This window comes from Apium graveolens, chromosome 2 (assembly GCF_009905375.1).
Source record: "Apium graveolens cultivar Ventura chromosome 2, ASM990537v1, whole genome shotgun sequence".
NCBI classification, from domain to species: Eukaryota; Viridiplantae; Streptophyta; class Magnoliopsida; order Apiales; family Apiaceae; genus Apium; species Apium graveolens.
In genome coordinates, this window is record NC_133648.1 from 244,045,698 (window position 1) to 244,117,786 (window position 72,089).

The 72,089-nt window shown below is 36.1% G+C and overlaps 3 protein-coding genes and 1 non-coding gene across 4 annotated transcripts; 1 reads left to right on the forward strand and 3 right to left on the reverse strand.

The window, feature by feature from the left end:
- The first annotated feature begins 16,458 nt into the window (after nucleotides 1-16,458).
- Nucleotides 16,459-16,565, forward strand: LOC141709561 (small nucleolar RNA R71). Its single transcript, XR_012570130.1, has one exon. It is a non-coding gene; the product is annotated as a small nucleolar RNA R71 (small nucleolar RNA).
- Nucleotides 16,566-24,302: 7,737 nt separating this feature from the next.
- Nucleotides 24,303-28,325, reverse strand: LOC141708267 (uncharacterized). The gene is made up of 2 exons (XM_074511788.1): nucleotides 28,181-28,325; nucleotides 24,303-27,307 (listed from the first exon to the last, which is right to left on the reverse strand). Exon 2 carries the CDS (start codon nucleotides 27,134-27,136, stop codon nucleotides 24,917-24,919), a length of 2,220 nt encoding a protein of 739 aa, XP_074367889.1. The 5' UTR covers nucleotides 27,137-27,307; nucleotides 28,181-28,325; the 3' UTR covers nucleotides 24,303-24,916.
- A 1,576-nt stretch (nucleotides 28,326-29,901) lies between these two features.
- Nucleotides 29,902-37,217, reverse strand: LOC141708268 (putative protein phosphatase 2C 76). The gene is made up of 9 exons (XM_074511789.1): nucleotides 37,037-37,217; nucleotides 36,086-36,384; nucleotides 34,933-35,060; nucleotides 33,983-34,081; nucleotides 33,583-33,741; nucleotides 32,551-32,637; nucleotides 32,027-32,118; nucleotides 30,940-31,014; nucleotides 29,902-30,398 (listed from the first exon to the last, which is right to left on the reverse strand). The coding sequence occupies exons 2-9, from the start codon at nucleotides 36,337-36,339 to the stop codon at nucleotides 30,240-30,242; spliced, it is 1,053 nt and encodes a 350-aa protein (XP_074367890.1). The 5' UTR covers nucleotides 36,340-36,384; nucleotides 37,037-37,217; the 3' UTR covers nucleotides 29,902-30,239.
- Nucleotides 37,218-68,632: 31,415 nt separating this feature from the next.
- LOC141698655 (uncharacterized) lies at nucleotides 68,633-69,175 on the reverse strand. The gene has a single exon (XM_074503431.1). The coding sequence runs from the start codon at nucleotides 69,173-69,175 to the stop codon at nucleotides 68,633-68,635; it is 543 nt and encodes a 180-aa protein (XP_074359532.1).
- Nucleotides 69,176-72,089: the final 2,914 nt, after the last annotated feature.

A 72,089-nucleotide genomic window follows, 5' to 3' on the forward strand; every position in this document is an offset into this window, starting at 1 on the left:
GTCACCCCCCGCATATTTATCTCTTTCAGCTCTGTCATATGTGCGAGTATCCCTATAGCCATGATCGTTGTCGCGACGATATTCGTCCAAGTATCTACTTCGGCCTCTGCCTCTTCCCCTCCACTGGGGTCTTCTCCAAGGGTCACTTCCATATCCTCGGCCATACCGATCCATCGATCCACAAGGAGGAGCTTTCTCGTGGTCGCGGTGCCGCTCCTGATTCTCAGCGGGATTCAGGGGCACACGCGTTGAACCACGGGGCGTCACATCTCCGCGATCGGCTTCTTTATGCCATTCCAAAAGTAACATCCTCAGATTATCATCTCCTAAACGGATCCCCAAACGATCCTTCAAAAAAGAAAAACCTTATTGCTCATTCGCTGGCATAGATTCCGCTTATCGGCGTTCCTCCAGAGTTCGCTCGGATCGGTGTAAGTGAGTGATTATTCGATTATCTTCCTGCGGCACCTCTCATCCAACAGTATCTTCATCAACAAGTTCAATAATCGGGGTTGCATCGTTAGAGTAATTCAGACGTCGTGTCGTTATTCCCACACACTCTCCTTTGGATTGGCCACGGCCAACCGGAGCATCAGTCATAGGGGCTTTCCCAAATGCATGAGCAGAGCGGTTATGGTGAAGGCCTCTCCTTGTCTTACGCCGCTCCACCGTACTCAACCTCGAGTCAAAGTCGTTTAAGGCATCGCCCATGCGATAGAGCTGCTCCAACAAATCTGCGTTATTAATCATGGTTGTGGTTGGCCATCGACATTCGGGGTGGGACGATTCACCGGAGTAGGAATGTAAGGTTCATCATAGCCCTCCTCAGAGCCTTCTTTAGAGCTTTCTCCATCATAAGAACCTCCATCACGATATTGATACATCTTTCCTCCTAGTTGCAGATCTTGATTAGCCCCTCCTTCTAGCGCCAATTTGTTGACCTAGGAATTTGGTAGCAATAAAGTTTGAGCTTTGTAGCCCGAAACAAGATCTATGACAGTGGATCTTCTTCGGAAAACGTGAATAGTAACCGTTAAATTTTATGAATAGTTTTTGGTGTTTTTATTATTGGTGGCTGAGATTGCTTAGGGTTAGAGGTGGCTCCTTTGCGCTCTCACTTCTGAACACTTACAATTTGCCTACGTATCCCTATTTATAGGGAAACAAGCCAACGTAGTTTTTGGGGAACAAGAAACCTAATGGGCTTAGATCTCTTGTCCCGAGGCGCAGTAGGAAACCTACTGGAAACTGTCTTCTACTAGCTTTAGGAATGTCCGCCGATGAGGCCCAACCACAAAGGCCCAAGGCTCGTCCGCAGCTTCGAGACTTCACGGATAAGGCATCTCCCTGTCCAAGGATAACCATCCGCTACCAGCTGTTTCTCTAGTCCGTGGAAGCAGGTATAGCCGTGGTTCACCCCAAATATTGGACGCATCCTTGTCCCCGGGATAAGGAGCCCCTACCAGATTGTAGGATAAGTGATCTCAAGCTTTTGGGTGCAAAGTGCAGGATACTTCGGAGTCTCCCAACGAGGACACTCGTTGACTATAGAGACAGAGCTCCCAAATCACACACCATATTTTACCCAACACCCCAATGAGGACACTCATTGACTACAGGAGGAGGTGTAACGACTGGGAAATTACGTTTGTATTATATCGTAATACAGATAAATTATGTGTTTTATTATGTAATTTATGTGTAATTAAGTATAAAACCCTAACTGATATGTGTTATGTGTATTTCGTATCGTTAGGGTATTTTCCGGGTATTTATCAGATATTTTATTTCGTATTAAAAGTTTTGTATCAAAAGTTATATGACCCGAACTATATTTAATAGCTGATATTTCAAATAAAATAATTGGCTTTATTTTTCCCAGAATGGCTTGTACCATTGCGCTATTCTGAACATCTAGTTATTTTATAAATTTCCTCGTTTCATGAAAAATGAATATTTCGGGCCCCTTTGGGTGTTAAAAACCCCACAAAAATCACATTTTCATTTTTATAAAATTATGGGACTTTCAACTATACCATTTCTTTGTATTTTTGAATTATTCACAATTTTGGAATTTTTTGGCATATACTCAAAAATTATAAGATTAGGGGCCAATAAATTTTAATAGATGTATAATTAGGGCCTTAATTTTAATTAGGAGCATTATTTTACCTACTATAAATAGCCTAATTATTATTAATTATTAATTATTAATTATTAAAAATTCTAAAAATTCTGCAAAATTCTCTGAAGAACGGGTCGGGTTTGAAATCGGGTTGAAGAATCAATCGTTGATTTTGATCAATTTTCATAACCAAATCAACTGATGTGAGTACTCAAATTCATCCTTTTGATCTGTTCTATCGATTTCTAGCATCAATTTCATTTTTAATCTGTTATTTTCAATTTCGATTTCTAGGGTTTATACTCGAATTAGGACTTTTTGATTCTAGGGTTATTAGGATGATTTGATGATTGATATAACTTTTATGTGATATTTGCAATCGATTCATGGTGATTAATTGAACAAACGATTCCTGGATAGTAAAGTTCGATTATTAGGGTTTATATGAATTTTTGTTTAATCGTTTTTTATTTTTGAGATATCTGAGATATGATTGAGTATATGGGTTTGATTATACGTGTTATAAGCTTTATTTTGATATATAAAACATGAATTTTGGTATATGTTTTAGGTAGATCAGGGTTTGGCCGGATTTTAAGTCGGTTTTGGTCAGGAAATTGGTACAGGGGTTATGGAACTGATTTGATGCATGATTAATGTTTAGAACTAAGTTTACAATCGATTACATGTAAAAATTTGTACAAACTATTCATGTTTTGGCCTGAAATCGAGTTCATCCGAGATGATACGCGGTGGTCGGAGTTCTTCAGGGTTTTGGCCAGAGAAGACGACAGCGTGATTGTTGATTGATATAAACCAGATGGTTGTGTTCCTGGGTTGATATTTAATATAAACCCCCAGAAAACGTGAACCAACTCTGCCTGGATTTGCCTGAATTAGGCTGGCCGGAAAATTTTCCTGTGGCCGGTTTCTGGGTTCTTGGTGACCCATTTTGTTCATCTTGACCCGGTTACAACCCGCTTTGCAACCCGGTTTTGATCCGTTTTGTCAGAAATCCATTTTCTGACAATTATTTCTGGAATTTTAATTTTTACTTTATTTTTCTTAATTATAAAAACCAGTTTTATTTATTTTATAAATTAATTATTTAATTAATTGATTTATATTATAAATAATTCTGAAATAATTTTTAAAATTTGAAATTAATTATTTCTTTATTATTTCTTTATTAATTATTTAAAAATAATTAATTATTTTGATAATGAATCAAATTATTTTCAATAAATCATAATAATTTCATTTTAATTTCAAAAATTAAGGAAAAATCATTTTTAATCCTGATTTTTCCTAAATAATTATTTAAAAATATTTATTGTGTTGAACAATTTTTAATAATTAATTATATGAAATAATAAATTGATTTATCCTTATTTATCGAACAATAATTAAACCGTTTATCCGATTTAAGCGAAACAAAAGTCCTTCGACTCGAAAAAATGATCTGTTTTCATTAAAAATAGTTTTAAATCCTAATTTATGTTAGAAGCGAGTCGGATTTCGGTATTTATTTATTTATATGCCCTATTACTTATAGAGACGAGTCCAATAAATTTCGAAAAATGGGAAACGAGCCAGATATTGTTCAGTGATGTATATCGCGAGTCGATTTAAATTCTAAAAATTATTTTAAACCTAGAATGACTATGTGACTTATGTGCTATGTGAATTATGTGATATGTGAATTATGTGGTTAATCGAGTATTATTTGTTAATAATTATTATACGAGTCAATTATACGCTTACGGGTAAACGATATGGGTTACATGAAGTCGGTTTGAAACACGATTGATATACGAGTTGACTAAATAAGTATCTTTCTTTGATAGAGACGAAGCCAACAAGGTGGACCGAGCCAAGATTAGAGAACAGTGATTTGCTTGTGATAGATCGCGTGAAAGGCAAGTTTTTCCCCTATTCTAAATTCGGAATTGTGAATTGACTTTAGATTCTTATCGCAGTTATACACTGATAACTCCTGATCACAAACACTAATACACAATTATTATTCTTGTATTCATATTTTCTTTCAATTCCTGATTTCTCTTAATTCGTTGAATCCTCTATTCATATTCTAATAGCTTATATACATATATATACATATATCTAGATATATTCCGATATTGGGATACATCAAAGCATACTAATCATTCCGGTTGCTCATCTATGGATTGGATGGTGATGATTAGGATCTAGTATACACTTGATTCTGAGGACCGGCAATTAACCGGATCCTTGTGTTGGGTCGTAAAGCCTGGGTACCCGAATAGATCTATACATTGAGGTATAGATCTGCACTGTATCCTAGCTGATCAGCAAGATATAGGTGTGAACTTGTGTCTGGTTTGGTTATTTGATACTCACCGATGATGGCCTTTATTCTTCTCTCGCGAGGTTATATCTTTGCAGATGTAACCAATTACGGGTTCATTTAGCTTTATTATTACATTGTTTATATATTGTGGACTTGTTGAGAAACTTATGGATCACCCCCTCTTTGTTGTTATTCACCTTATTATTTTTAGTTAAGAAGGAAAATGAAACCTATCCGGACTCGCGTGGTAAAGAAACGAGTCAAGCAGCGGGACCCTCTAATACCAAAAGTGTTGATCCTCATTCAGGAAGAAAGCTTTGAGTTACCTGAGCAGGTGTAGTGTAAATAGATAATATGTGTGTTTTAATAAAGATGAATTTAGTTTAAATATGTTTAGACAATGGTTTGTAATAAAGAGAGTTCAGTGAGATTTCGAATTCGGTTTGTAGTAAAGGTAGAGTGTTGTTCTTGTTTTCATACTTTAACCTAAAAAGATCCTGGTTAGTATTAAAGGGGTTATATATGTATCTGCTTAATTGTTATACAGGTTTGTACAGGTTTTGTAATAAGCTAGTAACCCCCAGACTTATTCCCCTGGTTTGGAAGGCGTCACAGGTTTGGCATCAGAGCTGTAGGTTTTGGTCCTTGAAACAAGAACATTAGGAGTAAGATAAGATAGGAAGGTCACATAAGATAGGAATAGGAATGTTAGGGTTAGATAGTTTTTAGATTAACTTATAAGTTCTAGGAATGCTGAGTGACCTTTTTTCTTACTTTGTTATATTATCAAATGGCATCATCAGCGTCTTTTGAGAGGACTGTTACCGGGCGAGTTGCACCAGTGATACCACCAGTGTCAGCCGAGATACCGGCACAGATGCCTCCACCACCTCCACTATAGTTACCACAAGAGCCAGCACCCCCAGCTCCTGAGCAGCTACCAGATCCCATGGAGATGTGTGACCCCATGGAGTTCTTTGAGCCGTTGATACCACATCCACTATGTAGAGTATCAGTTTATACCAGATCTTAAGGCAGAGTTCCCACCGGCCGCAGTGTTACCTCATATGCCAGTATATGCTCCAGTGCTAGAGGTATTCCAGATGGCCCCAGTCGAGGGGATGGATGAGAATGACATGGGATTACAGTTGGGATTACCTCAGCAGGGTGTTGCTATGATACCTAGGTTTCTATCCCAGGAGTCTGTTGGATAGGTTGTAGAGCCACACATGGTACCGTATCACGAGTACAGTATTGTGAGAGAGGATGTACAGTATTGGAGATCTCAATGCAAAGAGATCATGGGGTTGTTTGACCAGAGAGATAGAGGACTGTTAGCCGCACTTCAGCCATATTATATAATGAGGAAGAGATTACAACAGACAGTCTATAGTGCTACTTCTGAGTTAGATGCCTTGATGCATGATGGGCCGTATACTTACGCAGAGTTCCATAGAGCCACCCGTCTTGCACAGTCGGTTATTGAGATGCTTCGTGAGGAGTTGAGACGTATTCCGCCAGGGTTTTGATGTATGACAGATGGATCAGTTGTTGTATTATATATGACATATGTAGATAGAGGCATCTATAGTACAGTGAGACTAGATATGTATGTGTGTACTCAGTTTTGACATGTATCGGCAGTAGTTATGATAGACTAGATGTTAGATTTTACTTTAGACTTTTTGTATTAAGCATTAACACCTGAGGCTGGTGTCAGTTATATAAAATAAAACTTTTTTAAATTTTTCCTTTTATTTATTTAAATTGTAGTCTGTACAACATTTACATTTACTTTACCGCTTCACAGTTTTTCCATATCTTAAATTCTGTTTTATTTAAAAACAATGTTGTACAATTTATTTATTTAAAATTTTAAATTTGTTTCAAATGATTGGCTTAAATTCTTAACTATTTAAATTTTTGTTTTAATACCAGTCAAATTATTTCTTTATCCATTATCAACTGTTTAATAAATTATTAAAAGAATTATTTGTTTATTATCAGAAAATGGCACCAAAAATAAGGACCAGAACTGAAACCTCCAACAACAATTCTGAGGGATAGAATAATGATACCATGAACCAAATGTTCCATCTGATGCAACAACATATGGTAATGATGCAGCAGCAGATGCAGCAGCAACAACAACAATTTCAGCAACAAATGTTACAACAGCCACCTCGTCCTGAACCTTAGATACCACCAGTTGTGTCTGTTGTTACTTTTAAGCAGTTTCAGTCAGTTAAGCCTCCATAGTTTGAGGGTACAGACTAAGGCTAGGGCTTGGTTAAAAGAAATGGAGAAAGCATTTGCGCTTGTGAAAGTTGAAGAGGATCAGAAGACTGATTTTGCTAGTTATTTCCTGAAAGGAGAAGTAAATTATTGGTGGGAATCCGAGAAAGATTTAGAAGGGGATGGTATCGTAACTTGGGATAGGTTCACTGAGTTATTTCTGGAGAACTATTTTCCTCGCTATATGAAGAACCAAATGAAAATCAAGTTCTTGGAGTTGAAGCAAGGGAATATGTCTGTGACTGAATATGAAACCAAGTTTACGGAGTTGGCAAGGTTTGTTCCGGAATAGGTCGATACTGATAAGAAGCGGGCTAAGAAATTCCAACAGGGATTATAGCCATGGATTCGTAGAAGAGTGGCAGTATTTGAGCTAACAACCTATACAGCCGTGGTTCAGAAGGCCATGATCATTGAAGGGGAGAGTGAGATGTCCCAAAAGGAAAAGGGACAATAAAATTTTCAGAACCGTTCTAACAGGAAGCCGGGATTTCAAACTCGGACAAATATGAATTTCAAAAGGATAGGTCAAGGCAATCAGAGAGCAGGTAATCGTTTCCAAGCTCCCAATCATCAAGGAATCATCAGACCACCATTGCCATACTGCAACACATGTGGTCGGAAACATACGGGTGTCTGTAACAAAGAAAATGTGACATGCTTCAAGTGCAAACAGAAAAGACACTATTCCAATAAATGTTCAGCAGGGAGAACATAAGTTACTGTTAGGGCGAAAACACGCACTAATATTCACGCAAGTATACGCGTTCGCAAGTAATATAGAATACTTTCTAGTTCGTTCCCTCAGAGACTCAGACTAAATTATTGTCTAATTAAACTCACTCACCAATGTATGATTACTTCTCAATGTTAAGATAATAACACTTAAAATTGTTGATTAAATATTAACTATAATTAACTACTCAATTAACCACTTAACTAACAGTTTAATTTATCAATAATAAAACACTCATGAGATCACAACTTCATTATTACTTCCTTCTATAGCCATTATTATTATCTTTAGCATGTGACAGTGATGACATTAATCGAATAACACGAAACTGATAAAAGCCAACTTTCATTGTACTAATACCATTCTACCAAGCATCCACAATTAAGATAGAAGTTGAATAGTCATCAATTATGTTGAGTTCCTATATGTCTACAGAAATTGACAACACAACGATTTAAGCACAAGTTATCCCTTTTGATTACATAGGGCAAATAAAACTGTTAGACTTACCCACTAATCATGCACAACGTACATGAACCTATGCTAGCATGGCAAGTTCTAAATCTCAAGATCCACCGTCGCTTCACAAGAGATTAACACCCTATCTTATATGTTCGCGACGCACATAAGACGAATACGCACAACCAATACTAGATATCATGCAATCATCACACACTAAAGTATTAAACAATTAACTAAAGAATTCCATAATAAATCCGTTGTAACCCCATGATCACGATTAGCCCATAATAGAACTTATCGCCATCATGGGTTCATATGAAATCATGACAAACAACACAAGAAAATAATAACTACACTAATTATATTAAAACAGAGTACGTCACAAGAGTAAATAAGTCAAAGCAAGAAAACTAGCATCCAACGTTACAACGAAACAAGAATCACAAGAATATATGCTTCCTCTTCGTTGCGGTGTGCTAAATCGGTCTTCTTCCTTATCTCCTTCGCTTCTTGCATAAAACACAATCTAAAACATAATTCCCTTAATACTCCCTGTGAAAACGTCTCAAATCTACCTATATAATAGTCCCATAAAACTCAGATTACATAGAAGTTGGAAGCCACACAGAAGTAGAAGTCTAAAATAATTCAGCTTTTTCCCCGACCTTGCGCGGCCGCTCAGCATATCTGCGCGGGCGCGCAGGCTGCTGCGCGGCCGCTCAGTATTGCTGCGCGGGCGCGCAGGACCCTACTGGAAAAATTCCAAGCTTGCTCCATTTCTTCGCAGTAATCTGCCCATTCCTTTCCTCTCGCAATGGTGAACACATGCCAAGGCTTATTCTTGATGATTCCTCTCCCGAAATGCAACTAATACCCTGAAATGCATAAACACTAGAAAAACGCATCAAATACACAAAATACTTGATTTCAAGACACCAATTTAAGCCATTTTAAGACGTTCTAAGTGGTATAATATGCCACTTATCACACCCCCAAACTTAAATCGATGCTTGTCCTCAAGCGTCACAGACTCAAAAACAAATAAAAATATGCATGAATGCAATCTATATGAAAATGCAATGATCCCCCTTACTACAATTAACCAACCAAATTGTCACATCTCAACGAATGCAGTTAGACAACTAAAGATCAATAAACTCATGCAACCGGACATACAGCCAGAAACGTGGTGTGTGCAAATGCTTAACAGATATGCTTCGGAACTAGACCAATTACTATGACTAGACTATCCTCAAGGCAATCCTACGATTATACAAAGAATAAAAATTCTAGGCACAAAGTGATATACAACATTACAAGAACTCTGGAGCTTACTACGGAATCGTGCTTTTTATTACAACTCAAATGCTTATTTGACCGTGCAATGAGTGAGGTCCACAAAAGACTTATACAATGGTATCCATGTAACGAGCGTTAGGTTAGCGGATCCCAGACTCTAAAAGCCTTAGGTCACTAGGCACAAAGTCCCCTAAGAACTTAATAACTCGAATACCAAAGAGCCCACTCTTGATCAATTATGCAAAAAAAAATATTTTTTTTTTATAACTTCTGAGCAAGTGCGTTTCGCTCCATCTTACTCAACCCTAGACTACTCGCAACATAAGCGAGCCGGCTACTAGCCATTTGACGCCTAGCCACAACTAGCAACAACTTCCATATGTTTTTCTCCAAAAATTTTTCTTTTCATGTTTTTATCACTAAGAACCTATAATCGAATTCTAAGCATAATAAATAGATTGACCTTGAAAATAACCAAATCATAACAACAATCTAGCCCTTACGCATTCTTTAAGACTTAGTGGACTTACAATTATTTCTAGCATGCATATCAACCTACACAACTTAATATCACTTTAATGTTATCACTACACTCGCATCAATATCACAATTCAGTCGATAAATCATTGCAAAAGGGATCATAGTAAATGCATGAGCTACATGACATTCATAAAAAAAACTATATGGCATAAATTATGCAACTATATGAACTAAACTATCATGAATATGCAACTAAATGACACACACACAATATTCCTTAACTACCACCCCCAAACTAAAAATCTTCACTGTCCTCAGTAAAAGTAGTAGAAAGGAACACAGGGTATACCTACTCGGAGTCATCATCATCATCACCCTCAGTGGGTGGAGTATCAGGCGGTGGGTATGCAGAGTCCTCACCAAAAATTGGCCACTGGATATCAGCTCCAAGGCCTCAAAAAGCAGTCCCTAACGCAAGGGTGAGCTCCTGAGCAAACCTGCTCTGCGTCTCATACATGGCATCCATCCGCCGTGAAAGCCTCCTATACTGGGCATCACCCATCCCAGCACCCTCCTGAGCTCTCGACGAACCAGCCTCACCACGCCCTGGCCTAACCATAGTAGCACCTCGTGCTGGACGCCCTCCTGGAAGACGATAACCCAGCCCATGCTCCTCAGGCTCACCACCGGTCCACTCCTGCATTCCATTCAGAGTGCCAGAATCTATCGGAGTTGCTGGCAACTGCAACTGCTCATGAGCCGGCCAGTTCACTCCCACTGCTCTGCATAGCTTCGTAACCGTGGATGCATAAGGGATGTTCATATGCTTTGCTCCCCTCAAAAACTTCAGAATTCCTTGGTAGATAAACTCACCAAGGTCCACATAGTATTCCTCATTCAGAATTCCCCACAACAGCTGTGCTCTCTCAACTGTGACCTCGTGTGCATGTGAAGAAGGCAAAATATTAGCACATATAAATGCATTCCATGCACGGGCATACCTGTTCATGGCGATCGCCGGAAAGTGATGATACTCATTATTGGCTGGACTGCGGTTCCAAACTGTGCCCGGTCGACAGAGAGTCGCACAAATCAAATCCAAGTCAAAATCCTCAGCAGTCTTTTTATTCCAGTTCTCCTCCTCGGGCTTCCTCTCTCGCTGTCCAATCACACGGCGAATCGCCGCAGGATGATAATCAACCGTCAGCCCACGGACTATAGAAAACCCATTCTTTTCAGCCTTTGCGTTCGCGTAGAACTCGCGAACAACGCTCATTGGTACTGCTTCGGGTGACTCACAAAAAGCTATCCACCCCTTCTCTGCAATCATGGGCAACAACTCACCATCCCTCTCTGATGGTAAAAACCCCCTCTCCTTCAGAATCGGCTTCCCCAACAGCCTAGTGTACTCCTCCTCCGCAGCTCTGTCAGTTAACCGATGCCTTGCAGCAGTGCCCCTCGATGAATCAGCACTAGCAACTGTGCTGCTGCTGTCAATAGTGCGTGCTCTCTTGGGTGCCATTGATTCGTGAATAGAAGTGTGTAAGAACTGATGTTTGATGTTTGTGAGAGGGTTTAAGTGTAGGAAGTTTTGTGGGAGATATGTAGGATAGGTGTATGTATATATAGGGTGTGGATTAGATTAGGGTTTGGGAATTAAGGGCTAAAATGATGGGGTAGTGGGAACAATTCGTGGGTTTATGGGCTAAACTGTTTTTGTGTTTTTGTTTGTTTTTTTTTTTTCTGAACTGTAAAAAAAAAAATCTGGAACTCGACCCCTGCGCGGCCGCTCAGTATTTCTGCGCGGCCGCTCAGCATAGCTGCGCGGGCGCGCAGAGGGTCTCTGGAAAATTTTTTTTTCAGCCCCTGTTTTCTGATTTTTTTATGTTTTTGGATAGGTTATTAACTTCTAAGGGTTCCTGTAACAACAATTCATGGGTTGCCTCCCACGCAGCGCTTCTTTTTCGTCGTTAGCTTGACGTTCCGTACCTTTCTCAAGTAGTCAACAAAATGGCACTAACCACCTCTCGGTTTGCCATGTCCCCATAGTAGTGCTTCAACCGCTGATCGTTAACCTTGAATGCTTGGTCCGAATCATTCTCAAAAATTTCCACCGCTCCATGTGGAAACACAGTTTTGACAATAAAAGGTCCAGACCACCTTGATTTCAACTTCCCAGGAAAAAGTCGGAGCCGAGAGTTGAATAAAAGAACTTGTTGCCCTGGCACAAATAACTTAGGATGTAGCTTCCTATCGTGCCACCTCTTCACCTTTTCCTTATACATTTTGTTGTTCCCGTACGCTTGAAGTCGAAATTCATCAAGTTCATTAAGCTGAAGCATTCTTTTCTTACCAGCTGCATCTAAATCCAGGTTCAATTTCTTCAATGCCCAGTAGGCCTTATGCTCAAGCTCCGCTGGTAGATGACATCCCTTACCGTACACCAACTGAAACGGTGACATCCCTAGTGGAGTTTTGTATGCTGTTCTGTAAGCCCAAACAGCTTCATCGAGCTTTAAAGACCAATCCTTCCTTGACGGACAAACAACCTTCTCTAGAATGCGCTTTATCTCTCTGTTAGACACTTCCGCTTGACCATTTGTTTGCGGATAATAGGCAGTAGCTACTCGATGATTCACATTATAACGCTGCATCATAGAAGTGAACTTACGGTTGCAAAAATGCGATCCTTCATTACTTATGATTACCCGAGGTGTTCCAAACCTTGTGAAAATTTGCTTATGAAGAAAATTTAGCACTACCTTTGCATCATTTGTCGGTAAAGCTTTAACTTCGACCCATTTTGAGACATAATCGACTGCCAGCAAGATGTACTGATTATTGCAAGACGCGATAAAAGGCCCCATGAAATCGATTCCCCACACATCAAAGACCTCGACTTCAACCATCACATTTAATGGCATCTCATCCTTCCTTGACAAATTTCCCACTCTTTGGCAACGATCACACCTTAAAACAAACTGATGAGCATCCTTGAACAAAGTAGGCCAGAAAAAACCTGCTTGCAGAATACGAGCTGTCGTCTTCTCACCTCCATAGTGTCCACCATAAACCGTGGAATGGCAGTCTCGTAATATCCCCTCCGTCTCACAGAACGGGATACATCTCCTGATGATCTGGTCAGCTCCCTGTCTAAACAAATATGGTTCATCCCATATATACCACTTCACCTCATGCAGAAACTTCTTCTTTTGAGCGGATGTCAAATTAAGAGGCATTATATTGCTGACAAGATAGTTTACAATATCTGCAAACCATGGTTCTTCCTCCTGAATTGCAAACAACTGCTCATCCGGAAAAGATTCATTGATTAACGTCCTATCTTGTGAAGTAGAATCGAGATTCTCCAACCTAGAGAGATGGTCAGCTACTTGATTCTCAGTACCTTTTCTATCTTTGATCTCTAACTCAAATTCCTGAAGTAAAAGCACCCAATGAATGAGTCTCGGCTTCGAATCCTTCTTAGAAACCAGATAGCGAATAGCTGCATGATCAGTGAATACTGTTACTTTCGTACCAAGCAGATAAGATCGAAATTTCTCAAAGCCAAAGACTATAGCCAAAAGCTCCTTCTCAGTAGTGGTATAGTTCAATTGGGCACCATTTAAAGTCTTACTCGCATAGTAGACCACATGGAAGAGATTTTTCTTGCGTTGTCCCAGAACTGCACCTACCGCATAATCACTCGCATCACACATCATCTCAAACGGTTCTGTCCAATCTGGTGCTGTAATAACTGGTGCAGTGATCAAACTCTTCTTGAGAGTCTCGAATGCTTCCAAACATTTATCATCAAATTTGAAAGGCACATCTTTCTCAAGCAAATTGCACAACGGCTTAGATATCTTTGAAAAGTCCTTGATGAATCGCCGATAAAAACCCGCATGACCAAGAAAACTACGGATTCCTTTCACAGAATTAGGTGGGGGAAGATTTTCAATGACTCCCACATTGGCCTTGTCCACCTCCAGACCCTTGCTAGAGACCTTATGCCCAAGGATAATGTCTTCACGCACCATAAAATGACATTTCTCCCAATTAAGCACCAAATTAGTTTCCACGCATCTTTTGAGTATGGCGCGCAGATTATTCAAACATTCATCATATGAGTGTCCAAAGACGGAGAAGTCATCCATGAACACTTCGACGTTATTTCCAATCATGTCAGAGAATATAGCCATCATACATCTCTGAAAGGTGGCCGGGGCGCCACATAACCCAAATGAAACTCTATGAAAAGCAAATGTGCCAAATGGACAAGTGAAGGTAGTCTTTTCCTGATCCTCTGGTGCGATACAAATCTGATTATACCCGGAATAACCATCCAGAAGACAAAAATACTCATCACCCGCTAATATGTCAAGCATTTGATCAATAAATGGAAGGGGGAAGTGATCCTTCCTTGTGGCTTTGTTCAATTTTCTATAATCCATGCATACTCTCCATCCTGTAACTGTTCGAGTAGGGATGAGCTCATTCTTTTCATTTGCGACCACAGTGATACCTCCCTTCTTAGGTACACATTGTACGGGGCTCACCCACGAGCTGTCAGAAATAGGATAAATGATGCCTGCATCTAGCCATTTCAGAATTTCTTTCTTCACCACCTCCTTCATGATGGGATTCAGTCTTCGTTGCTGTTCCACAGTTGGCCTACTACCTTCCTCTAGCAGAATTTTATGCATACAATATGAAGGACTTATCCCCTTGATGTTTGCTATGGTCCATCCTATAGCCAATTTGAATTCTCTCAAAATCCTTAAGAGCTTGTCTTCCTCACTACCTGAAAGGTCAGATGAAATAATAACAGGTAACGTAGATGAATCACTTAAAAAAGCATACCTCAAGTGTTCAGGTAATGGTTTGAGCTCCAAGGTAGGTGCTTCCTCTATTGATGGTTTGAGCTTCCCTTCAGCATTCTTAAGGTCAGAAGTACCAAGAGATTTAAATGGTATGTCCAGCTTTCGCTTCCATGGAGAAGCGTTCAGATATTGTAATTGCTCGTTGCTATCTTCATCATCGCTGTCAAAATCCCCCAATAAGGCATTTTCCAATGCATCAGACATTAGCATGTGCTCGAGTTCCGAAGTAACCGCGGAATCAATCACATCCACTTTTAAGCACTCCTCATCTTCTGTAGGGAATTTCATTGCCTTGAATACGTTGAAGGTCACATCCTGATCTTGGACCCGCATAGTAAGTTCCCCTTTTTGCACATCTATCAAGGTACGGCCAGTAGCCAAGAAAGGCCTCCCCAAGATTATGGGAATCTTCTTATCTTCCTCAAAATCCAGAATAACAAAATCTGCTGGAAAGAAGAGCTTATCCACCTTGACGAGCACATCCTCAACTATGCCCCTTGGGTAAGTAATGGAACGGTCCGCCAATTGTAGTGACATGTATGTGGGTTTTGGATCAGGCAGATCCAGCTTTTTAAAGATCGACAACGGCATCAGATTAATGCTTGCTCCCAAATCACAAAGGCACTTGTCAAAAGTTAGATTGCCAATGGTGCAAGGAATGGTGAAGCTTCCTGGATCTTTCAGTTTTGGTGGTAACCTTTGTTGCAGAACAGCGCTGCATTCTTCCGTGAGAGCAACGGTTTCAAGGTCATCCAGTTTCACCTTCCTTGAAAGAATAGTCTTCATAAACTTCGCATAACTAGGCATTTGTTCCAGAGCCTCAGCGAAAGGTATATTGATGTGAAGTTTCTTGAACACCTCCAGAAACTTCCCGAACTGTCTATCCAGCTTTTGTTGCTGCAATCTCTTAGGAAAAGGTGGTGGAGGATAGAGCTGTTTCTCCCCTGTATTAGCCTCAGGTAGAGTGTGTTCAACAGTAGTCTTCCTTGGTTTCGCCGCTTTCTCCTTTTGCTTAGATTCTTCTTCTCTAATTTCAGCTTCTACTTCTTTTGCCTTTTCAGCCTCAGCTACTTTTCCAGACCTTAAGGTAATAGCCTTGACTTGCTCTTTAGCTTCCTTCCTGCCTGGTACTTCCGTGTCACTGGGAAGAGTGCCAGGTTGACGATTGAGCACTGCATTGGCTAATTGACCGATTTGATTTTCCAAGGTCTTGATAGAAACCGCCTGACTCTTGCACAACAGCTTAAGTTCCTCAAAATCAGCACTAGTAGGTGCAGCTGCACTTCCCTGTTGAGGATATGATTGCCTTGTAGCATACTGCTGTGGTTGCTGGAATCCAGGTGGGTTAAACTGTTTACTCACTCCTTGCTGATATGGTGGCTGAATAGCATTCTGATTATTCCCCCAGCTGAAATTTGGATGATTTCTGTTATTAGGATAATAGGTCGCTGGCACAGGCTGCTGTTGTCGCTGATAATTATTCACATACTGAACAGATTCGTTGACAAGAGAACACTGATCCGTAGCATGAGAACCTGCACAAAGCTCACAAACCATAGCTATTTGATTAACTCCATACGTAGCCAGAGAATCAACCTTCATTGATAGCGCTTGGAGCTGGGCTGCAATAGCGGTGGCTGCATCAACTTCCAGAATACCTGCTACCTTGTCTAACGTCATCCTCTGAGTTGGGTTTTGATGCTCATTTGCAGCCATCGTCTCTATAAGATTATACGCCTCAGTATAGCTTTTAGCCCATAAGGCTCCTCCAGCTGCTGCATCGAGCATGGGCCGAGATTGGGCCCCCAAACCATTATAAAAACCAGTGATCACCATCCAATCCGGCATTCCATGATGTGGACATTTTCTCAACATTTCCTTGTAGCGTTCCCAAGCCTCGCACATAGATTCTGTAGGTTGCTGCGCAAACTGAGTAAGAGCACTCCTCATAGCAGCAGTCTTTGCCATTGGATAAAACTTCACCAGAAACTTTTGCGCAAGATCTTGCCACGTAGTGATGGACCCAGCTGGTTCAGAATGTAACCAGTCTTTAGCCTTATCCCTCAGTGAGAATGGGAAAAGCCTCAACTTGATAGCCTCGTCAGTCACGCCATTATACTTAAAAGTGCTGCAGATCTCGACAAAATTCCTTATGTGCATGTTGGGGTCTTCAGTTGCCGCTCCTCCAAAAGAAATAGAATTCTGCACCATCTGAATAGTGCCCGGCTTGATTTCAAAGGTGTTAGCTTGAATAGCCGGATGAAGGATGCTTGACTGAATGTCATCAATTTTAGGCCGAGAAAAATCCATAAGAGCTGGATCAGCTTGAACAATACGATCTCCCATGTTTACTGGTTCTTTCTGCTCAGTTCCTGAATCCGAATCCTCAAAATCTAACTTCTCCGGAATATCAAGAACTTCGTCTGTCTCCTCAGCTGTATCTAAAGTCCTCTTGCGAGCACGAGAACGAGTTTGCATAAACGCTGCTAAAGTACCTGAAACACAACCGAAAAGAGTAAGTAACTACTACGTCCTAATCACTGAGTCCTAATGACCAATGATGGTAAGTACACAACTAAACAAATACGCCGAGTCCCCGGCAGCGGCGCCAAAAACTTGTTAGGGCGAAAACACGCACTAATATTCACGCAAGTATACGCGTTCGCAAGTAATATAGAATACTTTCTAGTTCGTTCCCTCAGAGACTCAGACTAAATTATTGTCTAATTAAACTCACTCACCAATGTATGATTACTTCTCAATGTTAAGATAATAACACTTAAAATTGTTGATTAAATATTAACTATAATTAACTACTCAATTAACCACTTAACTAACACTTTAATTTATCAATAATAAAACACTCATGAGATCACAACTTCATTATTACTTCCTTCTATAGCCATTATTATTATCTTTAGCATGTGACAGTGATGACATTAATCGAATAACACGAAACTGATAAAAGCCAACTTTCATTGTACTAATACCATTCTACCAAGCATCCACAATTAAGATAGAAGTTGAATAGTCATCAATTATGTTGAGTTCCTATATGTCTACAGAAATTGACAACACAACGATTTAAGCACAAGTTATCCCTTTTAATTACATAGGGCAAATAAAACTGTTAGAGTTACCCACTAATCATGCACAACATACATGAACCTATGCTAGCATGGCAAGTTCTAAATCTCAAGATCCACCGTCGCTTCACAAGAGATTAACACCCTATCTTATATGTTCGCGACGCACATAAGACGAATATGCACAACCAATACTAGATATCATGCAATCATCACACACTAAAGTATTAAACAATTAACTAAAGAATTCCATAATAAATCCGATGTAACCCCATGATCACGATTAGCCCATAATAGAACTTATCGCCATCATGGGTTCATATGAAATCATGACAAACAACACAAGAAAATAATAACTACACTAATTATATTAAAACAGAGTACGTCATAAGAGTAAATAAGTCAAAGCAAGAAAACTAGCATCCAACGTTACAACGAAACAAGAATCACAAGAATATATGCTTCCTCTTCGTTGCGGTGTGCTAAATCGGTCTTCTTCCTTATCTCCTTCGCTTCTTGCATAAAACACAATCTAAAACATAATTCCCTTAATACTCCCTGTGAAAACGTCTCAAATCTACCTATATAATAGTCCCATAAAACTCAGATTACATAGAAGTTGGAAGCCACACAGAAGTAGAAGTCTAAAATAATTCAGCTTTTTCCCCGACCTTGCGCGGCCGCTCAGCATATATGCGCGGGCGCGCAAGCTGCTGCGCGGCCGCTCAGCATTGCTGCGCGGGCGCGCAGGACCCTACTGGAAAAATTTCAAGCTTGCTCCGTTTCTTCGCTGTAATATGCCCATTCCTTTCCTCTCGCAATGGTGAACACATGCCAAGGCTTATTCTTGATGATTCCTCTCCCGAAATGCAACTAATACCCTGAAATGCATAAACACTAGAAAAACGCATCAAATACACAAAATACTTGATTTCAAGACACCAATTTAAGCCATTTTAAGACGTTCTAAGTGGTATAAAATGCCACTTATCAGTTACTTGCTTCCAGTGCGGGAGGAAAGGGTATGTTTCCAGAGATTGTAGAGGACCAGCAATGGCAGCTGGTGTTCCGAAAGTGTTAGCATTACCTCCACCACCACAGCATAATCAGCCTAGAGCGAGAACTTTTAATATGATGATAAAAGAAGCTGTATAGAGTCCTAGTGTGATTGCAAGTACGTTTTCTGTGAATTTAGTAGATGCAAAAGTATTGATTGATTCTGGAGTCACGGGATCTTTTATTTCTGAAGAGTTCATTGATAAGATATGTTGTGAAATTTAACGGTTGGGTGAAGCGTTAATTATAAAATTAATGAATGACGATCAAGTTCCTGTAAATCGAGTATGTCTCGAATGCGATATCGAAATAGCAGGACATCATTTCACAGTCGACTTGATACCATTCAAGTTAGGAGAGTTTGATGTTATTCTATGAATGGATTGGTTAGCCGGTAGTAATGCTCAGATCGATTGTGCGAATAAGAAAGTGAAATTGCCAACCACGGATTATGCAACGGTAATGTTTAGGGGTGAGAAACAGTGAGAGAAATTCCTGACAAAAATGTAGACTAAACGATTGTTACGACAAGGATGTAAAGTTTATTGAGCTTATGTGTTGGATACTGAAAAGGAAAGTCCGGAGTTCTTCAGGGTTTTGGCCAGAGAAGACGACAACGTGATTGTTGATTGATATAAACCAGAGGGTTGTGTTCCTGGGTTGATATTTAATGAAAACCCCTCGAAAACGTGAACCAACTCTGCCTGGATTGGCCTGAATTAGGCTGGCCGGAAAATTTTCCTGTGGCCGGTTTCTGGGTTCTTGGTGACCCGTTTTGTTCATCTTGACCCGGTTGCAACCCGCTTTGCAACCCGGTTTTGATCCGTTTTGTCAGAAATCCATTTTCTGACAATTGTTTTTGGAATTTTTATTTTTATTTTATTTTTGTTAATTATAAAAATCAGTTTTATTTATTTTATAAATTGATTAATTAATTATTTAATTAATTTATTTATATTATAAATAATTATGAAATAATTTCTTAAAATTCGAAATTAATTATTTATTTATTTTTTATTTATTAATTATATTAAAATGATTAATTATTTTGATAATGAATCAAATTATTTTCAATAAATCATAATAAATTCATTTTAATTCCAAAAATTATGAAAAAATCATTTTTAATTCTGATTTTTCCTATATAATTATTTAAAAATATTTTAAGGGTTCAATAATTTTGAATAATTAATTTTATGGAATAATAAATTGATTTATCTTTATTTATCGAACAATAATTGAACCGTTTATCCGATTTAAGCGAAACGAAAGCACATCGACTCGGAAAAATGATCTATTTTCATTACAAATAGTTTTAAATCCTAATTTCTTTTAGAAGCGAGTCGACTTTCGGTATTTATTTATTTATATGCCCTATTACTAATAGAGATGAGCCCAATAAATTCCAAAAAATAAAGAAACGAGCCAGATTTTGTTCAGTGATGCAAATAGCGAGTCGATTTTAATTCTAAAAAATATTTTAAACCTAGAATGACTATGTGACTTATGTGCTATATGAATTATGTGATTAATCGAGTCTTATTTGTTAATAGTTATTATACGAGTCAATTATACGCGTACGAGTAGACGATACAGGTTACGTGAAGTCGGTTTGAAACGCGATTGAGATACAAGTTGACTAAATAAGTGTCTTTCTTTGATAGAGACGAAGCCAACAAGGCGGACCGAGCCAGTATTAGAGAACGGTGATTTGCTTGTGATAGATTGCGCGAAAGACAAGTTTTTCCCCTATTCTAAATTCAGAATAGTGAATTGACTTCAGATTCTTATGGCAATTATACACTTATAAATCATGTTCACAAACACTAATACACAATTATTATTCTTTTGTTCATATTTCTTTTCGATTCCTGATTTCTCTTAATTCGTTTAATCCTCTATTCATATTTCAATAGCTTATATATATATATATATATATATATATATACACATATATCCTGATATATTCCGATGTTGGGATACATCAAAGCATACCGATCATTCCGGTTGCTCATCTATGGATTGGATGTTGACGATTAGGATCAGGTATACACTTGATCCTGAGGACCTGAAATTAACCGGATCCTTGTGTTAGGCCGTAGATCCTGGGTATTAGATCCATTGAGGTATAAATCTGCACTGTATCCTGGCTGATCAGCAGGATATAGGTGTGAACTTATGTCCAGTTTAGTTTATTGATACTCGTCGATGATGGCCTTTGTTCTTCTCTCGCGAGGTTATATCTTTGCAGATATAACCAACTTACCGGCTCATTTAGCTTTATTATAACAATGTATATATATTGTGGACTTGTTGAGCAACTTATGGGTCACCCCTTTTTTGTTGTTATTCACCTTATTGTTTTCAGTTAAGAAGGAAAATGAAACATATCCGGACTCGCGTGGTAAAAAAAACGAGTCAAGCAGCATGAACCTCTAATATCAAAAGTGTTGATCCCGATTCAGGAAGAAAACTTTGAGTTACCTGAGCAGGTGTAGTGTAGATAGAAAATGTGTGTGTTTTAATAAAGATGAATTTAGTTTAAAATATGTTTAGACAATGGTTTGTAATAAAGAGAGTTCAGTGAGATTTTAAATTCGGTTTGTAATAAAGGTAAAGTGTAGTTCTTGATTTCATACTTTAAACTAAAAAGATATTGGTTAGTATTAAAAGGGTTAGATATGTATCTGCTTAATTGTTATACAGGTTTGAACATGTTTGGTAATAAACTAGTTACCCCCAGACTTATACCCCGGGTTTGGAGGGCGTCACAGGAGGCCTTCCGTCCAGGCATACCCCTGGAGGTCTCTAACCACGGACACCGCATTCTTATGGTTGCATTACAGGAAGGAGTTCTTCAATAGAGTACCTGCAACAAATAGGTTAGTAATAATAATCTCTTTTCTTTTTGAATTGTCAAAGGAATTCGTCCAAGTCACCATGCTGAAATCCCATCTAAACCATCTCGTCAACTTAGGCGCGCCCTATGATCTTCCACCTGTGAGTAGCTAACTTAAAACATTTACTCAAGTTCCCTTCATTATGCATCACTAGGGCGCGCCTCTCTTATAGCAGAGGGCGCGCCTTTAACATTTGCGGATGCCTTAATTGATTAATTCTTTATAACTTCAGGGTGTGCCTTCTCTTATTACCAAGATGTGCCTATTACCTTCATAGGAAGGAACTTGCCTTATCGTTTCCTTAATTTTAGGTATTCATATCTCAATTTTGACTATCTTATCTGATTTTGACCCAAATAACGTTTATGCCAATTTTTGGGCATAACATTATAATCGACTAAATTTTAATGGAAGATTGAGAATTTGCACCGATGAGTTGTTAAATTTTACTTTGTATTTAAAGGTACTTCACATTTATTTATTAAATCTTTAAGAAAATAAATAAAATCTAAATACTGTTTAAAGTTATACCTATTTAGTTTCTTTATATTAAATAAAATTATAATTTAATGATTTATACCAGGAATAATAAACCGTAAGAAAAGTCATCCCTCTATACTACATTCTCCCGTTCAAGTCCAATTTTCTTGAGCCCGGGGCACTTCAGAAGCTGGGTCCGCCCGACCGCCCCTGGGTTGGGTGCTTGTGCATGCATGGTAGCTAAAACAGATTTCTTTTTGTTGTCTCATCTATTTTTGCATTACATGTGCATATGTTAGGCAAATAGCAGATTTCGTTGTGTTTCATAAGTTTAAGTGATGATCAACTTTACGAGGAACCACAGCACATTAAATTGTTGATACATCAATTTATACGAAAGTATTTAATATTATTAAATGGACTTTTATGAATAATATGCAATTTAAGGGTTATGTGTAATAGCCTTGGTTTGGAAAATATTAAAATGAATAAGTAATTTTTTAAGTGAGAATTAGATAAATATTTATAAGTTATTTAAGTTTTTGGATAATTTTACTTATAACTCATATTTTCTAAATTTAGATGAACTAAAATAAATAATTTTAAATATAACTATCTTAATTAATGAATATTAAATTATATAACGTTTTAAAATATTTGTTTTAAACTTAAAATTAATAAAAAAATAAAAAATCAGAATATGTTAAGAAAAAATACGTCACTACTAATATTTAAATTAAAACTTATAAACCGTAAATTCCACCAATTGATAAACACTTGTTAATAAATTATTGTGGGCTTATAAGCTATAAATGAAATTATAAGTTAGAAACAAAGATGCCCAAATAGGATATAAATGAGAAGATAACATGTTTGAGGCCATAAGAAAGAAATATTTATAATCTTGATTCAATAGTTTGGTTTTCTTACTTTTTAAACTAAATTTGATCACCGGTTAAATGCTTGATTATCCTTTTTCGTCGTTTTTCTTGTGATCTTCATAATGAAATCATTTTTCCTGTTTTCTTCATTACTTTTTCCTTTTTTTATTTTTATTTTTTATTTTATTCTTTACTCGTTTCATTCTTTAAAATTCATATTAATCATTGACAAATTTCATATAATAATATTTTTTTATAGGATCCCAAAATTTATTAGGACACAAGAGTTGAATTAACTATAACAACATTTTTTCCCTAAATTTTACAATTTTTACGTAGAAAGTTAAATTTAAATAAAAAATCATTGAAGCATTTTTTTTTCTATTAATAGCCAGAGAATTTTAAATAATCATGTTCTTTGGGAGTGTGTCATTTTTCTATTTAATTTAACAAATTTTTAACTTAGAAATAGCACCAATATTGTATGTGTTTTTACTGCAACATCTATGTTCAAAGGGAGACGCTTGTTACCTGAAAATAGTTGGTTATATTTTACCAAAGATGACAGATATTAAAATAAATAAAAAGAGGTGGTTGCAACATAATTGCACTTTACAAATGACTAAAAAAATAACATTATGCACTTATCTACAAAAATTTAGAAAACTTTTACACTTTAAAGGTGTAGAGTATTTTTAGATTTTGTTACTTGAACCATCTCGATTCTGACCAATGGGACATATCATTGGTTAAAGGCTCCCGAATACTCAATTTTTTTATTGGGAATTTTTATATAAAAAACATGTATCTTTAACTTTATTCAATAGAAAGAATGATGATTATCTTAAGAGATTATAATTTTGTTTGTTTCGGAATTCAATTATCCTAAAAAAAATATTCAGAGTCAGGATGGTTGAATCATATGGGCTGGGCTTGTCCCTGTTTATAATTTTTAAGTAACTATTTATCAAAAAAAATAGCATTCTTTCACAAATATGAGAGAATATGCATAGTTGCAAATCCAGTGATGTGAACAATATTTTGATTCGGCAGAAAAAACAAAAGTTTGGTTGTTTCTGAGTTTTTGATGAAAATAGGATTATCACTTGTAAATTAAAAATATTCGATGATGAAACCTTTAAACACAAGAACTCATGAACTACATGAGAGGAAAGCCTTGAAAAAAATCTAACATAACATGTAAAAAAGACGAGTTAATAAATGAAGAGTTACTGCCAGCGGCAAGGAGCGGCAAGGTACATGAAGAGTTACCGAGAGCGGGCAAGGTTCATTCAATCTTCACTACTTCAAGAAATTATAGTTCACTACATAATATTTTAACAGCAGAAGACAGCCAGTATTGACTACCACAAAACATAACAATATATAAAAAACCAAGCACCAATTCAAATAACAATCTTCATATAGAGAGATGTTCTGCTTCTTAAGTAAATGCAGTTGACAGGCCACATAATCGTTCACCCTTCTTCTTCTACTCACATGTTATAATTGCTAGCACTCATTTATGTTAGAAATGCTAGATAAATACTTCCAAAACAGGTAGGAATCTGCCTTACAGAGGTTCTAAACCGATCCACCAACTTCAACTTTATTTTGCCTGCTTCTCAAAAGATTGATTCCGTCTACTTATGGTCAGGTTTGTATACCCAAAAAATCAACTGTTATATGTATCCTCAAAAATCTTCAGATTCTACTAAACTTCGAGACGATTAAGTACACTGCACCTTCCTTTATGGTCAGGTTTGTATACCCAAAAAATCAACTATCATATGTATCCTCAGAAATCTTCAAATTCCACTGAACTTCGAGATGACTAACTACACTGCAGCTTCCTTTGTACCTGTGCACAGTCAACTATCTCCCATTCCTTTGTCTCTTCATTATTCTTTGACCACCTGCTCTTTCTCAGATTTCAAAGCACCTCCAACATTATTAACCACACCTTCTCTTGAGGCACCATACAGTTTTTTCTCCTCAACAGCTATAACTTCCTCGGTTGCAGGCTCCCCATCTGCTTTTGTAAGCACTTGAAGAAACTCCAATGGAGTAGCTGCTGGATCCAGTTCGAGGTAGCCTTTCGGAGCATTTTCAGCTTCATGGCCTGTAAGCGTGTAGTGCGGGATCCGATGAGAGAACCTAAACATCTCTTCTTTGTGTATTCTCGTTACCTTCTCACCATCTCGGTGTGGATGAAAGACTGTCCTGAAGCCAGCAACTTTGACTAGAGGAGTTACAGACACGCCTTGTTCTTCAATATAGTCATCACAAACTTCCACCATGTCGTATTTGTGAATAACTTCATCAGGGGTATGTTCGTTCCAGTCACTAGACCAATTTCTGTAAAGAGCCCAGATGTCTCCCTTTTGGGGCAGTACTTGTAGGACCCCGCGCATGCCCTTCGTCCACTTAGCCTTGTGTGAAAATGAATTTAAAGATTTGTTGATTTCATATTTCCCAACCCTAAATTCACCACAGCTTTTGGAGAACCCACAACCTACCCACTCCATTGGACCAAATTCACTATTGGTTCTCGAATTGAGCCAACTGATTCTCATTTTGAATGGCTTCCTGGAAATAACCTTGTGAATGAAAGCATAGAATCGCGGCATGCCATCATCATCATCATAAGCAGCCCAGATTTGACCATCTCCGAAAGAGCTTTCTGTCCTATCCATATCAAAATCATGGAAATCGGGATCTGGAACGTCCATTGACTCTGCTACATGGTTTTCGTTTTCACCATCAGCAGAAGTGCTATTGAGATGCTCTGCATGTTTATCTTTGGCAGGGGAGGAGTCGCCATTGAACTTGTCTTCAAACTTTGTCCCATTTTTCAATTTTTCTTTCTTTGCTTGTTCTATCTTCCTTTTCTCTTCAGCCTTCTTAGCAGCCTCGAAGGTCCATCCACTCAATTTCTTCTTGACCTCTTTTTGGGCCTTCTCCATTAGCATGTTTCGGGTCTCAAGCAGCGTCAACTCCCTCGTGCCATTAGGCCTACTATTGGTGCCAAAAAACCCATGCAACCCAGAAAAGTTACCAGGTCCAGCACTTCTAGACGTCTGGAATGGCGCCTTCTCTCTATTGTACTGACCATTACCATCTACTACTCTTCTCTTAGAGGGCATTTCTTCCTTAAAACCAATACCTTGTGACTCTTCACGGGCTCTCTTTAATCTCTCATTTGCTTGCTGAACAACATTTGCAGCTTTCACAGCGACGGAAGGCTCAGTCTTGCCAGTTCTAACCACATTGGAGTGGGTTCCCCGATGAGGATTTGAATGTTTGTGCAAATTAAGATCTGCTGAACCTCCTTGCCTGACATTGGGTGTTGATGCAGTTTTTGTACCTGCTTTAATATTAGAAGGTTGTTTGCTTGTATTCAGATAGGTTTGCTCAGAACTTGGACCAGAAGAGATGGGAAAATTGTCAGGCGGTGCCACTTCTGAAGCCATGAAAGCCTGTTGACAATTGGGGCAAAGGAGGGTGTGGTTGAGGTATACCTTCAGATACTCATAATGCATCTTGCACCGGTTGCAAATAGTCCAAAATGTATCTGTTCTCCGAGATGTTGGCGGCGGAACAGTATTCTTACGAGTTCTTGGCTTTGGATGTGGCACTCTATATGTAACATTATGGGACCCATTTGCGCTGGGAGCAGCTGAAGGCCTTCCAGTTTGAGATGGTACTCTGTGTTGAAACCCATTTATACTCCTCCTCTGATTATAAGCTAACCTCTTTGCCTTGTCAGATAACAAACCCCAGGCTTCAGAGAGGAGCTTAAATGCACCGTCAGCACCAACAGACTTATTTTTATCAGGGTGAAGCATGAGAGCTAATTTCCTATACTGCTTCTTAATTGTTTCATCATCAGATGAAGGGGTTACGCCTAATACACCATACCAATCCATCTCACCACTAATTTTATTCTCTGCTGCAATATACACATCAAGTGTGGTTAACATTTGGGGAATACCCTCGAGGGGAGGATACAGAGTTTGGGCCTTCAAGGCAAATTTCTTTGCACCAGCAAAATCTCTGTCCTCTAATTTCTTCTCAGCAATAATTTTTGCCCGATCAGCTTCATCTTTATTGCACTCCATAACCTTCAGAACTGATCGGCAATGTTGACTTCAGGCAAGGTTGACTTCACACGAAGATATTCTTCACCAGAATTTGCTTAAACTCTATGGATGGTAACGGGGACACCCAAAATACATAGGTAACAGATTCTACCAGCAATTAACACAGCACTCCAACTAATTTTCCATCACCTGATTCAGGTAAAATAATGAAATGTCAGTAAACATTAGAATTTTTCAACAAAAATGGAAATGGTCACTAACTTGAGAATGCGAATCTATAATCTAAGCAACATAACCTTCTACCTCAGCTCAAGCATTTCTTCTTTTTTCCAAAGACATCTCAATTCACTTATTCAAATCTAAAGTAGCATGGCCCTGAATAAACTAGTTTAGACATACAACACCACTTGAATTTCTTATTTATTTACACAAAATAAAAAATGACCTAAAAAACCAAACCACAAATCCTCCGGACTACAACACAATTCACTATCCGATAAAATAAGGGAAAAAATATCCTTTACTAGAGCTCTAAGTGTTACTTCGTCTTCCCAAAACTATTAAATTTTACTAATTAGAATCTAAACCAGCATAGCATTCTGTAACCTAATTTTAACATAACACCACAAAATTCTTAGTCCAATCAAACAAAAACCTCGAAAAACAAATTCCCAAATCCTTCAGCACCGCAACACAATTCACTACCTGACTAAATCACGTAAATTCCCCTAATCTTCCTTGTCTATATAGCATACCACAAATGAACTATCATCACAAACAGATTCAAATCATCAACATAAACAAACTCCATAAACCAATTCACCTAAACAAAAACTCGAAAACAAACACGAAAACTCGAAATAACACAACCACAACTTCAAATTCACAATCTGGCTCCGTTAGATGCAAACAAATTCAAACACCACAAAATCAACTAACGGTCGAATTTCACCAAAACAAATCCACACATTCACTTGGATACAGTAACAAAATGCATTATATTCGCAAAAAAACACAGAAATCAAAATTACAAAAAAAAAAGAGTGAAGAAATTAAATATACCTGTAACGCTTGTAGAAATGAAAGGTAAATAATTCAAATCGTCACCATTGAATTGAGCTTGAGCTTCATAAATTTGTAAAATTATTTGAATTTTGGTCAAAACCCTCTTGAGAGATCGTTTCAAGTGCGTTTTGTAATTACTATAAATCTGATTGAAATCAACATTTTACAAGCCAAGCATATATAGCGTCTCGGGTTTATATTTTCACCCAACTCTTAACCATGGTTAGAATTTAACTCTGGTTTCTTTTCTATCTTATTAATTATAAAATATTCACAAATGATAATATTTGATATTAATATTTTCTAAAAGTGTGGTTTTGTATTTTTAACCTACTTATTTTACACGTTTACAGCTGTGGTTAGTAGATAACAAAGGAATGTTTATTAATATATGATTATTTTGGATGCTTCACAAATAATGATATTTGATATTAATATTTTCTAAAAGTGTGGTTTTAATATTTTAAACCTGCAAATAGATGACAAATACAGTTTTGGTTAATAGATGACAAATAAATGTTTATTGATATATGATGATTTTGAATAATATATAAATGATAATATTTGATATTAATATTTTCTAAAAGTTTGATTTTTGTATTTTAGACCTATTCAGATTATGATTTTATTAACTGTCTATAACAAATAAATGTTTATTGATACCTAGTTAGGTTATTATTTTTGTTACTTATTTATTGTGATCAGTCGATCACATAGGAATGTTTATTGATTTATGATTATATTGGATATTTTCTGATGAATTATTTTGATAATATGGAAATGTTTAAGATGGATAATTAATATATGATTACTTATTTATTTTATAATTTTATTTATTTATTTGTGAGGTATTAGGTTTTTCCATAATTGTGATTTTGTAATTTTGAATGACGTGTGTTTTCGATCATTTGATTGAATTTTCATTCATTTTTGTTTTATTATATTTTTTAATCACGGAGTATCTTTTAAATAAATATGATATAGTCAAGAGTATCCTTAATCTAATATACAAAAAGTATAAATATAAATTATATGAAAAATATTAATATAATAAACTCACAAATATTAACTGTGAAAGTAATATATAAAAAGTGCTATAAAAAATAATATCAAAGGTTTGTGAGTTATATAGAAAGTAACCCCAAGTGATACACTATGAAGTCATTAATCCTTGTGCTTTGAAAAACGGGAGCTTTTCTACAAATTACATTCATCAAATTCAAACTAAATAAATTTATGTGAAAGAAATTATTAGTTATTTATTTTCAAATTATTAGTATATCATAATAGTTCTACCAAAGACACAATTAAATTCATACACAAAGAATTTGGTGTTTATTAATTTTACAAAATGAAGAGTGAATAGATATATTTATGTAAATTTTAGAATTTAATCTTTAGGCCATGACTTGTTTAGACTTTAGAACAATTTTTTGGGTAAATTGTTACTTTACATGTTATATATACAATTTTTAGAACAATATTTAGACAAAATGAAATGTGAATAGATATACAATTTTTACTTTACATGTTATATCTCATTATTTGCATGTTAGATCTCATTGTGTTCAACATGGCAATTGGCAACTAAACGCTGTTCAGCTAGAAAATATTTTGTCTATGAAATATCATCCATTGTAAAGTTACACCCACACTTTTTTTCAAGCCCAACTTTTTCAAACTCCTTAATGATGCTCCATATGTTAATTTAGGACATGTACAGGTAAACCACCAAGTTGCCTTAGGTTCCACCCCAGCAACACAGTTCAATACAAAATCAAACATCATGCATGTGCTACAGATGTTCTTATTAAATTTAAAAGCTAACTGCCCAGGCAATGCTTATACTGGCATAGATCAACATATACACCGGCCTGGGGAAAACGTTGAAGGTTCATGTTCCTTCATTGCAACAGCAAAATAAGAAACAAAATGGTGAAACAGAAGTTCCAACATATCACCTAGCCTCCTGCAAGGTATGTCTTCTTGACTACCTCAGTCAGGCAGAGAAAACCTTGAACTCTTTAGATTCAAAACAAGGAAAGCCCATGGCATTTCAATCTTTTTTAGGATCAGCTGGGCTTGATTTGTTCCGGTGAAACTTTACCACAATGCAAGTGATATTATCAGCACTCCCGCGGGTAAAAGCAGTCTCTGTCAACTTCCTAGCAGCAGCTTCTGGTTCTTCTTCACTTGTTGCAAGTGACACAGCATCCTGTGACACAGTAACAGTATTTGTTTATTTAACATTTGCATGTGCATAGGGTGACAATCTAATGGTCTGATATGAAGTTATAGTTTGCAAGCCCCGCCAAAGAAAATTCTTAAGACTGTTATGAGTGTGGGTCTCTGGACTTTGATTCCTGTTTGAGTAATCTGTAAAAAAAATCTTGTTTGGCAAAAAAAACGTGTTTGCCCTGTGCGGCTGTTCTTCCGTGTTCTTTATTTAAGTGTGTTCTTTATGGAGTGCTACCATATATTTATATATACAAGATGATCATTTGAAGGCTTAAACTATTAATGCACAAGAGTATGCCTACATTGTTGGCAGTCATCAAGTTATCGATATAACTTATAGATCCCACATGTAAAGTTGAATTCTCTTTTGCCAATTCCAGCATATACACTACAGCACATGTTGGCTCGGGTCTCAGCCAGTTTATTTGAAGATTATGTATCAGCATTCTATACCAAAAAAACAATGTATCGGTTTTAATTACTTTTGCATCAAATGCCTTGCATTACATCAGTAATACCTCATTTGGTACGACATCCCACAGTCCATCACTTGCCAGCACAAGCAATTCAAATTCTTCATCAATTACTTGATCCTAAACACAGACAAAGAATAATAAGACTTAACTAAGAACATAAATGGAAGTAAGCAAGATATGATCTACTTGGTCAAACTTTTACATAAATATAGCACATGTAAACGATCACACATGAGTTGATTACAAAGAAATATTAGAATGCTCTATTCTGATTTTTACAATTAGGGGTTCACATATGATCAGCATCGTTTTTAGGTGCAAATGTGAAACTGCTTGCTGATCTTCTAAATATCACAAGTAAAAAAGTAGAATAAAAAATACGTAAAAGTGAACATGCTTACTTTAAATTTGTTTACTCAATTAATGCAGTAAATCACAGGATGACGGATAATATATGATTATGAACAAATAAAACTAGATCGCTATGTACTGGTTTTAACAATAACTGGGTCAAATATTAACTTAATTTTCAGACTAGTCAGAATCTTTTGTAGGCGCAAATATAGGTACAGATGTGAAGCTGCTTGCTGATCTTTCCAAATATCACAACTAAAAAAGTTGAATTAAAGATACGCAGTAGAATAAAAATGGACATGCTTACTAAAAACAATTCTACATATTTAATGCAGTGATGACATGATGACTGACAATATAGTATTCACAGTTCCAGTAGGCTTCACGCCAAATAAAAACTTAAAAAGAGCATACATAAGGGAAAATTGTACTTTTCAAGTACTTAATTACTAGGCCTACACGGTACTTACAATTGTTGTTTTTGGTTAGTTTTTACTACTGGCGGATAAAATATAATCTGGTACAAGATAAATTTTGTAAATTATATAGTATTCCATCTTTATCTGACAAACTGCCAATTAAATTTTTTTCCAAATAAAAATAAGGGAGAACAAAAACATAACAGAATATACCAAATTCGAAAAATCAAGGTTCATATAACACAATAGATGTCAAAATTTAGTAGGCCATCAACACACAAGAAAAATAACAAAGTAAACTGTCATAAAGTCAAAACTAAAACAGAAAAGGGAATGTGTTTTTTTTCAAGGTTTACCTGAATCTCAGGTTCTGCCACGACAAACTGTTTGAGCATGCGATTTCCAAAAGCGCGAGACATTGCCAAGACTCCACCTACCCTCCATGTCCCTGAAAGGAAGTCAAGAAATTGAACTTAGACTTGGTATTACCTATATAGAATGGTACTAACATCAATTTGAGTGTGAAAGTATTAACCTCTGTACTACTTATACATAATACATCAGTTGATGTTGGCCATTTTGTTATTTTGGCGATTTCTATTGTAAGGGCAATAGTTTATTATTTTACCAAGTATATGCAACTTCTTCAATATTACACAAAACATGCATGCATGCTTGTTTTCATCAAATATTTTCACTGCCAAACCCAAAATTTTTGTTTCCGTAATTAATAACAAATTCCACGTAATATAAAAACTACTTGATCAAACATTTATAATGGCATAGCCTCTGGTTAGTTTACACAAAAGGATATAACATAATGGTGCTCATTTGCTACTTAATAATACTTTAATGAAGCCACTAACAAAATATTTTTTACCTGCCCACATCACAACGCCACCAGCGTTTTCAATCCTTTGCCTCTCATCACTTCTATTTGGTTTGTGATCTTCAGAAAGCGGAATTGCTGTGAGACATAAAAGTGTGACATCTATTAAGAACTGTAACCGAGACTATATCGTCGATTAGTGTTGTTATTGCTATTTTGTCATTGTCCATTGTCCACCAAACACATAGTGATTATTATAATATAGTAATAATATATATTACTGGTTTGCAAGCAGGGAAGGAAAAGTAGCATAGTAACAATATATGATCGTGAGTCAGGGCTACAAAAGACTGTGCAAAACATGTCTATTTCTGTCTCTAGAACCAAACAACTGGGTGATGCTTTAAACCATGTACATTCTTTTAATAATATATAGAGGTCAATAAAGGTAGATGTATCACAGTTTCTGCAAGCTAAATTTGCATAACAGGTAATTTAGTCCAACATACTTGGTAACTAGTATGATAAAATAAAGGAACATGTCAATTATAAAACTAACATCTAATCAAGATAACATCTTTTTAACATAGTAAATAATAAATACTAAAATAATACCAACAACGCCAATCCCGAATTAAGGACTAGAAGCAACTCTAGACCACAACAAAGTTAAAACCGAGGGGGAGAAACAACATACATGTATAGTCCATATTCCATAAAAGGAATGCCAACAATTGTTAGCCAATATTGAGATCTAAATTTTGGCACCAATATTGACTTTGCAATCATCCATCACACTAAGAAGTGGCATTAGATTGGCATAATAACAAGTTAACTCAAGTTATGTGATATTGTAAGCATACAATTTTAAAAAATCAACTTTGTACTCTTTATGCTTGGGATTTCATGGCCCTGTTTGGATTGGCTCTTTGACAAGCCAACATGCTGTTTCCATTACCATCCACCATATAACACCAATCATTCCTTATAGTACCCTTTACAAATGGGCTATACAAAGTCAAAGGCCTAAGGTACTTTACTATCTCAATGAAAATCTTTATAATGCATCATATACGGGTATACCTTTCCCTGCCTTAGATATGACAGTTCGCGAATCTCCAACATTCGCAACATAAAGATGGTTTCCAACAAGAACTGCCGTTGAAGCAGTAGAACCATCATCACGAAAATTATCCTTTTCAGACTCCAAAAAGTCTGTGTCAGTCTGTTGATATGTCTGACCTGCACATTCATGCAAGCAGTAAGTCACACTAGATGTGTAAGATCTATATAGGTGGTTCACAAATCCCTGATTAACAAAATAATAATTAAAAAGAACTCGGTAAGCAATAGTCTGCCACATAGCTATGGCATGTGTATTAAAAGATATTATGAGCTCTGAGACCTACTTCCTCAGGATCAAAATTATAAATGCAGTAATAAAATTAGTAAATATAATTTGGATGCCAAAAACGCTACATACTTATTGCCAATTTAGTGTTCTTCAAAAATTCTGGATGTTTCATGAGTTTCTCAAAGAGATGGTCCTTAAGAAACTCTGCTGCGCGTGAACCTCCGTGACCTATAAGAAAACAAAACCTTATAATATATGTGAGGAATAGATATATAAGAATTTTCCGACTATTTAAATTAAAATTTAAAAGCTACTGAATTAACGAATGCACCAGTTAAAACAGTTCAACAATATATAATTCCATTTAGAAAGGCAGTTAACTAGTTAAGAAGTTGTGGTAAGAGCGATAGAAGGGCAACACAATTTATATAATTCATTCGCCCGATTGGCTGCCTTCAATAATATATACCCTATATTGACAAGTATTCTCCCATGCCAATAGTTGTTGACTAAGATAGGCTATACTACCTTGATTAGGACTTGTCAAGATAGCGAACATCTTCGAAATTCAATATTTCCACAATTGCTTTATTGATCTACTTGTTTAGATCTCATTACATGTAAAAACAACACGTCAAAGTAACCGCAATCCCCCTACTGATATACCAGCAATACATATTCAATGAATAATTCTGAATAGTTATTGCCCGCGATAGACTAATAAATAATGACAAGCAGTACAGTTTTAGAGACTGACACAATTGCAGTCACACTTCGGTATGTGGTTTGCTTACTCAATAACCCTATTTGATGACTCAAAGGGGGGTACGGTGCCACATGTCTCATGTGTGTCTATTACTCTATTTAATACCATAACCCCCATCTTAAACATGGAGTAACTCATTTTTCGGCATCTGGCTAATCCTACATGGAACAATATGTTAGAATAATGGTTTCTAGAAAGTAGAAAGTAATGATTTTTATGTTAACCTTGCCACACAAAGATTCTTCAATTATATATATACCACATATGGGCCATATGAAAAGTTTAGATGTGAGATGATGATGAAAAACCTAACCATCGAATATTCCGAAAAAGCAGACTGTTTGCCCATCAATCTTGGAAGTCTTAAGATCGAAGAAATCCTCCATGCTGGCTCGCTTCCCCCTAAAACTCGAATACCCGCAGCTCAGTTTTCCATCTTCACTGCAGCAAAGAGTAACATTATGTAGAATCACCTTAAAGGATACATTATTAAAAGCATATATATGGTAGGAAGGGAAGCTACAGAGATAAATGGATTTCTTTCGTATACTATGCTGTTACATAAATATGTAGATACAGTTTTGGTGAATGGGAGGGGCGAACATCAATTATTTTAGCATCGTCCTTGGACTCTCCGAGGAAGGAGCAAATATCACAAGCCATGTTCCATTAAATACTATAAAAGATAACCTATATCTCCACTGGTTGGAAAGTACCCTCATTTCATTCTTTGATAAACAGATTCTAGTTCTAGATCTTCTAATTCAATTGATATATTAATACTATGAACTCAAAGACAGTCATTTACTACTTTTATCTAGGATCATTAAGCACCATTAATCCTATAAAGAAGCTAATAAAGCCATGCACGACTACTAAATTACAGCTGACTAAATACAACCCTGCATTTACCTACTCGTTTTAGTTAATGACATGTTCATTTAAATGTTGCCCAAAGAACTTTTAAATGCATTTCCACATACATGGCTAAGGCAGTGAAATAACATTTATTCATTCACTAAATCCATAAAACCATTAGAATGTGGAATAGCATGGGCTCTAGGGTTCCATAGCATCGTAACCCATTTTCTATATATAAAAAGTAATACTGTATTAGTAAATTACTATATATGCATTTTTAATTTATTAAATTCTGTAACCAACCATGATATTGGAGATCTAATCAGAAATTCAGGATGCTACATTTGAAACATTCTCTTAACGTACAACGAGTCATGCCACTTGTATTGCAATATACATAAGGAGATTACAATAATGACCGTTAAAACATCAAAGGCATATGGGACAAATATAAATTCAAGCCAGCAAAGAAGTTCAATGAGTTCATGTCCAGCTCTGGGTTACTAAAGTTTTATATACTATAGCAGGATACTTTAAGGAGTTTAATTCTGACAATCTATTGACAGTATAGAGGTTCGTCACACAGGAAATGACAATACACCCACCTCTTCCATCCTCCGCTAGCATAGCCACCTTCCCCATCCTTTTCTGGCAATATACTGACATTGGATCCTTGACTAGCAGTAGCTCCGGTATCCACCATCATCTTTCTTGATGTTCTAAAGTCACGGTTCCCTAAAAATGCTAGGCTATGAGCTGCATCCAAACTTCTCCTAATGGCCTTCAATCGAATTATTTGCTCAGCTGTTCTTCCGACAAGCCCAAGTTGAGGAATCGCTGACCTTAGGCAACTATGCATACCATATAACTTAACCACCTAGCTTACTTTTTCCGGATATAAAACCTGGTGAACAAAACATAATTCAAAAATGTTACTAAATTTCAACAAATACAAACTATCACTCACTGCCATAAATATAAGTAAAGACATTTTTATGTAGAGTAACAAAGAAACGATAATATAATTTCAAAATTTCACTACTTGGACAAGAAAACCGTAAGAGCTAGCATCCATCAATCATTAAAAACCATAAATCATCCTTAACAGCTACGCACTCAAGTACATTCACAACATTTGATAAGCATTTATCTTAACAAAGAACGTCAGCATAAGTTGTTACCAGTATCAAGCTTAGATAAGCATACTTCAATTTCCACACTAACGGAATTAAACAATTAAAATTGGAATAATAATACGCAATCGATTCTGATAATAAAAAAATAACATAAATGAATGAAATTATCAAACAAGCAATATCGAAAAATAAAAAAGCGTATGCAACACTTGAAATAATTAAAATCACATGAAATCAGCAATAATAAAAATTAAATAAAGAGTTATATAAAAAAAGCAATCGGATCGATGAAAAGGAAAGAAGAGAAAGAACTAGGATCCGAATCTGAGGGCGTTGAATATGAAAATAATGATTGGCAAAAAAATCAAACACGTTATAGGCCTTCGCAAAGTGTGTGTAAAGCATATATAGTATACACACCTTTGTGGATATGTCCGGGGGGTGGAATAAGATCTGAGCAGGTTAGATAGAGATATTCATTTAGAATTTTGATAATAAAGATGGAACAACAGAAAGAAAGAAAGTAAATGTGTTTGTATGTAGAGGCGCCTATATAGTGAAACACAATGCACCCCACGGAGCGAGAGGGAGAAGAAAGTAAATATGTTTGTTCCGGAAAAAAAAAACTATTTGAAAGAGTGTTTACTTAAACCGAACCGAACTACCCGGAATATTCCGCAAAAGCATGTTGTGGTGGCACTATGATCTATGTAGTTTTCCCCTCATTCAAAAGAACGACATGCTGTTTTATGAAAGATTTCCGACTTGTGTGTGAACACATAAATATGTGTAAATATGAAATATAACGATTGAAAGATATAATACGCAATACCGAATAGTGATTGTTTGTAGTTAATCTTATCCCACATAAAAACACTTTTCATATCTTCAACCCAATCTTATTTAAGAACACTCGCAGAGCTTCTACTTTGTAAATCAAAAAACTCTTTGTTCTAAAAAAGACAAGACATGCGATCTACCAAAAAATGATTAGTGTCAATAATGTATGAAACTCATAATACAATAATAATAGAATTAAGTACATTAAGTAGTGTTCTAAAAATCCCCGATTTTTAAAAAAATCTTTGATTAATCCCCGATTAATCCTTAAAAAATATTTGGCCGGTCTATTTTTTGAAATTCGATTAATATTAATAAATTATTTTTGAATTATAAATTTCATAATAAATAAGGTAAATATATTAAATATTATTAAAATATTTAAATATATCCGATTTTTGTTCCGAGTAATCCCTCCGATTAATCCCTGATTTGCCGATTGATCACTAATCGGTACTTAAATCGATTAGTACCGATTACCGATTTTTACAACCATGTTGATTAACGAAATGAATAAACTAATACTATATGTTACTAACACTATATGCTACTAACACCTCAACAAGATCTATCTGTCCCATAAGTTATCAAGCACTCTAATTCAACACCTCCAAGACCTTCTATCTAATACCATATCCACGAAGGTTTAAAAAATGCAAATCTGATTTGATTTGATTTGATTTGATTTACTTCAAATTTGGAGATTATTCGAATAGTAAATCGGATATGATGTTTTATTTTTTTTATATTTACTAAATTTATTTTATTTATAATTTATAATTCAATAATAATCAATCATATTTTATTATATAATAATAATAATAATAATAATAATATAGTTATATACTACATTTAATAATATATAGTTAAACATAAATCAAATGATAGAAAATGTGAAAGTTAAATCTCATTTGACCCTGAGTACTTTTAACTCATATCAGATATCTTAAACACGAGTACTCGACCGAGTTAGACTTTATTTTAGAACACTTTCCTGATTTTTTCTTTAAATTAATAAGGGTGGTAATACTAGTAAGAGAATTTTTTTTATTAAATTTCTAATTTCATCGATAAATTAATATTTATTATTTTTATAGTAAAAAAGTAACAATTAAATTCTTTATAATACATTATATGTAAAATTAAATATATTGAAAATTGAAGTATTCTTTAAAAAAATGAGGTAAATTATTTGTTGCAACATGAATAAAATATATTAGAGGTCATTTATGATTTACAAAAAAGCCAGGAAAAAAGTTATTTTTAGTTTTGGTGGATTCTCCTAAATAAAGACGAACGTAAACGTCTCATTTTAAACTAATATTGCTTAAAATACCTTAAATTGCAAGTCCAGTCCAAAATACATGTTAGACACTATATTTTGTGCATTGTATTATGTTAGACGTGTCTTTTGGTTTGCACCAATACAATAATACAAGATTGTATTTATGTTATACTGAATATACCTTATTTAATCGAATACCTAATACATAATTATATGGCATAATTTTTATAAGCTTGACTTAGATATGGTACATGTTGTGTCAAAAACTTTTAGACATGATAAAACTAGGTCACTGACGAAAAGTAAGGGGTAGGCGACTAACGTTAAGCAATGCGTAGGCGACTGACGAGAAACAACGCGAACATCATAGGCGACGACAGATGAGAATGTATTGAAGTAAGAAAATAGGAAGACAAAGTCCAACACTACAACAAATATTAAAGAAGATAGTTGAGCAAAGCAAGGATGAATTCAACCACGTCTTGAGTCAAGAGAAAAGAGTGTGAAGTTAGAGAAAAAAGGGGGGATAAGGCTCCGGTTTGAATTGGGGAAAGAAGAGCAACGAGGAGGGGGGGAATATATATGCGTTGAAGTATGTAGAAGAGAGGGACCGGAGAGAGCTCAAGCACAACATTCACACTCGAACTAAACACATATATGTTTCTACCGGAATTTATTGGTTAAATGCTAAGATTATTGGATTACGTAAAGTAAATGTAAAGAAAGCCAAAAAAATAAAGAATACAAAGAATTGGTGACGCGGAAAACCCAAGAATGGGAAAAAACCGCGGGTGGGATTGGATACCCAACCTAATATGAAGTTCACTAGTATTTGTGAGATGATTACAACAATCTCAGAATGATCACATACATGTTTTGACAACATCGTTCTAACTCAACTTCTTCTAATTGTGATGATATTTAGGAGTGTATATGTGTTTGATTCGAGTGTGAATGTTGTGCTTGAGCTCTCTCTGGTCCCTCTCTTCTGCATACTTCAACGCATATATATTCTCCCCCTCCTCGTTGCTCTTCTTTCCCCAATTCAAACCGGAGCCTTATCCCCCTTTTTTCTCTAACTTCCCACTCTTTTCTCTTGACTCAAGACGTGGTTGAATTCATCCTTACTTAGCTCAACTATCTTCCTTAATATATGTTGTAGTGTTGGACTTTGTCTTCCTATTTTCTTACTTCAATACATCCTCATATGTCGTCGCTTATGATGTTCGCGTTGCTTCTCGTCAGTCGCCTACGCGTTGCTTAACGTTAGTTGCCTGCGCATTACTTCTCGTTAGTCGCCTAGTTTTATCATGTCTAAAAATTCTTGACACAACAATAGCCCCAGATTTTGTTATTTAATTATTTAAATAACAAAATCTTTCCTTAAATTGATAATTTTATTACTAATGTATCTAGCGTGTGGCAGTGGATTAGTCACTATCCCTGATACTCGTGTGAACCAATTGTTGATATGCATGCACTGGTCGCTCGTTTATCAAGAAACCCTTCAGCTCCTTGTAGGACTCTTCATATTACTATATACTCTCTTCACACAACGCATCTGCCTTTCATTCTTCTTCCATTCAGCCTTCATTATATCTTCTTTTTTCTCTTCTTCCATCATGACCAAAAAACACATGACCAAAAAACATAGCAAAAACTCTGGTCGCCGTAACGACGAAAGTCCCAATGTGTCATATGATCAGCCCAATTGAACAGTCACTAACATACTCGATCCTAAAGACAATCGCCCTAGTGAGATCAAACCTGAAAGGTTTGATGAGGTCAAGATGCTGTTTCATTCCAATGTAGTCGATGTGGTTTCAGACGTCTCTGTTCGTGCTGATTTCTCCAAAGAGGGCTGGTATGTTTCTATTATTACCCTTTTGATGTCAGGCTCACTTTTCCCTTTTCCAAATTTGTTATTGGTGTGTTAAATATCCTGATAGTGTCTCCCGGATAACTCATGCCTTTTGCATGGAGAGTCCTTTCTTATCTAGATTCCATTGAGGAGAAGCATAAATTGGGGATCGATGTTGAAGTGGTAAAACAGTCTTGTAGCTTGAAGAAATTCGGTGGATATCGAGTCGGGTTTATTAACAAGGATATAGACGATCCGTTAATTCTCAATAACGACATAGTTAATGATCGGAATTGGAAGAAAGATTTCTTTTTCGTTGATAAGGCTAGTCTTGGAGACGATGTTGATTTCTTATTGGAGTGTTGGAACAACACCGGTAATTCTCTCAATCTTCATTATTACAGTTACCATATGTTTACTCTTCATATAATCAATCTGCTACCTTAGTAACTCCTGCGTTTATCTTCTTCTTTATAACTTCTCGTTTATTGGCATCCATGTCCTCTTTTGTTTAGTATATCTCTATTGTTTCTCCCCATTTTGTTGTTCATGTTCGTAGTAACGCATCAAATTAAATTTATGTCCTTCTTTAATCCGTTTCCTGCTAATACCGTGTCATCAATTGTTTTTTTTGTATTGGCAGACTGCGATTTTGACTTTGATGAAGACAACACTGAGGCCAAAGCTATTGTTGCCAAAATCTGTGCTTTGCCCATAGGAGAGAGACTATGGCCTAATTATTTGGGTAGGCCCATTCGTAACGCTGGTCAAGTGAATGTTGAGGATTTTGCTTCTGGTTTGAAGAAGTCGCAATTGCGTCAGAAAGCCTTGGCCTCCAAGAGATTTGTGCAAAGATCTGCTGCAAATAGGACTCACAGCAAACAACTCCCACTCCCAGTGACCCAATAGTCATATTCCGCCTTAAGCTTGTCATCCGAGTCCCAAGATAGCCCCAAGAGTGTCAAGGATCTCGAAATAAGCTCTGGACGAACTTACGCCAAAGGTATTCGTCAAATACTTTCTTTTTTGACATTTTTCCTTTTTTCTTTCTATTTTTCTCTAATTATATTAACATGGATCGAAGCCTTCTTCCTTATTGTAGAGTTTAAACCCCCTGTTATCAAACTTTTAATAGTTTCCAGTAAAGACTTATTTGCTAAGAGAGCTCGTGATGATAAATCAACCGAGACCCATTCCTCTAAGGCCCCCTCCATATTGAGTCCTATTAATAGCCCTATTTCTAAGAAGGTTAGGATTGATCCTCCCGTCACAATAACTAATCATGATGACATTGTCCTTCTTGCTATCCAAGAATATGATATGGCCGCTGATCCTGTAACTTTTGCCCATCTGCTCAATAACATGTTACTACCCCAATCAATGGAAGCTCTGTCTGCCAAGCCAGTTTCTGCTATTCTGAATGATACTGCCGGTTATTCATTTCATGTAAGTTTTATTATCATCATTTATAAATCAGAATGTATTGTTGTGTTTGTCTTAGCGTCTGATGGATGATGTAATTGATGGTGTAATTCTCTTGTAGACTCTTCAAACTGTCATGGTGGCTCGTGAGGTTTACGAGTACGAGATGAAAAAGTTCAAAGATTTGGAAGATGAGCACAAGAAATGTGCGGGGAAGATTAAAGCAGCTGAGGAGCTAGCACTCTCCAACTTATAGGCTATGAAAGATGTTCAAAGATTTGCTTCTAAGGTGCAGTCAATGGAGAAAGACATGCGTGATGAGACAGAAAAAGTCGTGCATCAGCAAATCATGTGAACTAGAGTTGACATGATATTGGAGTACCACAGAGGTGAATGGAGCTCGTGGGACGTTCCTGAGACTGTCAGGATCTATAATGAAGCATTTCCCGATGATGCTTTCCCCATGGATGAATTTGCTGGTACGAATGACAATGAAACAAAGTCGCCCAAAGATGATGTCCAAGAGGACAAATGATGTAATTCCTTTTATCGTACTTTGTTTAAGACTATCAGCTTTGCCTCCGCTTTGATTCTGGAACTTTAATCTTTTGTTGTTTCATTTTATTTTTATAGACCTTTATCCCTGTTTCGCCTTGGTGGCGGGGGATTATTGAATTTCAGTTTGAACCTTTTGTAATATTATGCTTATCGTCGCTTATGCTTCATCTTCTTGCTGTCATGATGTTATAAATTTCTAAATGTATTGTTGCCTTTACCAAATGTCATTAACGATATGAGGTACCACACTGTCATCAAAATGTAAATAATTTACAATAGGTTAATGACATAATGTCGAGAAATGTGGCTATGTTCTGTTAGAATGTAATTTCCATTTAAGCATAATCGTAGCCGTTGGTTTGCCTTGTTTGTTTCATTCATAATCGTTTGTGTGGCGCCCTCCAAACCCGGGTCAGAAGTTTGGGGTCCACACACCTTATTTATAACCCGCTAATAACAATAATAAAGATAATGATAATATGCAGTGACCCTACTTACCAACCACCACGGACCGCAACAGGTTAAAGTATGCACACAAGCCAAACACACTATTATATTACAAACGTTTAAATCCCAACTATTCCAAGCTCAAAACTGAGTATTAAACATTATTACAAACTTTTACAGACTTAAATTATTCCAAAAGAAGCCTACAAGCTCAGCTCAATCAACCTGAACCCCTAGCTCTCGCGCTGGACTGGGGATCCTCGGTACCAACCGGTTCCTTTTTAACTGGAAAAGAACAGAAACAATATCGCACAAATGAGCTAACTAGCTCAGCAAGTCACAATGACAAAACTGAGAATAATGATCATCAGTTGAACATGGTTATGATATCAAGTGAACAATGGATTATGATTTAGAATTGGACATTATACTTATATTTTAAAAACCAAAGTTAGGCTGCTGATCAGTCACACACTAACCCCGAGCAAAGCACACAGTATTGCTCTAACTACTGGATCCAAGGCGCACATTGGCCTAACTTGACCATTATATGGTCTGACCACGAATCTGGTCCACAATTTTATAAAAACAATCCAATTCTAACATAATAACAGAATGAACAATAATAAACAATAACCAGAATCATTAACAACAATGAGTGCTTAACAATGAAAGGGTTTCAATCCTTGTACGGATCAATAAGGTAATTTCAAAGCTTAGATGCTGGGTAATGAAATAATTGGATAGCAAAGGAATTAACGTTTCAGGGTTTCAAAGATTTGGGCTTCCAAAGCATAAAATACAGTGGGTTGAGTATATAAGTAATTCAATTCAGTGTTTGGTATTTAGTTTGTATGTATTTGTGGAGTAGTATCGTAGATTTGTGGTTCGTGTTTGGGTATACAACAATCAATGGTCTAGAAAGAATCAGGTTACCACTCAAGATCAATAACTGGAATCAAGGTTTAGGGTTCAGTGCTTCAAAGCACTTGCAATATAAAACAGGAATATCAATCACGACAATATCTCGAGAAAGTTCAGAACACTTGCCTGGTATTAGCTTACTACACTGCACTCGCTTCCAATCTCAACCATTTTACTCCTCAACTACCTGTTTCCCTTTCCTACGTCTTGCCTCTTCTGCTCACATATCATAAGCATTTATCAATATTCAACTCATAGAATTCTATTCAACACATACTTCTATCTACCCTTCGTTTCGCCCAAATCCGATTAACGGATTGAAAGTTACGTAATCAACCATTAAACATCGAATATGTAAACCGACAGTCAACCAACATATCACATATAACACATAATACGCCACATAATTAACGACATATCCTTTATAAAGACATTTCGGGTCATAAATAGGTTTTCTGGTATTTAAAATGATTTTTAAAATATTTTTCGGAATTAAAACGGGTCGTTGGATCAATTTCGGGGTAACAAACAGGGTTCGGTTAGCCAATTCTGGCTTCAAAACAATTTTATAATAATTATCGAGCCTTGAAATAATTTAGAATAATATTTTAAAGCTCGAAACTATTTTTCGGAATTTTTAAATCATTTTTAAATAATTAAATCTAATTAAATAATTAATTAAAATCATTTAATATTTAATTAAATCAATTAATCAACTAATTTTCGAATTAATTGACCAATTAATCAATTAAAAATTAACTGAAATTAATTAACTAATTAATTCAGATTTATTTTTGAATTAAAAATAATTTTCGGAATTAAAATAATAATTTTTAGAATTTTCAGAAATTAAAATCGAATTTTTATAATAAAATAAATAGGAAATATGATTTTTGAATATTTTTAAAACAGGAATCCAACTTTTGCAAACTCTGGAAAGTTCAGGGACTGAACTTCATCGTTTTCAAAAGTTGGGGTACTAAACTGCAATTTTCCAGCCCTTCGCCGGAAAACAGTCGGGTTCGCCGGAGAACTCAACTCCGGCCTCCTCCCACCACCACAAACTCCAGATTTAATCTATACTTCACAAGGAACACAACCATGCCATCAATTCATTCTAATCATCCCGGAGTTAGCCGAAAAATGATCAAGAATCTCGCCGGTTTCCGGCGAGTTCGACGAAAACTTTAAAACCTAACTCCCTCTTCTACAGACCTGTTGATTCATGAAACTTATACGACTGAATTGCAAATTTCACAGAGAACACAATCCACTATACCGCAACATCTATCTATTCCAGAATAAGAAACCCCCAAATTTCAATTAAGAACATTCATACGGGTTATAAACCCTAATTTTAAAATTCGAAAATCAAACTCAAATTTGAACATGTTATTGAACTCCAAATCAGACGTATAATATATCAAAATCATCAGGAAAACAAGCTCTACAACATGCAATCATCAAATCATACAAATAATCATCCGAACAAAAATTCATATTTTTAATAAAATTAATCCGAAAATAAATAAAAGTATAGAAAATAAACCTTGATTTCTGCAGTAAAACGAAGTTCAGAATCTGATAGAACACTTCAAATCCTTTAGATTGAGTACTCGAGCTTTGAAAACAGAGATCGGTAACGCCTTCATTTTGCTGTTTGATTCTTAGAACAGTTTATGAAATTAGGGTTTTTCTCTGAAAATTATAAAATTAACTATCTGCAAATGATTTTGATACGAAATAAAATACGGGAAAAGGCTATTTATAATTACGGAAAATTAGTATCCCGTTGGATCATTCCGGATATAAAACGGTACGTTTATTTATAAAAACTGATCCAAACGGTATCGGTTTTCGGGATAATTATCCAAACCAATACAATTTGTACTGCGGTCTTGGTCTCAGCGCCTAATTACACGTATTACGAAGTGATAATTGGGATAGTTTAATAAAAAGCTCCCGTTTATCGAAAATACGGGTTTTATTGATTTACCGAAACGAATATTGTATCGAAAATGTTGCGCCGGGACCCGCGCAGAACAAACCGTATGCCGGATCGAAAAAGTCAAAACATGGAATATGCTCGGAATATTACAATTAGGTTAGGAAGGAGTCTCGGAAGAGTTTCGGGTTCCAAAAACGTAACAACGGGTGACGTCGGTTGGTTCCCGTTTTTATAAAATAGATTTTAAATACCCGGAAAAAGATTTTATAAATTTCATATGATCCTTATGAATCCATAAATCAATATAAAAATAATTTGGAAGATATGACAATTATCTATATTTTATTTTAGACATATAAAAATTAAAATACTCAATTAATATTATTTTTGAATATCCAAATACAAATAACACCTAACAATTAATTCACAGAATAGATACTAAACACACATAATATTTATTTAATAGCAAAATAATTACACGATATATCCCGGATATTACATCCTTCCCCCCTTAAAAGGATTCTGTCCTCAGAATCTCCTAAGAAAACAAATGAGGATACTTTTCTCTCATATCACTTTCTAATTCCCAGGTTGACTCTTCAACCTCTGGGTTTCTCCACAATACTTTTACTAACTTTATTACTTTATTTCTCAATACCTTTTCTCTTTTCTCCAAGATCTCTATCGGACTCTCTACATATGACAAATCTACCTGAAGCTCTATTGGCTCATATTCTATTACATGCCTGGAGTCTGGATTATACTTCTTAAGCATTGATACGTGAAAAACATTGTGAATGTGTTCCATGTACGGTGGTAACGCCAATTCGTAAGCTACCTTGCCAACGCGCTTTAGGATCTCAAAAGGTCCGACATATCTTGGGCTTAACTTCCCTTTCTTCCCAAACCTCGTTAGTCCTTTCCACGGTGATACTTTCAGTAATACCAAGTTTCCTTCTTCAAATTCCATGTCTTTCCTTGACTGGTCTGCGCATTTCCTCTGACGATCTTGTGCGGCTATCAATCTCTTCTGGATAATTTCAACAATTTCCTTTGTCTGCTGTACCAGTTCAGGTCCAAGTATCTTGCGTTCTCCTACTTCATCCCAATGCACTGGAGATCTACATTTGCGTCCATAAAGGGCTTCATAGGGTGGCATTCCAATACTGGCGTGATAACTGTTATTATAAGCAAACTCTACCAGAGGTAAATGTTTGTCCCAACTTCCTTTAAAATCAATAGCACAAACACGCAACATGTCCTCGATTGTCTGGATCGTTCTTTCACTTTGGCCATCCGACTAGGCATGATAGGCCGTACTCATATTCAGTCTTGTTCCCAAACATTCTTGAAAACTTTTCCAAAATCTTGAATTAAACCTTGGATCTCGATCAGATACAATAGACACAGGAACTCCATGACGAACTACAATTTCCTTCAGGTACATGTGGACTAACTTGTCGAGTGAAAATCTTTCATTTATAGGCAGAAAATGAGCTGACTTGGTAAGTCTATCCACTATAACCCAAATGACATCATGATTAGCCCTTGTCCTTGGTAATCCAACTATGAAATCCATGGTAATATGTTCCCACTTCCACTCTGGAATCTCCTATGACTGTAATAATCCACTTGGTCTCTGATGCTCTACTTTAACTCTCTAACAGGTATAACATTTGCTAACCCATTCTGTAATTTCTCTCTTCATGTCTGGCCACCAATAATTCTCCTTTAAATCTCTGTACATTTTGGTACTCTCTGGGTGGATGGAATATCTTGAACTATGTGCCTCTTGTAAAATTTCATTCTTTAACTCCATCACCGGTGGAATCCAAATTCTAGATGAAAACCTCAGAATACCTTGATCATCCTTTTGCTTACATAGTTCTTCACCTACCAAACGATTTAAATCTTGATCCATTACATCTTCCTGACATTTCTTTATTTTCTCCAATAACTTCGATTGGAAAGTTATACTGTACACTTTCGCTTCCTCAGGCTTGCAAACTCTAATCTCCAATTCCAATTTCTGAAATTCCTTATATATATCTTCAGGTACTGATAACTCATTTAACATTTCCTTCCGACTTAACGTGTCTACTACAACGTTCGCTTGACCGGGATGATAATTAATCGAGCAATCATAATCCTTGATCAACTCTAACCATCTCCTTTGCCTCATATTAAGTTCCTTCTGGGTGAATATGTACTTTAAGCTATTGTGATCCGTGAAAATCTCGCACTTTTCTCCATACAGATAATGTCTCCAAATCTTCAGAGCGAAAACTATGGCTGCTAGCTCCAAATCATGAGTAGGATACTTTTGTTCGTGCGGTTTCAATTGTCTTGACGCATACCCAATCACCTTGTCGTGCTGCATTAGAACACATCATAATCCTTTGTGAGAAGCATCGCTATAAATTACGAAATTCCCTTGTTCTTCTGGAAGCGACAAAACAGGTGACGTGATTAATCTTCGCTTTAACTCCTGAAAACTCTCTTTGTACTTATCGTTCCATATAAACTTTTCATTCTTCCGTGTAAGCTTTTTCAATGGTGTTGCAATTCTTGAGAAATTCTGGACGAATCGTCGATAATATCCTGCCAATCCCAAGAAACTTCTTATCTCGGTGGGTGTTCTCGGTCTCTCCCAATTCGTAATTGCCTCGATCTTTGCCGGGTCCACTTTGATCCCTTCATTACTAACTATGTATCCTAAGAACTGAACTTCCTGTAGCCAAAACTCACACTTTGAGAATTTAGCATATAACTTCTTTTTCCTTAAAATCTCCAAAGCTGTTCTTAAATGTTCCTCATGACCCTCTTCCGTCTTTGAATAAATTAAAATATCATCTATAAACACAATAATGAACTTGTCCAAATATTCCTTGAAAATTCTGTTCATCAGGTCCATAAACGCTGTCGGAGCATTAGTCAATCTAAAAGACATTACTAAAAATTCATAATGTTCATACCTTGTTCTGAAAGCTGTCTTTGGTATATCTTCTGGCTTGATCTTTAGTTGATGATATCCTGATCTTAAATCAATTTATGAGAAGTACTTGGCTCCCTTCAATTGGTCAAACAAATCATCAATTCTAGGTAACGGATACTTGTTCTTAATTGTAAGCTTATTGAGTTCTCTATAGTCGATGCACAGTCTCATACTTCCATCTTTCTTCTTGACAAATAATATTGGGGCTCCCCACGGGGATACGCTGGGTCTCATTACTCCTTTCTCTAATAACTCTTGCAACTGCTTCGCTAGCTCTTTCATCTCAACATGCGCCATTCTGTACGGGGCCTTGGATACTGGTTCTATTCTAGGTGCTAAGTCGATTGCAAATTCAATTTCTCTATCTGGAGGAAGTCCTGGTAACTCGTCGGGAAACACGTCTGGAAATTCATTCACAACTGGAATATCTTCAAGTTTTGTTGTTCTAGACTTCTGTCAATCAAATATGCTATAAAATGCTCGCATCCTTGCCGTAATAACTTCTTAGCTTGAATCATTGTTAAGGACTTCTTTACTTGCTTCTGTCCCTTGAACGTTACTATCCTTTCGTCTGGCGTTTTCACCATTACCTTCTTATTGCGACAATCTATCTGGGCATCGTGCTTAGATAACCAATCCATTCCTAATATAACGTCAAACTCCCCTAACTTAAATGATATCAAATCTACGCAAAACTTACTACCAGAAATCTCAATCTCACAATTCCCACAAACTTGATTAACAGATACACATTCTTGATTTGCTAATTCCACAGTCATTATTTCATTTAAACACTCAACTGGAAAATTTAACTTACTAACAAAATCTTGTGAAACAAATGATCGGGTTGCTCCCAAATCTATTAATACTTTGGCACATAAAGAATTCACATTAAGCGTACCTGCCACGACATCCGTATCCTGGATAGCATCCTTCACAGACATATCAAAAACTCTATCCCTTGGAGTCTCATTCACTGTTGGGGTAGATCCCATAATCCTCAATGCATTACTGACTGGGGCTGGTGTCTTGCAATCCCTGGCTATATGTCCTGGTTTCCCACACTTAAAGCACGTAAATCCAATGGCTGGAACCTTCACTGCTGGATTCCGGATAGGCTGATCCTTATTTGTTGGTTCTCTTGCTGGCTGATTTCGGCACTCCCTTGAATAGTACCCTTTCTGGTTGCACTTGAAACAAACTACATTCAACTTATTACAAACTCCCCCATGCTTCTTCCCACATACTTGACAATCCGAAAATGTTAGTCTCAACTGATTCGGCTGATTCGCATTAACTGGACGGTTGCCCTGGCCTCCGTCGCTTGCATTTTGTCTCCTGAAATTAAAATTCCTCCCTGGCTGTAACTTGCCCTTCTTAAAATTTGGAAACTTCCCTGGTTGTGACTGGCCCTCATTCCCTTCAAATTTCCTTTTCTTGCTTTCCTTTTCCATCTGAAACATCTCACTCTCTGTCTCTGCAATCATAGTCTTCTGTACAACTCCTGCATAGGTATCCAATTCAAAAATGGCTACCTTCCCTCTGATCCATGGTTTCAAACCTTGCTGGAATCTTTTAGCCTTCTTCCTGTCAGTATCCACATACGACGGCACATACCTTGACAATTCCTCAAACTTACCTTCATAATCTGTTACCGACATGTTCCCTTGCTTTAATTCTAAAAACTTCAGCTCCATTTGATCTTGAACAAACTGAGGAAAATACTTTTCTAAAAACAATTCCTTAAACCTTTCCCAAGTAATAACATTTGTACCTTCCAATGTCTTCACCATCTCCCACCAATAGGTGGCCTCATTCTTCAGATAGTAACTTGCAAACTCAACCTTCTGTTCTTCCTTTACTTTTACTAAGGCAAATGCCTTCACTATTTCCTTTAACCAAACATTTGCTTCAATTGGCTTTAAGGAACCCTTAAATTCTGGTGGGTTTACTGCCTGAAAAGTTTTAAAAGTTACCTGGGGGTTGGTCTGTCTTTGTTTTTATTGTGCCAGGTGAACTGTTTGTTGGGCCAAGATTTGAAGAATCTGGGCTATTGCTGGGTCTATGGGTCCTGGGTTTACATTCGGGTTTGTATCATCTTGGTTGTTATTGTTGTTGTTGGTTTCTTCATTCTGGGTGTTGGTGCAAGTATTTCTTCTGAGAGGCATTTTTCTGTAAAGAATCAAACAACTTATTTAACTTTTGAATCAAATCTTTTGCATAAAAGAAAAGTTTTGTAAAACAGAAATATCTCTTTTTTTTTAAACAGTTGTAACTAAGTAAATTGCATGCTTCTTTACAGAATATAAACAGTTATGGAAAACAGGGTACATGGTATCACAGGGTATAACTGGTGCAATAAATAAGGTAAAGTAAAACAGGTGCGATAAAGTAAATGACAGTAATGGAAAGAAAAAGGTACTGATATATATAGATCAAAAGTTTTGGGTAGTACAAGCGTAAAGATGCTTCAGAAGTTAAAGCAAAAGGGTACAACAACCTATTCACTAGTCAGCATAGCTAGTCTATAAATACAACTCAAAAGTCTACTCATACACACTACACACTACTGTACATACTACATAACCATCACAATACTGCTCAGCATCTCCATCTCTAAATCTCTGGCTCATGGCAAGTCTGGACCTCCAATCTCCTCAAGCTCTTCTAGGACCCACTTAGCCCACTCTACTAAGAAATCAGGGGTGATGTCCTCATGTGTAGCCTCAACAATCTTCACTGTAGCTGTCCTACGAAATGCCTGTAGCCTCTCTCTGAGTCACCTCTCACCACTCCCAACCTCTCTGGTACGCATAATATGTAGTAACTCCTGAATCTGACCTTGAAGAAATCGCTGCTCCATAAGGCAAGCCTCAAACTGATGATATGGGACATGATAGGAAGAGAACTAAAAAGGTACTCCTGTGACTGAATGACTAGTAAAGCTTGAATCAGCAGGTGGGGGTCCTCTAACAGGTGGCCTCATGCCTGGGGGTGGAATAGCCTGCAGTGGTACGGGCTGCAATACCGGTGAAGGTAGAATATCCAATGCTGATGGAATAATAGGATGTTGATCTGATGATGGTGCTCCAACTGACGGCTCTGAGTGATCAGCTGATACGGGGATAAAAGAGTCGGCCATCGCTGCTATCTGAAAGCATATCACAATATAAGAATCTCGAACCATAACACGAATTACACTAATACCTGTTATACCGAAGCACCTAAGCTCTCAACGTCTTATCATCATATTCCTTACTTCTATTCCTAACCCTCTACCCATTCCCGTCAACCTAGGCTTGTGTCAGTGACTTATAACCTGTGGCTCTGATACAAAACCTGTGGCGCCCTCCAAACCCGGGTCAGAAGTTTGGGGTCCACACACCTTATTTATAACCTGCTAATAACAATAATAAAGATAATGATAATATGCAGTGACCCTACTTACCAACCACCACGGACCGCAACAGGTTAAAGTATGCACACAAGCTAAACACACTATTATATTACAAACGTTTAAATCCCAACCATTCCAAACTCAAAACTGAGTATTAAACATTATTACAAACTTTTACAGACTTAAATTATTCCAAAAGAAGCCTACAAGCTCAGCTCAATCAACCTGAACCCCTAGCTCTCGCGCTGGACTGGGGATCCTCGGTACCAACCGGTTCCTTTTTAACTGGAAAAGAACAGAAACAATATCGCACAAATGAGCTAACTAGCTCAGCAAGTCACAATGACAAAATTGAGAATAATTATCATCAGTTGTACATGGTTATGATATCAAGTGAACAATGGATTATGATTTAGAATTGGATATTATACTTATATTTTAAAAACCAAGGTTAGGCTGCTGATCAGTCACACACTAACCCCGAGCAAAGCACGCATCATTGCTCTAACTACTGGATCCAAGGCACACATTGGCCTAACTTGACCATTATATGGTCTGACCACGAATCTGGTCCACAATTTTATAAAAATAATCCAATTCTAACATAATAACAGAATGAACAATAATAAATAATAACCGGAATCATTAACAATAATGAGTGCTTAACAATGAAAGGGTTTCAATCCTTGTACGGATCAATAAGGTAATTTCAAAGCTTAGATGCTGGGTAATGAAAGAATTGGATAGCAAAGGAATCAACGTTTCAGGGTTTCAAAGATTTGGGCTTCCAAAGCATAAAATACAATTGGTTGAGTATATAAGTAATTCAATTCAGTGTTTGGTATTTAGTTTATATGTATTTGTGGAGTAGTATCGTAGATTTATGGTTCGTGTTTGGGTATACAACAATCAATGGTCTAGAAAGAATCAGGTTACGGCTCAAGATCAATAACTGGAATCAAGGTTTAGGGTTCAGTGCTTCAAAGCACTTGCAATATAAAACATGAATATCAATCACGACAATATATCGAGAAAGTTCAGAACACTTGCCTGGTATAAGCTTACTACACTGCACTCGCTTCCAATCTCAACCGTCTTACTCCTCAACTACCTGTTTCCCTTTCCTACGTCTTGCCTCTTCTGCTCACATATCATAAGCATTTATCAATATTCAACTCATAGAATTCTATTCAACACATACTTCTATCTACCCTTCGTTTCGCCCAAATCCGATTAACGGATTGAAAGTTACGCAATAAACCAGTAAACATCGAATATGTAAACCGACAGTCAACCAACATATCACATATAACACATAATACATCACATAATTAACGACATATCCTTTATAAAGACATTTCGGGTCATAAATAGGCTTTCTGGTATTTAAAATGATTTTTAAAACATTTTTCGGAATTAAAACGGGTCGTTGGATCAATTTCGGGGTAACAAACAGGGTTCAGTTAGTCAATTCTGGCTTCGAAACAATTTTATAATATTTATCGAGCCTTGAAATAATTTAGAATAATATTTTAAAGCTCGAAACTATTTTTCGGAATTTTTAAATCATTTTTAAATAATTAAATCTAATTAAATAATTAATTAAAATCATTTAATATTTAATTAAATCAATTAATCAACTAATTTTCGAATAATTGACCAATTAATCAATTAAAAATTAACTGAAATTAATTAACTAATTAATTCAGATTTATTTTTGAATTAAAAATAATTTTCGGAATTAAAATAATAATTTTTAGAATTTTCAGAAATTAAAATCGAATTTTTATAATAAAATAAATAGGAAATATGATTTTTGAATATTTTTAAAACAGGAATCCAACTTTTGCAAACTCTGGAAAGTTCAGGGACTGAACTTCATCGTTTTCAAAAGTTGGGGTACTAAACTGCAATTTTCCAGCCCTTCGCCGGAAAACAGTCGGGTTCGCCGAAGAACTCAACTCCGGCCTCCTCCCACCACCACAAACTCCAGATTTAATCTATACTTCACAAGGAACACAACCATGCCATCAATTCATTCTAATCATCCCGGAGTTAGCCGAAAAATGATCAAGAATCTCGCCGGTTTCCGGCGAGTTCGACGAAAACTTTAAAACCTAACTCCCACTTCTACAGACCTCGTTGATTCATGAAACTTATACGACTGAATTGCAAATTTCACAGAGAACACAATCCACTATACCACAACATCTATCTATTCCAGAATAAGAAACCCCCAAATTTCAATTAAGAACATTCATACGGGTTATAAACCCTAATTTTAAAATTCGAAAATCAAACTCAAATTTGAACATGTTATTGAACTCCAAATCAGACGTATAATATATCAAAATTATCAGGAAAACAAGCTCTACAACATGCAATCATCAAATCATACAAATAATCATCCGAACAAAAATTCATATTTTTAATAAAATTAATCCGAAAATAAATAAAAATATAGAAAATAAACCTTGATTTCTGCAGTAAAACGAAGCTCAGAATCTGATAGAACACTTCAAATCCTTTAGATTGAGTACTCGAGCTTTGAAAACAGAGATCGGTAACGCCTTCATTTTGCTGTTTGATTCTTAGAACAGTTTATGAAATTAGGGTTTTTCTCTGAAAATTATAAAATTAACTATCTGCAAATGATTTTGATACGAAATAAAATACGGGAAAAGGCTATTTATAATTACGAAAAATTAGTATCCCGTTGGATCATTCCGGATATAAAACGGTACGTTTATTTATAAAAACTGATCCAAACGGTATCGGTTTTCGGGATAATTATCCAAACCAGTACAATTTGTACTGCGGTCTTGGTCTCAGCGCCTAATTACACGTATTACGAAGTGATAATTGGGATAGTTTAATAAAAAGCTCCCGTTTATCGAAAATACGGGTTTTATTGATTTACCGAAACAAATATTGTATCAAAAATATTACGCCGGGACCCGCGCAGAACAAACCGTATGCCGGATCGAAAAAGTCGAAACATGGAATATGCTCGGAATATTACAATTCGGTTAGGAAGGAGTTCTCGGAAGAGTTTCGGGTTCCAAAAATGTAACAACGGGTGACATCGGTTGGTTCCCGTTTTTATAAAAGAGATTTTAAATACCCGGAAAAAGATTTTATAAATTTCATATGATCCTTATAAATCCATAAATCAACATAAAAATAATTTGGAAGATATGACAATTATCTATATTTTATTTTAGACATATAAAAATTAAAATACTCAATTAATATTATTTTTGAATATCCAAATACAAATAACACCTAACAATTAATTCACAGAATAGATACTGAACACACATAAAATTTATTTAATAGCAAAATAATTACACGATATATCCCGGATATTATAGTTTGTCCATCTATTTTATCCGTTTTGTCAATATATGTTGGTGTATGCACTCGAAAAGTGGTTAAGAGGCCTTTATCCCTCTTGATACTCACCAAATTTCTTACTAATAATGTGGACTTATCAGAAAAGGTCATTTATTGTTGTGATTGACACTTGTATGGGGGCCTCGTCTACTAATTGCTTAATGCATCTTCATTTGATATATTGTGATTGTAATCATGTGATCAGCCCGTACTTTGTAATTGAAAAGAATCGTTATATATCAATGTGCACTAATGTTCTCAAAGAATTCTATCATGATGCATTAAATTAAACAAAGATAAAGCAGTTGTTAAGGGTAAATATCATCTAACATGATTGAATAGATATCTCGCATATGACATAATCATGTAATAAGAATTCAAGCACATAGGCATCAAATCAAGTTCTTTCGAGTAATACCAAATAACAAACTACAAGAAACCACTATGTCCTAATGACTTATTGAATCAAAATACCTAGAATCGAATTTAAAAGAAAAGTTGAGAGAGCTTTACACATGATAGAGCTTCAAATACAAGGCGTTCCAACTCCATGGTATTTAAGTTCCATCCATACTCGACAGTCGATAAGCCCCGCATCCAACAATTATGTCAATAAAGTAAGGTCCTTCCCACGTGTCACCGAACTTTCCAGCCGTTATGTATACAGTATTCTGGAATGAATTTCTCAACACTAAATCTCCAACACGAAAGGTCCTTAGGTGGACATGTTTGTTATAAGTATTAGCCACTCTTTGCTGGTAAGATGCCATATGATTTTTTGCCATTTCTCGGTGCTCATCCATAGTATCAATATCGTGAGACAACTCTGTGTTATTCATGCTAGTTGTCAAAAGTTCGTATCTTGACATTGGCATCATCACCTCAGTTGGCAATACAGCTTCTGAAAGGAATATGTCCTAAGTCCAATCATGTATTAGGATTTAGGAATAACTTTTATGTAATCTGTTTTGATTTCATTGATATTAATAAAGACTTATTTTGTTTTATTACGGGCTTTATCTATTTAAGTGTTTAAATAAGATATACCATAGTTTAGAGTAAAGCTTTTTATGGATTATGATGAGATCATAATAGTGAGACCTAAAAAGATGATAACTCTAAATTTAAATAGTTCCTGGTCATAGGATTACTAACCGGTAATTAATAATCCGCAAAGATCGGTACATACTATGCTTGCTTCATTATGAAGGATGTCTGTTCTCATAGACATTTGTGTGGTGACACTATAGCTAGTATGTAGGTGCTTATTATGGAATAAGTTCACTGAACATGACTCGCACAGCTGAACAACTGATGGAGTTCACTCACGTGTCAGCAGTTGTTCACATAGTGATAGTTGTACAAGTATCCTTAGACTTGAGGTCATCATAGTCATCTTGTGTACACTGAACTATGCTTTGGTTTAGTTCTTAGTCTCCAGGGACAATTATTAGGGCTCTTCTGGGTATAGGAATTTATACACGAAGATAGTGTATGATCAATAAAGGATCTACCCCTTCCAGTGAAGGAAGCGAATGTTTAAGGCTGATCCACTTATGCTAGTTCAGGAATCTCTGGCCAGAGTAAATGAAATTAGAAAGGAGTTTCTAATTTGCATAGAACTACGCATAGTAAATGGTAAGCAAAATGATTGAATTAGATAGGCTTGACACGAGATCCATGCCTTGTATTTAATCGGGACATTGTAGGGTAGAAGGAGTTTATTGTACGGTAACTATTTACTGACAGGTTCTTGGTATTCTAAGCAGTGAATTCATATTATCCGGATAGTCGCGATATGTTGAGAAGCATCACTCACGATGTAGAATAAATATGATTAATTAATTAATCATATTTAATAAATTAGAGAATTTATATAAATAATGATAAAATAGTTTTATTATTATTTATTTCTACTACCGGCTTAATATTGAACCTACAGGGTCACACCATAAAAAGAGAATGATTTATTGGTGGAGGAATTAATTAATAATGGCTAATAATTATTTATTTGTGAAATAAATAATTAATTGGAAAATTTAATAATTAATTAAATGAGATTTAATTGATTATAAATTAATTAAGAAAAGTTCTTAATATTATTAATTAAGGATTTAATTTTTGGAAATTAAATCAAGAGAGAGAATTATTTCTAAAGTGTTTAGAAAAAGGATTAATAATTAAAAGGTGTTTTAATTATTAATGAGAATAATAAATGGGATAATAATAATATTATTTATGGGAAAATTTCAGCTGAAAATTTAGCCTATAAATACACTATTATAGACCCTAATTTTATTCCAACCTCGAAACCCGAAAACCCAAAAAGTTTGGAAAACCCAATTCTCTCCACCTTCTTCCTCCTCCTTAACATCGTTTTCTTGGTGGATACCGGTGGAGTGCTTCACACTTGAGGAGCAACTGCTAACGATCTCTGATCGTTGTCTCCGAATTATTTTAAAAGGTTAGATTCGATCCCTCGAATTTTTATTCACGATTTATATGCTTTTATTTGGATTTTGTATGTGTAAAAGTGTTTTTCCACGCCCCGCTGCGTTTAAAAATCCAACAATGGTATCAAAGCATAGGTTGTATGCATATAGATCGGTGGTAAAAATTTCAGAATTTTATGTGCTTGTATGAATTAATTATGATTTTTATAAGTTATATTAGGGATTAATTTTGTCTGATGAGAAATCGTTTCTCAGAATAATTTTGAATGTTGATCTGGGTTCTACAAGTGTTATAGATCGTCTCGGTATTTTTTTCATAATTTTATGATGTATAGATTATTTATTATGAATTTTTGAAGTTCTTACAATTAAATTCGTAATAAAATATAGATATATATATATATATATAATATTCTGTTGTATATAATATGTGGCTGTAAGTATATAGTCGTACATCTGCTGTGTTGTTATGTGTGATGCACAGTAGAAGACAGAACAGTCAGGCACGCTAACCGAGAAAAGAATCTGTCAGGCGGCTGTGAAATAAAAAAAAAAATAGGGGTGTAACGCATTTAGGGAATGCGTTACACACCTGTGGCGCATTCAGGGAATGCGTTACACCCGTGTAACGCATCACCGGAATGCGTTACAGGGCTTGTAACGCGTTCCTGTAATGCGTTACAGCCCGTCTGTTGATATTAAAATTGATTTTCTGGGAGTTTCGTAACTCCGTTTTGGGCGTGCAATATACCGTTGGATTCGTTTTTCCGAGACGGATCTAATGGAGTGATCAATTTTAGTTTATATAAAAGTTTTGAACTGTTTATATTTCCATGAAGTGTTTTAAAGCTGTTTTTGACTGTTTTAATTGCTTTTAAATGCTTCATGTGATACATAGAGATGTATAATGCTTAGACTAATGTGCTAGATGATGTAACATGCCTACATTGATATTTATTCATGTTTATATATGTGATATATGCTTAGTTTATCATGCGATGATAGATTTAGGTGAACTTAAATAAACATAAGGCGTTTGTTAGACAACCTAGCATTGTGAAATTGTTTCATAACCTTAAGAACAATATTATGAATACAATCATGAGATTCTTGTGTTTGTGAAACACGTAATTGAATATGAATTTTCGATATGAGAGAAAGGATGATTCTGTCAACAACAGATTTCTATCTGTAAGAAAGGGTTATTAACTGACGCCTCTTGACAATGCTCCACCCGATCTGGGAATCATCTGATTATTGATTATTGATTTGAAATATTTAATGTAAAAGGAAGAATCTCTTTATAATATGATTATGATTGTAACATAATATAATCCCTCTAAAATTAAATAATATCAAGTAGTAATTGGCCAATGACACAACGGGCTTGTGTCGGTCATAGCCTTCCAACATGGTAGAAAGTAGTTCTTATTTTTGAATCATTGTCGTTTCGTGCCACAGTCGAGGGCTTTAATTTCGAAATAAGAAATACTTGTCTATTACATAGAGATGTGTACATTGAATAAGAATCTAAAGGTCGTTACGTGCCACAGTCGTGGGCCTTTGGGGACTGATTCAATTGTATGGAATGTTGGGTTAGACTTGACTTAGAATATTGAGTTTGTCGTGCCACAGCCGTGACTCAATTATTCAAGAGGCTAAAGTTTGATTAGGGAATAACATAAGATGTAATTGACAAGAGTTGTCTGCCTATTGAACATTACATGGCGTTTCGTGCCACAGCCGGGGTTGTGTAATGGAATGTAGGATCCCTATTCCCACTAGCATTATGAATGCTTAATTTTTCACATAGGGGGTTGAATAAATTAGGAAAACTAGTGGGAGCCACTTATGAATAAAGACCCGATTCATATAGTGTTTTGAAATGAAATCGAATATTTGCTAAGTGTTGTTATGTGTTTATCATTTACAGATTTACTTTGTACGTTATGTGTTCTGCACTATCACTCAGGAGCATACTAGATGCTCACAAATTGACTGGTCCTAATTATGCTGACTGGCTTCGAAACTTGAGAATTGTTCTCAGGATTGAGAAGCTAGAATACGTGATTGACTCACCTAAGCCCACTGAACCTGCTAGTGATGCACATAATGATGAATATGTTGTGTATCGTAAGTGGATAGATGATGCAAATGTTGCTCAATGCATCAATGTAGCTTCCATGAACATTGAGCTACAGAAGCAACATGAGCATATGGATGCTCACACTATCCTCATGCATCTACAAGAGTTGTATGATGTGGCGGGGAGGACAGCTCGATATGAGATATCGAAGGAGCTGTTCGGTTGTAGGATGTCTGAGGGATCATCTGTGAATGACCATGTACTTAAGATGATCAATTTGATTGAACATCTTGGACAACTTGGTTTTGCCATGGATGGGGAGCTGAGCCAAGACTTGGTCTTGCAATCGCTTCCGAGTTCGTTCTCGCAGTTTGTTGTGAACTTTCACATGAATAATTTGGATGTCAGCCTGCCTGAACTCCACAACATGTTGAAGACTGCGGAATCAAATTTTCCCCCTAAGAAGAGTTCTGTTCTTCTAATTGGTGAAGGTTCCAATCCTAAGAAAAGGAAGAGGAACTCTTCCAAGAAGAAGAAAGTAGGTGAGAAAATGCCGGTTCCACCAAAAGCTGAAGACCCCAAGAGCAAAGTTGTTTGCTTTCACTGTAACAAGGTGGGGCACTGGAAGAGGAACTGCAAGGTTTACCTTGCAGAATTGAAGAAGAAGGGTAGTGAGACTACCGCTTCTGATTTAGGTATGTTCATGATAGAAGTGAATATGTCATTTCTACTTGGGTATTAGATACCGCCTGTGGTTCTCATATCTGCAATTGTTGCAGGGACCAAGGAGAAGTAGGACTCTTGAGGAAGAGGAGGTGATTCTACTGATGGAAATGGAGCAAGAGTTGCTGCTGAAGATGTAGAATCATTTCATTTACATAAGCCTACGGGCAAGACTATTGTTTGAAATAATTGTTATTTTGTTCCCTCGATTGTGAGGAATATTATTCCCATGTTAGACTTGGCTGGATTTTCATTTATTATTGAGAATAATGAATGTTCTATTCTTAGAGATAATATTCTTTATGGACGTGGTGCTTTAAATAATGGTCTGTATGTATGTGACATAATTTATTTCAGATTAAACAAACTAATAAAAGAAAAGGGATGATGAAAATCTCACTTTATAGTGGCATTGCAGTCTCCATTTAGTAGACATGGAGAGAGGACTGCAAATTTGCCAGGAATGGTACACACAGATGTATGTGGACCAATGTCTACGCAAGCCATGGGTGGATTTTCATACTTTATTACTTTCATAGATGATAGATCTGGATTCAGATATGTGTTTGATGAAACATAAGTCTGAGGCCTTTGAAAAGTTCAAAGAATATAAGTAATAAGTGGAGAAACAACCAAACATAGTATAATAACTCTTCGATCAGATCGAGGTGGTGAATACTTTAATGGAGTGTTTCTAGATTATCTCAAAGTAAATGGTATAGTCTCCCAGTGGACTCCTCCAGATTGGTATCTGAAAGGAGAAATCGAACTTTGTTAGACATAGTTCGGTCCATTATGAGCTATGCAAATCTTCCAGTATTCCTATAGGGTTATGCATTGGAAACCTCAGCATATTTACTATATAAGGTGATTTCCAAAATCTGTTCCTCAAACTTCGTATGAGATATGGAAAGAAAGGAAACCGAGTCTTAAACACGTTAAGATTTGGGGATGTCCCGCTTATGTCAAGAAAGTTGACCCAGATAAGCTGGAATATCGATCCGGAAAATGTAGTTTTGTGGGATATCCTAAAGAGAATTTAGGGTATTACTTTTGCACCGATCATCGGGTGTTTGTCTCCAGACATGCTACCTTCTTGGAAAAGGAGTTTATCCTTGAAGGAAACAGTGGGAGCAAAATTGAACTTGATGAAGTTCAAGAAGCACAAACTACTACGGATCAAGTGGAAACACCTGTTCAGACTGAACAACCTTTTGTGGAACAACCCATTCATAGATCAGGGAGAGTGTCTCACCAACCTGAGAGGTATTATGGCCTTGTCATTGAGAATGACAATGAGTTGTCGATCATTGATGATGACGACCCTGTGACCTATAATAAGGCTATGAGTAGTGTTGACTCAGAGAAATGGCAAAGTGCCATGAAATCCAGAATGGAATCTATGTATACGGTATACAATAGATAGATTATAGCAGATGGCCAGGTGGAGACCTATAAGGCCAGGCTTGTGGCAAAAGGATTCAAACAAAGGCAATGGATTGACTTTGATGAAACCTTTTACCTGTAGCCCTGTTAAAATCAGTTCGGATTTTGCTTGCGATTGCTTCTTACTACGACTATGAAATCTGGCAGATGGCCAGATGGTTTTCTTTCCAAGGGAAATGAAAACCTAGTGTGTAAGCTGCTGCGAACCAAATGTGGTTTAAAGCAGGCTTCTCGAAAGATGGAACATTCGTTCTGATGAGACAATCAAAGAGTTTGATTTTATCAAAAAAAAATAAAGATGAACCATGGGTCTACAAAAGGGATAGTGGGAGCACGGTAACATTTCTTGTATTGTATTGAAATAGAGTTGACACACATAACAACATAGCAGACCCACTCACAAAGCTACTTTATTAAAGTCACTTTGATCGTCATAAAGACAAGATGGGTATTAGATACCAGAGTGATTGGCTTTAGTACAAGTGGGAGATTGAAAGGAATATGTCCTAAGTCCAATCATGTATTAGGATTTAGGAATAACTTTTATGTAATCTATTTTGATTTCATTGATATTAATAAAGACTTGTTTTGTTTTATTACGGGCTTTATCTATTTAAGTGTTTAAATAAGATATACCATAGTTTAGAGTAAAGCTTTTTATGGATTATGATGAGATCATAATAGTGAGACCTAAAAAGATGATAACTCTAAATTTAAATAGTTCCTGGTCATAGGATTACTAACCGGTAATTAATAATCCGCAAAGATCGGTACATACTATGCTTGCTTCATTATGAAGGATGTCTGTTCTCACAGACATTTGTGTGGTGACACTATAGCTAGTATGTAGGTGCTTATTATGGAATAAGTTCACTGAACATGACTCGCACAGCTGAACAACTGATGGAGTTCACTCATGTGTCAGCAGTTGTTCACATAGTGATAGTTGTACAAGTATCCTTAGACTTGAGGTCATCATAGCCATCTTGTGTACACTGAACTATGCTTTGGTTTAGTTCTTAGTCTCCAGGGACAATTATTAGGGCTCTTCTGGTTATAGGAATTTGTACACGAAGATAGTGTATGATCAATAAAGGATCTACCCCTTCCAGTGAAGGAAGCGAATGTTTAAGGCTGATCCACTTATGCTAGTTCAGGAATCTCTGGCCAGAGTAAATGAAATTAGAAAGGAGTTTCTAATTTGCATAGAACTACGCATAGTAAATGGTAAGCAAAATGATTGAATTAGATAGGCTTGACACGAGATCCATGCCTTGTATTTAATCGGGACATTGTAGGGTAGAAGGAGTTTATTGTACGGTAACTATTCACTGACAGGTTCTTGGTATTCTAAGCAGTGAATTCATATTATCCGGATAGTCGCGATATGTTGAGAAGCATCACTCACGATGTAGAATAAATGTGATTAATTAATTAATCATATTTAATAAATTAGAGAATTTATATAAATAATGATAAAATAGTTTTATTATTATTTATTTCTACTACCGGCTTAATATTGAACCTACAGGGTCACACCATAAAAAGAGAATGATTTATTGGTGGAGGAATTAATTAATAATGGCTAATAATTATTTATTTGTGAAATAAATAATTAATTGGAAAATTTAATAATTAATTAAATGAGATTTAATTGATTATAAATTAATTAAGAAAAGTTCTTAATATTATTAATTAAGGATTTAATTTTTGGAAATTAAATCAAGAGAGAGAATTATTTCTAAAGTGTTTAGAAAAGGATTAATAATTAAAAGGTGTTTTAATTATTAATGAGAATAATAAATGGGATAATAGTAATATTATTTAGGGGAAAATTTCAGCTGAAAATTTTGCCTATAAATACACTATTATAGACCCTAATTTTATTCCAACCTCGAAACCTGAAAACCCAAAAAGTTTGGAAAACCCAATTCTCTCCACCTTCTTCCTCCTCCTTAACATCGTTTTCTTGGTGGATACCGGTGGAGTGCTTCACACTTGAGGAGCAACTGCTAAGGATCTCTGATCGTTGTCTCCGAATTATTTTAAAAGGTTAGATTCGATCCCTCGAATTTTTATTCATGATTTATATGCTTTTATTTGGATTTTGTATGTGTAAAAGTGTTTTGCCATGCCCTCGCTGCGTTAAAAATCCAACAGCTTCAGTTCCATAGACTAGACTAAAAAGTGTCTGTCCCGTTGACGTCTTGGGAGTCGTCATGTCTGACCACAACACCCAGGGTAACTCTTTAGCCCACTTCCCTTTACATGATATTAACCTTCTTTTAAGATTATTGATTATAATTTTGTTGCTTGATTCAGCTTGACTGTTGGCTTGAGGATACCTTGGCGTAGATTTAATCAAACTGATGTTCCAACGTCTACAAAACGCTTCTGTTTTGTCACTGATAAATTGCGATCCATTATCGCAAACAATCTCAGATGGCACTCTAAATTTACAAAGTATATTTCTTTTGATGAATGATATTACCTCCTTTGACGTGACATGTTTGAATGTTTCCGCTTCGATCCATTTTGAAAAGTAGTCCGTCATTGCCAACATAAATACTCTATGCCCGGGTGTTGGTGGCATCTTTCCCACAATGTCCATTCCCCATTTCATGAAAGGCCAAGACGGAATGGACAAGTTAAGGTACTCAGACGGTTGGTGTATGACAGGTGCATGTCTTTGGCAAGCATCACACTTTCTTGTGTAATCCAAAGCGTCTTGTCTCAGAGTCAGCCAGTAGTAACCCAAATGTAAAATCTTTAGTGATAGATTTCTGCTGATTTCTGCATTCCCCTTCGTGAGCATCTATCAACACTATGTCAACTTCATTATAATATCCGAGATATCGCGTGTAATTATTTTTATCAATAAATGATTATTATGTGATTATTATGAGAATTCTGGTGAATTATCTGGTGATTGATAATAATATTTAGATGTTTATATGTGATAAAATATGAGTATGTTAATTTTAATATGTCCAGAATAAAATATAGACAAGTTTAGTATTTTCTGGTAATTTTTGGAGTGTTATATGAATTTATATTAATCTATGAATTGATTAATTATTTTCTGAATAATTACAAAATTATTTTATAAAGTCGGGAATCGTCCAACCTCAACCGTTTTTACGTGTTTACAACCTGAAACTCTTCCGAAAACTCCTTCCTAAACTAATCTGGTAATTCCGGATATTTTCCGTGTTTTGACTTTTTCGATCCGGATTACGGTTTGGCCCGTACGCGTCCCGGCGTATAATTTTCGATACGATAATTATTTCGATATACCAACAAAACCCGTATTCTCGAAAGACAGGATAATATTACATTATTTTCGTATAAAGTATGTTATAAAAAGCCCGGTTTGGATAATTATCCAATACGGGTATTAAATCAGATCGTTTTTGCAGTTACTTAGCGGCTAAGTAACTAATTTATCGATCCAAAACGATCCAACACGAACCAATATTCCATAAATATATATAGCCCTTTTATTATTTCATTTTATTCGTAAAATCATAATCGATCGGTAAACACATAAGATTTACAGAGAAAAACCCTTAAAACGTTGTGTTCCTCATAATCAAACCCACGAACGAAGGCGTTATCGAACTCCGATTCAAGCATGTAATATATCAAATCGAAGCTCTCAAAAATACCTTTCTAAATCAACCATCCATTTTTGTGCAGGAATCAAGGTATTTTTTTTATTTAATTATTTTATTTCGAATTAATTATAGATTAAATTTTGAAAATCTGTTCTTGATGTTGTTGATATGATTTGATGATTCCATCGCGTAGATAATCTTTTTCTTGTCATTTTGGTATATTATATGTCAAAAACCGAGTTCAATAACATATAGAAAAGGGTGTTTGATTCTTGAAAATAAAAATTAGGGCTCTTGATATGAATGTTCTAAATTGAAAATTTAGATTTTTTCGGGTTAAGGGTTATTGTTTAAAATTGATGTTACCATCTTGTAGATCGTTGAACAACGATTCGATTGGTATATAGCAGATTAACAAACGATTCCTGAAACAGCTCAATCGACTTCGCCAAGAAAAGTTCAAGTTCATCGCCGACGAAGTTTCAGACGAATTTTTTGATCAAGTTATGCATTGTTTGTTGATTTTAAGCTAATATATATGTTCCTGGCATGATGTTTTATGGATCTGCACCTTTTGGAGACTGTTCTGAGCACAATTGCAGTTTCCGGCGAGCTTGGAATCGCCGACAATGGCGGTCGCCGGCGAAGCTCGACGGGGACGACGACAAATTGCCGTTTGACCCTCCTGCTTTTGCAGAATTTATGTTTTAGTCCCTGAAATTTTAAAAGCCTACAAAAACTGGATTTCTGTTTAGTTTTATTTTAAAAATGATATTTTTATTATTTTAAAAATTAGAAAAACATTTATTTAATTATTTTAAATTAAGAAAATTATTTTAATTATTTATTTATTCAAAAATAAATCAAAATTATTTTATTAATTAAATTTAATTAGTTTTTAATTATTTTAATTAATCAATTAATTTATTATTAATTGATTAATTAATTTAATTAATTATTAATTAATTTAAATTGATTTAATAATTAGATTTAATTATTTATATTTGATTTAAAAATTTCAAAAAATAGTTTCGAGCTTTAAAATATTATTTAAAATTATTTTCAAAGCTTGACAAATAGTATTAAATTATTTTAAAGTCAGGATGTTCGAACTCCATTATTTGATTATAAAATGATTTGGAGATCCGTTTTAATTCCAAAAAATGTTCAAAAAAATCGTATTAAATACCTGGAAAATCATTTTAAACCCGAATCTTCTTTGAATAATTATTTTAATTGAATATCTTACGTGCTATGTGTTATATGTGACCCGATTGCTGTATAATATTACTGTACATGCATTGTTTGACTGTTTTATTCATAACTTTCAATCCGTACGTCGGATTTGGGTGAAACGAAGGGTAACTAGAAGCTTGTAACGAGTAGAACGAAATGAGAATGAGTATTGATAAGTACATATGATGTTTAACAGAGGAAGCGAGACGTAGAAGGGAAAAGCAAGGGGTTAGTGAGTGGGAACCAGTAAATAAGTACAGGTAGCATAAAAGCAAGTTGATAAGGCAAGTGTTTCTGCTCTTCCTTGTAATATAATTGCAAGTATTCCTAATGGTTCTTGTTCTATATTGTAAGTACTTTGAAGTACTTAACCCAAACTCTGATTCTTATTGATCTTGAGCCATAAGCCTGATTCTTCATAAACCATTGATTGTTGAATTCTCAGATACAAACTACACCTATACGATACTACTCCACAAATATATATCTACCACATATTGATTCTTGATACGAGATTGCTTAACATACCAACCCTTATATCTTGTGTAACAGAAGACCAATTCTTGTAACACTTGAACCCTTGGGTCTTCTGCTTTCTGATTCTTTCCTTGATTGAAACCCAACCTTTATAATTTCCTTGTTATTTCATGGAATTACAGATCATCCTATGCTTCAAGATAAATGTTGTTTATGATTCAACTATTGATTTATATTTCTTATCATATTGTGATTCCGGAATTGGATTGTTTTTAAATATGGACCAGATTCGTGGTCGGACCAGATTCGTGGTTATAATAGGCCAATGTGTGCATTGGATCCAGTATATAGAGCAAATCTGGGAGCCTTGATCGGGGTTAGTGCCTGACTGATCAGCAACCTAACCTTGGTTTTTAAAATAAAAGTGAATATCCAATTCTAATCATTGCTTATCAGAAAAAATTGATTCCTTATATCATCTCAATTGATCATTGTTAATCTCAGTGATTGTCATTGTAACTTGCTGAGCTAGTTAGCTCACTCTTGCAAATCTGTTTATATTATTTTCCATTGAAAAAGGAAACTGATGGTAGCGAGGATCCCCAGATAAGTGTGCGAGATAGGTATCCAGGTTGAGATGGAATAAGCTAGCAGATGATGTGTGGCTTAGTTTGTGTTGATAGTTTGTAATAAAGTTTACTTCCGTTGTAAGATAAATAAACTAGGATTTGGAATATTTGTGATATAAATAAGGTAATGGTTTGTGGGCATACTTTAAACTGCTTTGAGCCGTGGAAAATGGTAAGTAGGGTCATTCCTATTTATTATTATATTCAAAAACAGGTTTAAATATGGTGTGTGTGTGTGTGTGTGTTTGTTGTGGTCCCCAAACTTCTAACCTGGGTTTAGAGGGCGTTACATTCATGCTTCTTCAAACACCTTTGAAGTAGCCCTGTAAGAGATTTCTTTAACAATTCATCATCTATGACCGTGAATCTCAACCTTTTAATTTTAAGGACCCTTGCTTCATTTTTGTTGTCCGGTTTGGCACCAAACTGCAAATAGTTTTTGTATACTCGAATCCTGTCATCTACATATTTCTCAATGTCATTGCCATGCTGATCAAGGAACAAAACTTCTTCATCGTGAGCCAACCTCTCCATAGAAGGCTTCATGATGTGAATAGTTGGGATGTTATTTAAGTCAAGACCTTTAGAGACTGCTCCTAAACCGGCCAACGCATCAGCTTGTGCATTATTTTCTCTTGGAATTTGATGTATGTTAAAAGTGTCAAAGTACCTTGTTAATCTCTTGGCGATGTCCAAATACGTGACCATCTTGGGATCTTTAGCTTCGTACGAGCCATTAACATGATTCATGATTAGCAAAGAGTCACACTTTACGTTGATGTTTTTGATTTTCATATCCTTGGCAGTTACAAGCCCCATAATCAGTGCTTCATACTCAGCTTCATTGTTAATGGCCTTGAAGCTACAACATATTGAATGGGCTATTATATCCTCCTATGGCGATTTAAGTACAAACCCCAGCCCCGTTCCGTTAACATTCGAAGCCCCGTTTGTATACAATGTCCAAAGCATAGTATCTACGCTTGAAACAATTTATTGAAACTCCACTTCTGCTCTAATCATTTGGCTTGGATTGAAATCATCCATAAAATAAGCCAGAGTTTGTGACTTTATAGCTGTTCTGGAATCATACTCTATGTCATAGGTACTCAGACGTATGGCCCATTTGGCCATTCGTCCCGTCAAGTCTGGTTTGCTTAGAACATTTCTCAAAGGAAAGTTTGTCATGATATGTATCTTGTGTGACTCAAAATAATGTCGTAGTTTAATCGACGTTACAGGCTTGACTACCATGTCGTCTATATTGACTTTCATGGTCTTGCCTATTAGATCCTTAAACATTCTGTTAATGAGCCTTTGGAATGTCGATCCTGCATTATGTAATCCGAAAGGCATAGCCAAGTAACATTATATCCCCCTTTCCATAATGAATTCCGTCTTCTCACAATCTGAAGGCTCCATCTGAATCTGGTTAAAACCACTTTAGGCGTCCAAAAATGTAAGTAGTTTGTGTCCGGCTGTCGAGTCCACCATGGTGTCAATATGAGGCAAAGGGTAAGGATATTTTGGGCAAGCTTTGTTTAGATCCGTGTAGTCGACACAGACTCTCCATTTCCCGTTCTTCTTCTGGACTATGACAACATTCTCCGGCCACTCTAGATAATCCACTTCTTTAATCATTCCATCCTTAATGAGTCGCTCAACTTCATTATTGATGATTTTATTTCTTTCTGTTGCAAATTTTCTCCTCTTTTGCTGAACAGGTGTGTAGTTAGGGTCGGCATTCAACTTGTGCATAGTCACGTTAGGATCTATTCCTGTTATGTCACCATGCTCCCATCCGAATGCATCCAATCTCATAGTTAAAAAATTCACCAGATTTGCTTCGATTGTTGGCGACATGTCCTCTCCTATTAACACCTTCTTATCCCCTGTCTTCAGGTGAACTTCAGCTAGCTTTTCTGGTCTTGTCACAGGAGCCACGAGCACTTCATTTCCATGATGTTGTAAATTTGGTTTTAGACAAGTCTTATAGCATTTTTGGGTTGTATCTTGATCTCCCCGTATTTCTTGTGACCCCCATGGCGTCGGTAATTTAAGGACTTGCTGGTATGTTGACGGCACAACTTTAAATTATTGATCCACAGTCTACCCATAATTATGTTTTATGTACAATCAACATCTATTATGCAAAATTTCTCCAATAGGTTAACAACTTGTGCATAAGTAGGTAGTATAATATCTCCCATCATACGTTTGGTTTCCCCACTGAACCCCACTAATGTTGTAGATTTCTTGATCATGTCGCTTTCTGCCAGTCCCATCTATTTCAGTGTGTTTAACATCATGATATTAGCTTCACTCCCATTGTCGACCAATATCCTTTTGATTAGACAATTTCCAATGGGGAGTGAGATGACAAGACCATACTGTTGTGGTTCACGGACACTCCTCTTGTCTGACTTATCGAACATCAGTGCTGGTAATCTGATATTGTTATTCTCCACTTGATTTACTCAAACGTCAGTTTCTCTTGCCACTCGTTTAGCTTGTGAGTATGTAGAACCACACACTTCAGATCCACCTGCAATGAAGTTGATTATCTTGTGATGTGGTGGTGGTGGAGGCCTAACTTGTGTCATGTCTTCTCTGTTGGGCGATTTGTTCCTCCTTACGTGGGCCGCTTTCTTGGATGTCATGAATTCAGTCAGATACCCTTTTTTGACTAGGAACTGCAACTCCTTTCGTAGAGCTACATAATCATGAGCTTTATGCCCATAGTCACCATGGTAATTGCACCATAATTTTGAATCTAGATTCGCCTTTGGTTTATTACTCTTTGTTGGCCATTTTACTACATCCCCTAACTTCGTGAATTCTTTGATCATAGATGACGGTATGATCGAGAAACCATAACTGTCGTATGTTGGTGGTAGATTAGGATCTTTCCTCCAATCTAAGTATTCCTCATTTTTCCATTACTAGCGCTCACGTGTTGTGTGGACATATGCCTCATCTCGAGATGGTCTTGTATAGGGATTATACTCCCTAGATATTGGAGTCGTTATCTTCCTTGAAGGTCTGTAATACTTCTCATCGTCCTCCCTCCTGTCTTCCTCCAATCGAACTTGTGCCATAGCTTTGGCTTGTACGTCATCCATTGTTTTGCATGGATATTTCATCAATTCTTCGTATAGAGGGGATTCTCTTTCAAGTCCCCTCCTGAAGGCTTCAATTGCCATTGGTACATCACAATTCGTGATAGTTATTTTTTCATTATTGAACCTCGTCAAGTAGTCACGCAATGGCTCTCTATGACGTTGAATCACCTTGTATAAATCGCTCGTAGTCTTTTCAAACATCCTGTTACTAGCAAATTGCATGTTAAATGCATCCTCCAAGTTTGCGAATGTCTTGATGCTTCTATGTGGTAAGTTCATGAACCACTGCAGGGCTGGTCCTGATAATATCGATCCAAAACCTTTGCATATACAAGCTTCTTTTAGATCATGAGTAATAGGTACTGTGAATATTCGTTGTTTGTATTGAGCAATATGCTCTAATGGATCGCTAGTTCCATCGTATGGCCTCATTTGTGGCACTGTGAAGCGCTTCGGAATTACCACCAATGCAATGTTGTCATGGAAAGGTGAATCAGCGTAGCTTGTGGGAGTCACCTTTTCCAATGGTTTTGGAACCCCATGAATTCTTTCTATCAAATCCCTCACTTCTTGTAGTTCCCTTTTGAATTCTTCCTTGACTGAGCTTCATG

Bases quoted from the DNA above. Each gene is read 5' to 3' on its own strand.
- LOC141708267 (XM_074511788.1), bottom strand. From the start codon at position 27,136: ATGGAGTGCAATAAAGATGAAGCTGATCGGGCAAAAATTATTGCTGAG.
- LOC141708268 (XM_074511789.1), bottom strand. From the start codon at position 36,339: ATGCATAGTTGCCTAAGGTCAGCGATTCCTCAACTTGGGCTTGTCGGA. The intron at 31,015-32,026 runs GTAAACCTTGAA...GTCTGTGTTTAG, and splicing joins TGGCAGAACCTGAGATTCAG to GATCAAGTAATTGATGAAGA. The intron at 30,399-30,939 runs GTATTACTGATG...ACTGTGTCACAG, and splicing joins GGGATGTCGTACCAAATGAG to GATGCTGTGTCACTTGCAAC.
- LOC141698655 (XM_074503431.1), bottom strand. From the start codon at position 69,175: ATGGGGCTTGTAACTGCCAAGGATATGAAAATCAAAAACATCAACGTA.